A 69,261-nucleotide genomic window follows, 5' to 3' on the forward strand; every position below is an offset into this window, starting at 1 on the left:
CCTCAGCCTCTCCTCCCAGGGCTGTGCTCCAGACCCCTCCCCAGCTTTGTTGCCCTTCTCTGGACACCTTCCAGCAGCTCAACATCTTTCCTAACCTGAGGAGCCCAGAACTGGACACAGGACTCAAGGTGTGGCCTAAGCAGTGCTGAGCACAGGGCAGGATGACTTCCCTGCTGCTGCTGGCTGAGAGCTGAGTTTTCCGAATGGAATGGAATGGAATGGAATGGAATGGAATGGAATGGAATAGAATAGAATAGAATAGAATAGAATAGAATAGAATAGAATAGAATAGAATAGAATAGAATAGACCAGGTTGGAAGAGACCTTCAAGATCATCATGTCCAACCTATCATCCAACAGCACCTAATCAACTAAACCATGGAACCAAGCATCCCTGTGGGAAGGACCTGACTAATGCCCACCCTCCCTGGCCCATTTTGAACCTCCCCATAGCTGCCATATCTCTCAGCTTGGTCTTTCTGGTGGAGTGACTCCATCATGGAATGGTAGGGGTTGGGAGGAACCTCTGAAGGTCATTGAAGAAGGTCGTGGACAGAAGAAAGAAAGTCTTTGGGGGGTATTCATTTGGCCACACTGTAGGACAGGTTAGTCATGCAGAGGTTTTGAGAGGCACCTCCACTGCTGAAGAACCATTTGGTGTTCACTCAGGTCCTGGGCAGGAGCATTTCCAAGTGAAACAGCCGCTGTCAAACCAGGAAGAAGAACATTTCTGGTCTCCCACAACCTGTTTATCACTCTCTCCATCTGCACAGAGTCATCTGATCACCACAGTCACAGCAGGCTTGTTCTGGGAAGGTGCTTTACAGGCTGCTGCAGCAAAAATAGTCAAAGCTTTCTCACTTGTGCTACTCATCCCTGTGCCACATCCTCCTCAGCAGATGACTTTGCTTCAGCTCCATGCAGAGGGAGGATTAACCAGGCCAAACCCACGTGGTGAGACCCCTGCCACCCACAGGTCTCACAAGAGCCTGAGGTCCCATCACTGGCTCAACAAATTCTTCTCAGGGTTAATCACTGAAATCCAAATGAAGCCTCCTAATTCTGTCTTCCTTCAATTCCTGTCTGGTTTGGCCCTTTCTCCCCTTGTCCCTCCAGAAAAAACACATGGAGGGAGAAGGACTCTGAAGCAGATAATCCCAGAATGGGTTGGGTTGGAAGGGACCTTCAAGATCACCCAGTTCCAACCCCCTGCCATGGGCAGGGACACCTCCCACCAGCCCAGGTTGCCCAAGGTCTCATCCAGCCTGGCTTTGAACACCTCCAGGGAGGGGACATCCACAACCCCCCCTGGGCACCCTGTGCCAGTGTGAGCCTCTTTAATTTAACCTCCTGAATCCGTTCCAGCTGTCCCCTGACAGGAAACCCATTTTTCCCACCTCAAAGCCAGAAATTTCATCTCCAAACTCTACCTGAGCACCCCAAATGTGACATTTTGCAGCTCAGTCATGAGCAGAAGGTAGGTTGCTGGTTGGACCTGATGATCTCAGAGGTCTTTTCCAACTGAAACACCTCTGGGACTCTCTGGCAACAACAACAATTCCACCTGCTGCACTGGAGAATGGTTGGCACAAGGGACAAAGGATTATTTGTCACTGTTAAGTCACCAAAGCCCAGCATCCCAGCATGCTGGGGCTTGGAAGAGACCTCTGGGGATCATCCAGTCCAAACCCCCCTGCTAAAGCAGGGCAGCCACAGCAGCTTGCCCAGCAGCACAATGCCCAGCTGGCTTTGGAAGCTCTCCACAAAAGGAGACTCCACAACCTCTCTGGGCAGCCTGCTCCAGGCCTCCAGCACCCTCACAACAAACAACTTTCTCCTCCTGGGTTCCAGTTTGTGCCTGTTGCTCCTTGTCCTGTCCTTGGGCACCACTGAGAGGAGTCTGGCCCCATCCTCTTGCCACCACAGGTCCTTCGTCACTGGCTGAGCACTGCTCAGCTCCCCTCTGGGGCTGCTCTTCTGCATGCTCCCCAGCCCCAGGGCTCTCAGCCTTTCCTCCTCACAGGGATGCAGCAGCTTCTTCTGCAGATGCTGACAAGTTAGAGAGGACCCCCTCCCATTCCCAGTGTGGTTTCAAGGGGCTGCTTGGCCGGAGGAGCTGCCCTGCAGGCAGAGCCCTGTCCCTTCAGGCGGCCGGCCGGCGGATCTCCTCGGACAGGGTGACCGACCGCTCCTTCCACTCGCTGTTGGAGCACTTGGAGACGGCGCTGGCTGCCTGGCAGAACTTCTGGAGGAGGATCTTCCTGAGCAGCAGGTAAACCCAGGGGTCCAGGATCTGGTTCAGCGAGGCCAAGCGCACTGCTGTCAAGAAGAAGTTGCACTCCCTGTGCAGTTCCGAGCTCGGGGCCCCGCTGGAGAACCTCTTGCAGGGCTCAAGGGAGGTGCGGCTGAAGATCATCTTCAGCATCATGATCTGAGGGAAGGGAGGGGGGAAAAAGGAGACAGATGTTAAAAGGATGTTGATGTCTGTGTATCACTCCTACAGAGCCAGAATCACAGCAGCACATCCCTGCTGCTGGGGCCTGGAAGGGACCTCTGGAGCTCACCCAGTCCAACCCCCTGCTACAGCAGGGCAGCCACAGCAGCTTGCCCAGCAGCACAATGCCCAGCTGGGGCTGGAAGCTCTCCACACAAGGAGACTCCACAACCTCTCTGGGCAGCCTGCTCCAGGCCTCCAGCACCCTCACATAGAATTTTTCTCCTCCTGTTCAGATGGAACCTCCTGGATTCCAGTTGTGTCCACTGCCCCTTGTGCTGTCCCTGGGCACCACTGAGCAGAGTCTGGCCCCAGCCTCTTGCCCTCCACAGGTCCTTTATCTCTTGCTGAGCATTGCTCAGCTCCCCTCTGGGGCTGCTCTTCTGCAGGCTCAACAGCCCCAGGGCTCTCAGCCTTTGCTCCTCACAGAGCTGCTCCCCAGGAGACCATTTGCCCTCGTGGCCATCAGGGCACATTGCTGGGGTACAGTGCTGAGCAAGTTCTCAAGAAACTTGTTGTCAAGAAGCCTTTTCCCCTCTCATCCCATGCCAAGTGTGATCAGAGGAGCTCAGTGTGGGGATGGAGAGACAACCACAGCACCTTCCAGGTGTCAGCAGGTTAATTGGCAGATCCCATGCTCAGAGAAGGTAGCAGAGGCTGTGTCCCTGCTTAGAGAACAAAGAATTAACCAGGCTGGAAAAGAACTTTGAGATCATCCAGTCCAACCTCTCACCCAGCACCATCTGATCAACTCAACCATGGCACCAAGGGCCTCAGCCAGGCTCTTCCTCAACACCTCCAGGGATGGGGACTCCACCACCTCCCTGGGCAGCACATCCCAATGGCCAATCTCTCTTGTTGGGAAGAATTTCTTCCTCACCTCCAGCCTAAACCTCCCCTGGCACAGCTTGAGACTGTGTCCTCTTGTTCTGGTGCTGGGTGCCTGGGAGAAGAGACCAACCCCCACGTGGCTACAACCTCCCTTCAGGGAGCTGGAGAGAGCAAGAAGGTCTCCCCTGAGCCTCCTCTTCTGCAGGCTAAGCAACCCCAGCTCCCTCAGCCTCTCCTCCCAGGGCTGTGCCCCAGACCCCTCCCCAGCTTTCTTGCCCTTCTCTGCTTGATCCACCACAGGAAGCTGTGTGCTGGATCCTAGATCTTCAAGACACACTGGGGAGACACTGGACCAGGTTACCCAGGGAGGTTGTGGATGCCCCCACCCTGGAGGTGTTCAAGACCAGGTTGGATGAGGTCTTGAGCAACCTGGGGTAGCTGGAAGTGTCCCAGCCCATGTCAGGGGGGTTGGAAGTGGATGACCCTAAAGGTCCATTCTAGGATTCTGTGAACCAGTGAAGGAGGCCCTTGGCTGCAAAGGGGAACGGCTGACCTTGCAGGACTGGCTTGAGGAGACTCATTTCCTCATGCTCACATTACCACAACCACAGGGGAGAGCTGAGCTCCTCAGAAGGATGTTTTGAGCAGCAAAAAAAGCATTTCCAGTCCTAAAAACGTCCTCACTTGTTCCAAAGCTGCTTTGTTCAATGAACTCTGAAGGTAGCAATTGGAGTTTAAGGTTGGGAGCTGAGCCAAATGGAAAGAGGGGGGAAAAAAAGCTTAGCAGAGGAGGTTTGGGCTGGGAGTCAAGAAAAATCTCTCCAAGCCACACTTTCTTCTGCTGAAAGCCACAGACAGCATTTGGTGGTCATCTGACCTACATTTCCTTCTCCCCAGCCCCCAGCTGAGCTCCCCCCCAGTGAAAGGTGATGGATTTAAGAGTCTGGTTCCCCAAACACCCAAAGTGCCACAGCTGGGGGGGGCTTTAGGCTCTGCCTTTCAAGTTTGGTTACAGATTTTGAGCAGAAAAGTAGAGAAGTGTCAATAAATGACTGCTGGGTGTGAAAAGGGAACCCAAAGATCATTCTAAGTGATTCCAGTGGAGAGGTGTCTGCTGCAGGAGTGGCTGGGCCACAACAGTCTTCCCTCTTCTGGTCTCTTCTCTGCCTGCTTTGTGCTCTGAGGGGAGACTAACCTGCTTCTGCTTGACCTTGGCTGCAGTGTTTGGGGATAAGTGATGGTCTGGAGGAGGGGATTGAGCCCATCAGCAGTGAATTTGCAGGTGACAGCAAGCTGGGGGCAGGAGTTGATCTGTTAGGGGGTAGAGAGGCTCTGCAGAGGGACCTTGCCAGGCTGGGCAGATGGGCAGAGGCCCAGGGCAGGAGATTGAACACATCCAAGTGCCAGGGGCTGCACATTGGCCACAGCAACCCCAGGCAGTGCTACAGACTGGGGTCAGAGTGGCTGAGAGCAGCCAGGCAGAGAGGGACCTGGGGGTAGTGTTTGACAGCAGCTGAACAGGAGCCAGCAGTGTGCCCAGGTGGCCAAGAAGGCCAATGGCATCCTGGCCTGCAGCAGGAATCAGCAACCCAGCTTGGGTGACCCCAGCCAGGGTTTTCCCATGGGAGGCTGCACTGTGGGCCAGAGAGGTCACATCCAGACTGCTGCTGTCCCCAGAAAGTGGGACAGCCAGGGCAGGAGTGAGCAGCAGCAGAGGCTCTGGGGGAGGATTTTCCCATTGAAAGGGATATTCTGGGTGCTAGATCAATAGCTATTTGTTGACCTTGGACAGGCTGAGATGGGTCTGGAAGGCTCCAACAGGACAGGAGAATTGTTTTTGTTTCTCTAAATAGCAGCAGCTGAAGCTTCCAGCCTCAGCCCTTCAGCAAATCAACAGGAAAGCAAGGAACCAGTGGCACAACCTCTTAGAACTGTGGAGAGAGTCAGAGCCAGACCACATCACACAGACACCAGAGCCACACAGCCACAACCCTCCCACTTCCTCTGCCACCTCCAGCTGCTTTGGACACTGGCACAGCTGGGGCAATGTCACCCACAGACTGCCTCCTGTGCCCAGCAGAGTCCAGCACCACACCTCCTCACCATTCACTTGGGGAATCACAGAACTGGCAGGGCTGGAAGGGACCTCAAGGCTCAGCCAGTCCCAGCCCCCTGCCATGGCCAGGGACACCTCACACCACAGCAGGTTGCTCACAGCCACCTCCAGCCTGGCTGCAAACACCTCCAGGCAGGAGGCTGCCACCACCTCCCTGGGCAACCTGTGCCAGGCTCTCACCACCCTCATGGGCAACAACTTCTTCCTCACATCCAATCTCAATCTCCCCATTTCTAGTTTTGCTCCATCCCCCCCAGTCCTATCCCTCCCTGACACCCTCAGAAGTCCCTCCCCAGCTTCCTTGGAACCCCCTTCAGATCCTGGAAGGCCACAATGAGGTCTCCTTGGAGCCTTCTCCTCTCCAGACTGAACAGCCCCAACTCCCTCAGCCTATCCTCATAGGAGAGGTGCTCCAGCTCTCCAGCCCTTAGAAGACCTCTAAGATCATCAGTTCCAAACTTCAAACATCCTGATGGGTCCTGCAGGGTTGCCATGACCCAAAGGGCAGCAACAAAGAGTCAGTAAATGGACTGTGCCCACTCAGGGCCCATGGAAACCACACCACGTTTGCCATTCCCAGCACCCCAGCACAGTGGGGTTGGAAGGGACCCCTGGAGACCATCCAGTCCAACCCTGCTGCTAAATCAGGGACAGCCACAGCAGCTTGCCCAGGATCACAGCAGCCACCAGTGTGCTCAGGTGGCCAAAAAGGCCACCAGCATCCTGGCCTGGATCAGCACCAGTGTGGCAGGGCAGGGATTGTGCCCCTGGGCTGGGCACTGGGGAGGCCACACCTCAAATCCTGGGTTCAGTTTTTGGGACCCTCACTCCCAGAAGGACATTGAGATGCTGGAGCAGGTCCAGAGAAAGGTCTGGAGAACAGGGAATGGTGAGGAGGAGCTGAGGGGCCTGGGGTTGTTCAGCCTGGAGAAAAGGAGGCTGAGAGCCTCCAGCTCCCCATGACTCCCCAGAAGGAGGCAGGGGTGAGGTGGCTCCCAGAACACAGAGACTGCAGGAAAAGCTGAGCAGACAGAGCAGCTTGGCAGAGCTCCACAGGGAAGTTCCAGGCTTTCCATTGCTGCTGCCTCACAGGGAGGTGACCTCTTCCCAAGTTCAGCCTGGCTCCTGTCCATGGCACCCCGAGGGGCAGGAGTCCTCCACACAGCCATGAAACACACAGGAAGCCACTGCCAACCGGTAGCCCTTCAGCTGGCCCTGGGAGCAGCAAGCTCCTTGCAGGCAGTCAGGTCACCTTCCACAGGCAAGGCTCTGAGGAGCTCTGCTTCCCTTAGCAACTGGCCAAGAGCCTTCTGGAGCTGCCAGGGGTGTTTAGCACAGGTTCTGCTCCATTAACTCTTCCCATTAACACTTCCTACAGACCCAGAGCTGTGACTTCTGACTGTTAAACCACCAAGGGGAACCACAGAGTGGGTGGGTTAGAAGAGCCCTTCAAGATGAAGTCCAACCATTACCCCAGCACTGCCAGGGCACCACTAAACCACAGCCCTCAGCACCACATCTCCATGGCTTCGAAACCCTTCCAGGGGTGGGGACTCCAGCACCTCCCTGGGCAGCCTGCCCCAGTGCCTGCCCACTCCTGCAGGGAAGGAATTGTCCCTCATGGCCAACATAAACCTCCCAGGGGGCAAATTGCTTTCTCTTGTCCTGTTGCTTGTTGCCTGGGAGAAGGGAACTAACCCCTCCTCACTCCAAGCTCCCTGCAGGGAGTTGCAGAGAGCCAGAAGGTCTCCAGAGAGCCAGAAGGTCTCCAGAGAGCCAGAAGGTCTCCCCTCAGCCTCTTCTCCAGGCTGAACAACCCCAGCTCCCTCAGCTGCTCCCTCACCAGCTGCTCCTTTTCCACCAGACAGCTTTGCAGCCACTCTGCTGCCAGCCTGCAGCTACAGGCTGGGGTCAGAGTGGCTGAGAGCAGCCAGGCAGAAAGGGACCTGGGGGTAGTGGTTGACAGCAGCGGAACAGGAGCCAGCAGTGTGCCCAGGTGGACAAGAAGGCCAAGGGCATCCTGGCCTGCAGCAGGAACAGTGTGGCCAGCAGCAGCAGGGAAGTCCTTCTGCCCTGTGCTCAGCACTGCTTAGGCCACACCTTGAGTCCTGTGTCCAGTTCTGGGCTCCTCAGTTCAGGAAAGATGTTGAGCTGCTGGAAGGTGTCCAGAGAAGGGCAAGAAAGCTGGGGAGGGGTCTGGAGCACAGCCCTGTGAGGAGAGGCTGAGGGAGCTGGGGTTGCTTAGCCTGCAGAAGAGGAGGCTCAGGGGAGACCTTCTTGCTCTCTCCAACTGCCTGAAGGGAGGTTGTAGCCAGGTGGGGCTTGGTCTCTTCTCCCAGGCAAGCAGCACCAGAACAAGAGGACACAGTCTCAAGCTGTGCCAGGGGAGGTTTAGGCTGGAGGTGAGGAAGAAATTCTTCCCAGCAAGAGAGATTGGCCATTGGGATGTGCTGCCCAGGGAGGTGGTGGAGTCCCCATCCCTGGAGGTGTTTAGGAAGAGCCTGGCTGAGGCACTTGGTGCCATGGTTGAGTTGATCAGATGGTGTTGGGTGAGAGGTTGGACTCAGTGATCTCTGAGGTCTTTTCCAACCTGGTTAATTCTATTCTATTCTATTCTATTCTATTCTATTCCATCCCATCCCATCCCACCCTATCCCATCCCATCCCACCCTATCCCATCCCATCCCATCCTCTCCTCTGCAATTTTCCTGATCACTCAGGTTCTGAAGGGAAGAGAAGAGGACACTTCCTCATCTCAGGGCTTTTCTGTGGCCATCAGAAAGCTGCTTAAACCCTGAGGTGTGAGGAGCAGAGCCTGCTGCTGTGCTCTCCACTCCTCCCTGGATTTGCAGTGGTGGTTTCATAGTTTGCCTTCGTCACCAGCTGTTAATGATCAGTAGAAAGTGAGCTGCCAGCCTCTGGCTTCCCTTGGGGCAGGGTGAGCTTGGAGGTGTGTGGAATTTATAACTCATTTCCAAGGCTAAGTTCATTCATTTAAGCTGCTTGCCATGTTTCACCTCCTCCCCACTGGCTGTTAGTGCTGTCAGCCCTTCTTCTTCTCTCAGCCCCAGGGTCTCTGTGCACAAGGAGGAAGAATCCTTCTCTGACCATAAAATGCCTTTCTCATAACTTCAGAATTACCACAGCTAGCTCCAGCCCTTTCCTGCTCATGGACCCACTGACAGCAGAAGTTGTCCCCTTATAGATGGGGTATTTGGCTTCCTGTCCCACATGTCCCACAGCAGAGCCAGCAGGGCCAGGGAGGGGATTCTGCCCCTCTGCTCCACTCTGCTGAGACCACAGCTGCAGCTCTGGGGCCAGGTCTGGAGCCTCTGTGCCAGGAAGGATCTGGAGGTGCTGGAAGGTGTCCAGAGAAGGGCCACGAGGAGGAGCAGAGGGCTGGAGCTGCTCTGCTGTGAGCACAGACTGAGGGAGTTGGGGTTGTGCAGTCTGGAGAGGAGAAGGCTCCAAGGAGACCTCATTGTGGCCTTCCAGGATCTGCAGGGGGCTCCAAGAAAGCTGGGGAGGGACTTCTGAGGGTGTCAGGGAGGGATAGGACTGGGGGGAATGAAGCAGAACTAGAAATGGGGAGATTGAGATTGGCTGTGAGGAAGAAGTTGTTCCCCATGAGGGTGGTGAGAGCCTGGCACAGGTTGCCCAGGGAGGTGGTGGAAGCCTCCTGCCTGGAGGTGTTTGCAGCCAGGCTGGAGGTGGCTGTGAGCAACCTGCTGTGGTGTGAGGTGTCCCTGGCCATGGCAGGGGGGTTGGAACTGGCTGAGCCTTGAGGTCCCTTCCAACCCTGACAATTCTATGATTCTGTGTCAGAAAGAGACAGGGATTCAGCCTCCTCTATTCCCAGTCCATAGATTTATGGAATGGTTTGGGTTGGGGGGGACCTTGAAGATCATTGAGTTCCAGCCCCCTGCCATGAGCAGGGACACCTCCCACCAGCCCAGATTGCTCAGGCCCTCATCCAACCTGGCCTCAGACACCTCCAGGCAGGGAGCATCCACCACCTCCCTGGGCAACCTGTTCCAGTTCCTCACCACCCTCACTGGAAAGAATTTCTTCCTAATCTCCAGTCTCCATCTCCCCTCTCCTGGCTCAAAGCCATTGCCCCTTGTCCTAGTACTACAAGCTCCTGTATAAAGCCCCTCCCCAGCTCTCCTGTAGCCCCTTCAGGTGCTGGAAGCTTCATGAGGCACTCAGTTTGAGAAGCAAGAAATGGTGTTAAGTGAGGAATAACACAGAGAAGTGGAAGGAAATGCTAAGGTCCTTTAGAAACCAGAACTGAAAAGCACAGAGTGCTGCTGTAAATCAGACAGGGTGAAAACCAGGAGGCCCTCACCAAATCCTGAGGCAACAAAGGAAGTTTTGTTATGAAGTGGGAGCAGAGAGAAGCTGGTCAATGGCTGTGTGCCATGGGCACAGGGCTCCAGCATTGTGAGGTCTCAATAAACCTCACGTGCTGCCCCTCAAAGAGGAACAAGAAGGATCTGGCCCCCCCTGTCCCACCACCTTCAGACCTCTGCGGTGCTGTGGAGTAGGTAGAACACGTTGAGCAGGAGCACAACCTGCCCTCCCTGCCTCTGCAGCCTGCAGCCAGCACCAGCTGTCCCCCTCTGCATCTGCTCAGTGCCTGTGGCTCTGTGCCATAAGCACTGCCCACATCAGTGTCCTGCCCCCAGACCCACGGTCTCCTTACACTCTGCCTTTCTCCTCTGTACAAGACCCTCGCTTTGCTCCAGGTCCCTCCCTTTGACTCCAGTTCCTTTGCCTTACCTTCCAAACGTGCTGCACTTTGGCTATCCTGATGGACCTCTCCCAGCTTCCCTCCTGCCAGCCTTCCATACCTGAAATCCCCCAAACTCTGTGCCCGTCCCTGCTTTCTCTTCTCAGGGGCCACGCTTGCCCGTACAGTTGGTGAGGAACCTGAACTGAGGTTCCCGGTGGAAACCTCCTGCCCTAAAGGAAGGAGGGAGGGAGGGAGGAGGTCTGGGGTGACCCCAGGATGGGTGGCAAGGCGACCTACCAGCAGCGGTGACCAGCAGGCTGAGAGGACACACATGATCCCCAGGAGCTGGATCAGCGTCTCCATGGCGATCCTCCCCCACTGCTTGCTGGAGCGCGGCGCGGTCGCCTTGGTCCGACACCGAGACACCAAAGCCTCGATGGTGGCCAGGTTGCAAGCCACCGTCACCACCAGGGACAGGAGCCCCAGGACGGCGAAGGTGCAGGCGAAGAAGAGGCTGCCGGCCAGCTGGCTGCCCCCGGTGCCGATGAAGCACCACGTCCCGGGCCACTGCAGGGTGTAGTGGCCCAGGCCGGCGATGGGCAGCAGGGCGAAGGCCAGCACGGTCAGCCAGATGCCCAGCAGCACCGCCCTGGTCACCCGTGTCTTCATGTGGCTGGCGTACCAGTGGGGCGCCCGGATGGCCAGCGTCCTCTCCACGGCCATGGCGCTGGCGATGAACAGCGGGCAGAGCCCGAACACCGTCATGCTGAAGCCAAAGAAGGAGCAGAGGTGACCCGAAGGGTCGACGGCGTCCCAGGAGCGGTTGGCCAAGTAGACGGAGATGACGATGGGGCTGGTGAGCAGCTGCCCCAGCAGGTCGGTGAGCGCTAGGGAGCCGATGCACAGCAGGAAGGACCTTTTCCTCCGGCTCTCCTTAGCCCGGTAGCTCCGGGAGACCAGCAGCATGGCCAGGGCATTGCCCACGATGCCAGTGATCATCATGGTCAGGGGGAACGCCACCGACACGGCGCTGCAGCTCTCGGCCGCCGCCGCCGCCCGCCCCGTCCCGTTGCCTCGCTGCCCCATGGCGCTGGGCTCGGTGCGGTTGGGGCCGCCCTGGCACTGCTGCCAGGGGCTCATGGCAAAGGGTTACCGAGGCGGCGGCAGCGGGGAGCCGAGGGGCCGCTCCATGACAGCGGGCAGCGCGCAGGGCACCGGCAGGCAGGGAGAGGAGCGGGCGGGAGCCGTTATAAGGCGGAGGGCGTGCGGGGGGACGGAGCCTCCCGTCCCGAGGGGAGGGGACGGGCGGGGCAGCTCCGGCCCCCACCGCACCGCCCTCAGCCGCCGGCCCGGGAGCGCTGCCCTGGCCCCAAGGAGACGTCTGGGGGGCCGGGAGCACCGGCAGCCCACTGAGGCGGCGAGAGCTCCCCATGGGACGGGGATAGCTCCCTCTGGGACGGGATGGTTGCCTCTGGGACGGGCATGGCTCCTTCAGGATGGGGATGGCTCCTTCATGGACGTAGCCGCCCGCCTCAGGGGCGGGGCCGATTCATTTAGCTCCATCAGAGTCGAGGATGGTTCACTTCGGGACGGGAAGGTCTCCTTCATGGACGTGGTCGCTTCTCTCAGGGACGGGAGTGGCCGCATCTGAAAGAGGAATGGCTCCATCTGAACTAGGAGTGGTTCCCGCAGGGACGGGAAGGGCTCTCTCAGTGTCGGGGGGATGCTCCCGGCCGCTTCCCAGCACGACGGCGCTGACTTGTGCCGCTTGAGCCCGGCCTTAGAGCTCTGCTGCCCCCGGGTGGCACCGCGGCTGTCCCCGTCCTCTCCCTCGGGAGCCCGGCCTCGTAGCCGTAGACCTTTCAAGATCATCCAGTCCAACCCATGGTGGTGCCCAGTGACAGAACAAGGGCCGAAGGGCACACATTGGAACCCAGAAGGTTCCACCTGAACAGGAGGAGAAGGCTCTTTGGTGTGAGGGTGCAGGAGCCCTGGAGCAGGCTGCCCAGAGAGGTTGTGTTCTCTGGAGAGCTTCCAAGCCCACCTGGCTGCTGTGATCCTGGGCAAGCTGCTGTGGGTGCCCTGCTTTAGCAGAAGGGTTGGACTGGATGATTCCCAGAGGTCCCTTCCTATGCCCATCACGCTGTGATGAACAAACTGCTTCCTCTAACCCATTTAGAGATGGAGCACAAGGAAAATACCTCTGGCACTCAGAGCAATAAAATCATAGAATGGTAGGGGCTGGAAGGGATCTCTGGAGATCATCCAGTCCAAACCCCCTGGCTAGAACAGGGGCACCCACAGCAGCTTGCCCAGGATCACAAGGGCCATCTGGGTTTAGAAGCTCTCCAGACTGCACAGCCTCTCTGGACAGCCTGCTCCAGGGTTCCAGCACCTCCTTTACAGGCTGAACCTCCTGGGCTCCCATTTGCACCCATTGCCCCTTGTTCTGTCACTAGGCACCACTGAGAAGAGTCTGCCCCCTTCTTCTTGACACCCACTCTCCAGACATCAGAACATGAGTAAGATTCCCTCTCAGGCTTCTTTTCTCTAGGCTCAACAGCCCCAGGTTGGACTCTCTCCAGTAGTTCCCTGTCCCTCATGAACTGGGGAGCCCAGAACAGGACACCATGCTCCAGAAGGCACTAGAGTAGATGAACCTCAACCTGCTGGCCACCATTGGCCTTCTTGGCCACGAGGGCACATTGCTGGCCCATGGCTAACATTGTCCACCAGCACACCCCGGCCTTTCCCCACACAGCTGCTTTCCAGCAGGTCAACCCCTAATGGTTGGCAGCTGCTGAAGGAGCCACACTCTCCCTCTCTTGCTGGGTATCTGAGTGCTAGAAGTTCCAGACCGACTGATTAATGGCATCCTGGATCAGGAGCAGTGTGGCCAGCAGCAGCAGGGAAGTCATTCTGCCCTGTGCTCAGCACTGCTTAGGCCACACCTGGAGTCCTGTGTCCAGTTCTGGGCTCCTCAGGTTAGGAAAGATGTTGAGCTGCTGGAAGGTGTCCAGAGAAGGGCAAGAAAGCTGGGGAGGGGTCTGGAGCACAGCCCTGGGAGGAGAGGCTGAGGGAGCTGGGGTTGCTTAGCCTGCAGAAGAGGAGGCTCAGGGGAGACCTTCTTGCTCTCTCCAACTCCCTGAAGGGAGGTTGTAAACCAGGTGGGGGTTGGTCTCTTCTCCCAGACAGGCACCCAGCACCAGAACAAGAGGACACAGTCTCAAGCTGTGCCAGGGGAAGTTCATGCTGGATGTTAGGATGAAAGAGAGATTGGCCATTGGGATGTGCTGCCCAGGGAGGTGGTGGATCCCCATCCCTGGAGGTGTTTAGGAAGAGCCTGGCTGAGGCTCTTGGTGCCATGGCTTAGTTGATCAGATGGTATTGGGTGAGAGCTTGGACTTGATGATCTCTGAGGTCTTTTCCAACCTGGTTAATTCTGTTCTATTAATTAGTACCAGTTGGATGAGGCCTTAAGCAAGCTGGGCTAGGGGGAGGTGTCCCTGCCCATGGCAGGGGAGCTGGAACCAGATGATCCTCGAGCTCTCTTCCAACCCAAATAACGCTCCCTGAAGGCTTGCTGATGTCTCCAAGAGAAAAGGACTCACTGCACAGTTAACTCACAGCTTTTATTTACACTTTGTTTCTCTTCTTGTCTACAGAATAATTTTTGCCTTACAGGTGTTTGTTTAATCTAAAGCCAAATGAAACCATCATTTCTTTCTCTTCCCTCCCCCCCTCCCCCCCTTGTGTCTTGTCTGCTAAAGTTAAAAACCTCTCATCCCTTGAAGCACAGCAACAATGTGAATTACAAAGCACAAGGAGAAAGAGAGAGAGAGAGGAAAAATAACAAACCCCCAAAACCTCCTCCTCAAAAAAAATAACAACAAAAAACAAAACCCAAATCAAAAAGGGGGGTGGGGGGGGGTTGGGGAAACCAACCCCAAAAGAGCTAACAAGAAAGCATCTATCTGAGCTGATGTGCACAGGATTGTTAGGCCTTGGGGAACTTGGCAAAGAGGCACAGTTACAAGACTAAAACCTGCTCTTGTGCAGCCCCTACACAAGGTTTAAGCTTTGGAATTGGAAAGCATGAAAGAGGAGAGTGCAGAGCAGTTAAGCTGCAAAACAAAACACAACAAAACAAAGGTAATTAAGAGGTTATTGAAAGATTTTTGTACACACACACACAAAAAAAAAACCCCACCACCAACCCACCACCCAAACCCCCTTCTTGCTTCTCTGAGTGCCTTCAGCAATGGAAAGGAAGCTTCCCAGGCGTGGCTGTGCTGTTGTTTGGGGTTTTGGGGGTGGGGTGGTGCAGTTGGGGTTGAACAGCAAAAAGAATCCCCAACCCCACCAAGGGAGACTCTGGAGGAAGTTTGTGGAACTGGGGGGGGGGGAATCAAAATGCTCTTTAAAAAGTGATGGAATAAAAAAGATGACTTTCCTCAGGTAGAGAATTCCTGTCCTTCCCATACTTACCTTGTGTGGTGGCACTGATGGGATTTAAAACCCTTTCCTAAAGCCAAAGGGAGCTCAAGAGAGGCCACTGCTAGCAAAATCGAGTCAATGAAAGCATTTTAAGCCATAAATGCTCTTGAAAGGGGGGGGGAGGGGAGAAGAAAACAAAACCACCCAAAGCAACAAACCACCCCCAAAAAAAAGAGATTGCTGAGGAACACGTGGAAGAGGCCAAAACTTTCTACTCCTTTATTCTTAAATAGAAATGAAATTGCAGTACCTTGGAAAGGCTCAGCCGGCCCCCCAGGGAACTTTGCGGGCGGCCTGCAGAGGCTTCACTTGATCCCAAGAAGCTAATTCCACACTCAAAAGAGCAGCTCCTAAAGAGGATCCTGTGTGTCATTCAGGATCCTGGAGTCCAGGGTCCACACAGTGGGAGAGCCACTGATGGCAGCAAGTGGCTCCTACAGAGGGGCACTCAAGCAGTGGAGAGGACAGTGCTTGATGTCTCAACCACCCTCACTTGGAAGGAATGAGGTCTAACTCTACAGAAGCCTAGGATGGATTGGGTGTTTCACAGCTACTTTGCACTGAGCACAGCTAAAGAGAGGGGCATCCAGCTCTACTTTTACTTCAGCACAGAAAAATAACAAAGACTTAGAGCTAATTACTCACTACTGTCATCCAAAAGGTGACACCAGCCCTGCAGCTACCTTAGTAATCTCTTGTGGTCCCATTCGAGCTACATCAGACAAGCTCAAGGGGTGGATGCAGAAAGCTCACAGGCTCTTCCTCTACTCCTCAGATACTGACCTGGAGAGCATCCTCAGACACCATGTGACACCTGGGGGGCATCCTCAGGCACCATGGGCAAGCTGGGGGGCATCCTCAGGCACCATGGGCGAGCTGGGGAGCATCCTCAGGCACCATGGGCGAGCTGGGGAGCATCCTCAGGCACCATGGGCGAGCTGGGGAGCATCCTCAGGCACCATGGGCGAGCTGGGGAGCATCCTCAGGCACCATGGGCGAGCTGGGGAGCATCCTCAGGCACCATGGGTGAGCTGGGGAGCATCCTCAGGTACCATGTGACACCTGGGGAGCATCCTCAGGCACCATGGGTGAGCTGGGGGGCATCCTCAGGCACCATGTGACACCTGGGGGGCATCCTCAGGTACCATGGGTGAGCTGAAGAGCAGAGCTGTGGGAGGCCATATCCAACCTGCACCGGCTCAGACACGTTACACCAGAGCCAGGAATCCCTTAAACCGAGCCTTTAAAAGCTAACAAACCTCTCCTTAGCCAACCAATTAAAAACTTTCACACCTCCTGTGGGCAGTTTATGGCTTAAAATGCTACCTCAAGGCTTTTTTGTTGTTGTTGTCTGATGAATGAACAAAGCTGCAGGTTTCCAGCAAGCAAGGACAGACATGCACCTCTACTAGCAGATTCAGCACTTCTGACCAAGTTTAAGACACCAACTCTGTAAAAATGTCTCATGCACTGACTGGATTTTGTTTTGTTGCTGTTTGTTTTTGTTTCCTGTTGATTTCTGTTGTTTAGTTTGGGTTTGGTTTGTTGTTTGTGTGAAATGTGTGAGCTTTTTGCACGGTTATTTCTTTTTAGAGCTCGTGCGGGACCCCGAGTGAGAAGATCCAGAGGATGATCTGCGGCGTCTGCAAGACAGAAAGGGGAGAAAGCAGGCAAAGAAGTAAGTTGGAAGCTCCTTCTAGCAGCCCCCCCTCCCCCCCTCTTCTTTTTCCCCTTGCGTAGTTTGCATCCTACTATCACAGTGAAAGGATATCTGAGAAAGGGGCTTCTAGGATCATAGGAAGAGCTCTAAACCACTTGAAACTCATCAAGTTCATACTAAACATATGCCCCTCTCCCTCCTGCCTCAATCCCCTCCCCCCCCAAATATGATCTAAATTTAACCCTGGAAATAAAGTTTGGATTGCTAATTGCAGGACTGGCTTGTGAAAAATCAACCACTGATGTGCACAGCAACTGCAGGAAGGGGGAACCCGACTGCAGGAAGGGCGACCGATGCAAGAGGGATCAACGGTGAGAAGGGTGACCCAGCTGCAGGCACTGGGGGGGCACCCAGCTGCAGGCACTGGGGGGGCACCCAGCTGCAGGCACTGGGGGGGCACCCAGCTGCAGGCACTGGGGGGGGCACCCAGCTGCAGGCACTGGGGGGGGCACCCAAGTGCAACAAGGGTGCCCAATGCAAGCAATGTGGATCAACTGCAAGAAGGGTGACCTGGCTGCAGGGATGGGGACACACCTCCAAAGAGGGTGACACAGCTCTCCACATGCTCCCAGCAAGAGGAAAGGCAATTTACAGAGGTTTTAATTATGCCCTGTGAGGAACCTCCTCTGAATCTCAGCTGAAGGGATTCAACTCTTGCCCTGTGAGGAACCTGCTCTGAATCTCAGCTGCTGGGATTCAACTCTTGCCCTGTGAGGAACCTCCTCTGAATCTCAACTGCTGGGATTCAACTCTTGCCCTGTGAGGAACCTCCTCTGAATCTCAACTGCTGGGATTCAACTCTTGCCCTGTGAGGAACCTCCTCTGAATCTCACCTGAAGGGATTCAACTCTTGCCCTGTGAGGAACCTCCTCTGAATCTCAACTGCTGGGATTCAACTCTTGCCCTGTGAGGAACCTGCTCTGAATCTCAGCTGCTGGGATTCAACTCTTGCCCTGTGAGGAACCTCCTCTGAATCTGAGCTGCTGGGATTCAACTCTTGCCCTGTGAGGAACTGTGGTCGTTTGAGGCTGTGCCTTTAAGGACAAACAGTGCTGGAACACACTGGCTAAATGTTTTCGGTACTAGAACCAAAACATACTGATACTCTAAACGAATTTCATTGGTGGATAAACAAAAATTCAGCTTTAGATTATGAAGCAGTTGGCAATTTGTTTTTTCCTCAGTTCAGTTTGGTTTGGGAGTTGGGGGAGTGTGGTATCAGCCTGTTCTCCCTGCCTGCTTCTTCTGCAAACTGCTGGAGTTGGCCTTCAGATAAGCAAACACTAATCCTGCATGGGCTTTTGAAGCTTGCTAACAACTCTTCTCCTTAGTAACTTGCCTCTCTCTCTCTAACCCCTTTTTGGGGAAAAGGGGAGGTAGGGGGGAGAGAGGGGGTTGCAAGGAGGGGATCCCTCCCTTGGGGAGGGATTTTTGTTGTGTTATTTGTCTTTGCTGTGTATTTCTGTGTATATATTGTAAATACCTGTATATATTGTGTTATATATAACCTGCTTTCCATATATGCTTGTAAATATATAGCTTTTGCTCTTCGACTGAGTTAGCTGTGGTTTCTTACTCTGTGGAGGAGGGAGAGCTAAGCCCTCTCTCAACCTACCACAGGAACCTCCTCTGAATCTCAGCTGCTGGGATTCAACTCTTGCCCTGAGAGGAACCTGCTCTGAATCTGAGCTGCTGGGATTCAACTCTTGCCCTGTGAGGAACCTGCTCTGAATCTGAGCTGCTGGGATTCAACTCTTGCCCTGTGAGGAACCTCCTCTGGAATCTCAGCTGCTGGGATTCAACTCTTGCCCTGTGAGGAACCTCCTCTGAATCTGAGCTGCTGGGATTCAACTCTTGCCCTGTGAGGAACCTCCTCTGAATCTGAGCTGCTGGGATTCAACCCTTGCCCTGTGAGGAACCTCCTCTGAATCTGAGCTGCTGGGATTCAACTCTTGCCCTGTGAGGAACCTCCTCTGAATCTGAGCTGCTGGGATTCAACTCTTGCCCTGTGAGGAACCTCCTCTGAATCTGAGCTGCTGGGATTCAACTCTTGCCCTGTGAGGAACCTCCTCTGAATCTGAGCTGCTGGGATTCAACTCTTGCCCTGAGAGGAACCTGCTCTGAATCTGAGCTGCTGGGATTCAACTCTTGCCCTGAGAGGAACCTCCTCTGAATCTGAGCTGCTGGGATTCAACTCTTGCCCTGTGAGGAACCTCCTCTGAATCTGAGCTGCTGGGATTCAACTCTTGCCCTGTGAGGAACCTCCTCTGAATCTGAGCTGCTGGGATTCAACCCTTGCCCTGTGAGGAACCTCCTCTGAATCTGAGCTGCTGGGATTCAACTCTTGCCCTGTGAGGAACCTGCTCTGAATCTGAGCTGCTGGGATTCAACTCTAGCCCTGAGAGGAACCTGCTCTGAATCTGAGCTGCTGGGATTCAACTCTAGCCCTGAGAGGAACCTGCTCTGAATCTGAGCTGCTGGGATTCAACTCTAGCCCTGAGAGGAACCTCCTCTGAATCTGAGCTGCTGGGATTCAACTCTTGCCCTGTGAGGAACCTCCTCTGAATCTGAGCTGCTGGGATTCAACTCTAGCCCTGAGAGGAACCTGCTCTGAATCTGAGCTGCTGGGATTCAACTCTTGCCCTGTGAGGAACCTCCTCTGAATCTGAGCTGCTGGGATTCAACTCTTGCCCTGTGAGGAACCTCCTCTGAATCTGAGCTGCTGGGATTCAACTCTTGCCCTGAGAGGAATCTGCTCCGAATCTCGGCACTCTTGCCCCGAGAATCCTTCAGACCCAAATGGACCAGAGCCCAGAGAGGCAGAACTAAAAGGCAGACATTTCAAGTACAGCCAATGCTTATGCTACATAAACCCAAACCTTTCTGGTGACCGTGATCTCGATCGTCTTTTTTTGCGATCGCCAGCGGAAGAGGATCGCGAGCGACTTCTCTTCTTGCTTCTCTCGGGGGAAGAGGAGGAACGAGAGCTTGAGTAAGATCTTTTTCTTGGGGTGGAAGAACCCCTGTAGGACCTGGAGCTGGATCTTTATTGATTAAGAAATAAATCAGATTTAATTCTGGCAGTAATTATACGGGGGAAAAAAAGAAAACCAAACCAACCAACCAACAGCACAACAAAGCAACAGAAGCAACCGAAAAGAACAAGAGAAAAGAACAGACAGAGACAGCCTGAATGAGGGCTCCCTACTCTAGTGCTGCCACAGCAACATCTGGCTGCTTTCATATCATACTTACTCCTCAGTTACCTGCCAACAAAGCCTCTACTGCCGTGGAGTCTCCTCTAATAAAGTTTGCTACATACTGTTTCTCGATGCAGGTTTGGAAACCCCCTTCCAGCACTCACCAGCCCTGCTCCTTCAGTCCTTCCCCCTCCAAGCCCTCCTCCTTTCGGCCTTTCCCCCTCCAAGCCTTCCTCCTTTTGGCCTTTCCCCCCCCAAGCCTTCCTCCTTTCAGCTTTTCCCCCTCCAAGCCTTCCTCCTTTCGGCCTTTCCTCCTCCAAGCCCTCCTCCTTCCAGCCTGTCCTCCACCAAGCTCTTCAGCCTTTCCTCCTTCCAGCCTTTCCCCCTCCAAGCCCTCCTCCTTCCAGCCTGTCCCTCTCCAAGCTCTTCAGCCTTTCCTCCTTCCAGCCTGTCCCCCTCCAAGCTCTTCAGCCTTTCCTCCTTCCAGCCTGTCCCCCTCCAAGCCCTCCTCCTTCCAGCCTGTCCCCCTCCAAGCCCTCCTCCTTCCAGCCTGTCCCCCTCCAAGCCCTCCTCCTTCCAGCCTGTCCCCCTCCAAGCCCTCCTGCCTTTCCTCCCACCTTTTCTCCAAACTTTTCCCCATTTTCTCCAAACCTTTCAACTTTCCAAAGCATGTTAAGCTTTGAGCTTGAAAACCAGACTCAACCCCAATCAATCCATTCACAATGGTTCTTGGCTTGCAAACCAAACCACCAGTTTAACCCTGAGACTTCCCTATCACTGGCTATTTCACACTGGAGTTTTTAATCAAGCCCTGAGTAGGACATTAAAACCCTTCAGAAGATCTATTTACAAACCTCAAAGTAAATTTGTGTGGAAAGTAACCAAACTGCTTCACACCCCACCTCCCCCCCACCCTTTAAATGCAGTCCTTTGGATGCTTAACAAAGGATAAAACCAAAGCAGCTTCACTCCAAAATCCTTTTGGCTATCTAAAAAGCCAAGGACAAAAAAAAACCCAACCTACTGGTGGGGAAAAAACCAAAAGAACAGACTGAAAGTCCTAACCTGCAACTGAAATGACAGAAGAACACCTAACAGGATTGAGGGTTTTTTTTCCCCCCACAACAAGTTGGATTAAATCTTTAAGAGAAACCCAAACATCACAGAATGTGTGCTGTGGGTGAAGGGTTTTCAGGGCTCTCACTGTGCATAACACCACAGTCCTGCTGCTAACATGCTGAGGACACTTGGTGGATGTCTTGCAACAAGCAAGAGAGCAGAGACATGATTTTCCTCTTCCTGCAAACCCCCCAGATTCCATCTCAGCTGACCCTCAGGGCATCATCCACAGCAGGTTTCACGTGGGATTTGCTCTCCCCAACTCAGTCTGCCTTCCTTACAGGTTCCAAACCCTCTGCCTGCCTGGAGGTGGGACAGCTCTTCATCACAAGAGGCATGTCCTGCTAACAGGACACCTGAAGGAGCTTGCATGCTTTGCTGACTCCACCACACAGGTCAGCCACTGCTCCCTCCACGGGCATCAGCCAGCTCTCACTGCTGGCAGCTTCCCACAAGGTTCACTACTGACATTTTCAGATGGTATGAAGGTAACAGCAGCACTGTCTAGTGGGGGTCAGATATGTTAGCACCTTCCCCCTGGGCCAGAGGAGGTTTAGGCTGGACATGAGGAACAATTCCTTTCCTGCAAGAGTGGTCTGGTGTTGGAACAGGCTGCCCAGGGAGGTGGTGGAGTCCCCATCCCTGGAGCTGTTCAAGAAATGTGTGGCCATGGCACTTGGAGACATAGCTCAGTGGCTGTGGTGGTGTTAGGCTGAACTCAATCTTAAGAGGACTTTTCCAACCCAAACAATTCTATGATTCCCCAAACACAAAGCCAGGAGTATTGTCTGCTTTCTAACACTCTCTGACATGAAGCAGAACCAGCAAAAAGTCCTGAGGCAAACACACAAACACTAAAATCCTTCTTCCTTCCTAGTGAAGCTCTGTGGTGTCCACTCCTCTACCTTAGCCCAAACTAAAGCTCTTCAACCCAAACCTCTCACTCTCAAGAAACACATCTGTGGTGGTAACAAGCAGGTGCAGAGACTCCAGCAATTCTGAGAACAAAAGGAGTCCAAGCTCTGCTCTGGTGAGAGCACTGCTCACCTGCAGGACTGTGTACAGCTCTGGGACCCCCAGCATAGGAGAGACATGGACCTGCTGGAGCGGGTCCAGAGGTGGCTACAAAGATGATCAGAGGGCTCCAGCACCTCTCCTATGAGGACAAGCTGAGGGAGGTGGGGTTGTTCAGCCTGGAGAAGAGAAGGCTCCAGGGAGACCTCGGAGTAGCCTTCCAGTACCTGAAGGGAGCTACAGGAAGGCTGGGGAGAGATTGTTTAGAAGGGCCTGTGGTGATAGGACTAGGGGAAATGGTTTGAAACTAGAGCAAGGTAGGTTTAGGTTGGACATCAGGAGGAAGTTCTTCACAATGCAAGTAGTGGAACACTGGAACAGGTTGCCCAGAGAGGTGGTTGAGGCCTCATCCCTAGAGACATTCAAGATCAGACTCGATGTGGCCCCTGGGCAGCCTGCTCTAGTTGAAGGTGTCCCTGCTGCCTGCAGGGGGGTCGGACAAGATGACCTTGGAGGGTCCCCTTCCAACCTGATGCAATCTGTGAACCTGTGTAATGGTTTTTTTTTTGACCAGGATGAAATCAACCAGAGGTTGGTTCCTCTGCCCTTGTGTTCTCTCTGCAAGGACAGAGTGCTACCTCATTCACCTGGATTTCGACCCACGAGATCTAGATTGTTCTCTGGAACTGGAACGAGATCTTGATCTGGAACTGGAAGAACTTCTTGAATGGGACCTGAAACAACAGGGAAGTGGGTTTTTTTTTTCCCCCCCCAGTGTCTGACTGGAATTCAGCAGAAGATCTGCAGTTGTCAGCAGCAAGAGACAAACCATGAAGCAACACAGCTTGGCCTAGAGCTACTGGAGGAGTGACCGCTCCCTCCTGCTCCCCCAGTCACCACCACGGCACGCTTGGGAAACAGGCAGCTGCCAGGGAGATGGTGCAGCAAAACCAACCAGGTCAGCTTTGAATGGCAGAGAAATTAAACAGCACTGCAGTTACCTGGCAAAATGAAGCCACTGCACATCTACTCACTGCTTCATGAGCTCCAGGCCTTAACTTTTGGGTTTGTGCTTTAACCTGAAAACCAGCAAGCTGCTTGAAAAGTAGAGCAAGGAAAGAATTTGGGCTAGCCAGCTCCTCAAGGCAGGGCTCACGAGTGTGTGGGCAGCAGTTTTGAGCTTCCAGACCTTCACAGATCCATAGTTTCACAGATCCACAGAATGGTTTGGGTTGGAAAGGGACCTTCCAACCCCCCTTCCACTAGACCAGGTTGCTCGAGGCCTCATAAAGACTTTCTCCTGCATCAAACACCAGAAGTGAGTTAATCCTTCTCTGCAAAAGCAGCCAACATTAGCACTGTTTCAGCTGGGCACAATCATGTTCCCTTTTTTTTTCCCTGTTGATGATCTTGAAGGTCTTCCCCCACCTTACTGATTCCATGAGTGTGGGATGCTATGGTTTTCTTTAAAGCACAAACCACAAAATGGATCTACCAATGGCAGCAGAGGTGCAGGAGCCACTGGAAGGAGGCAGCACTGCAGTCAAAACTCTAATCCTATCTGCAGGAAAAGTATCTTCCACGTGCTGCCAACCCCCCAGCTGGTATCACCACCAGCTCCCTTCCATTTTGTGTGCCAAACAAAGGCAGTGTGAACATAACCCAAGTATGACATTGACCAAAACCTTCTTAAACAGCACAAACAAGCATCCACAAGGGGCAGGGATCACTGCCCACGAATAAGCTGTAGCTGGAAGCAAAAAGGTCACCAGGAGATTGCAAGATCTCCAGCCAGTTTCCCTTAGGACAACCTCCTTGGACTTTGCTGTTGACATTTGTGAACCAAGGAACAAAGTTAATGGCCAGATGAGGTTCCTCTGTCTTCTTTGACCTGCCCACTCCCCAAAATAGTTCCTACACTCCCATGTAGCCTGTGCTGGCTGCACTGTCCTCACATGAGGGCAACACAGCCATGTCCTGGGTGAGAACAAGGCCTCATAAGCCCTTGTGGACAAGAAGGCCAATGGGCTCCTGAAGTGCATGAAAGAGAGTGTGGCCAGCAGATTGAGGGAGGCTCTCCTGCTCTGCCCTAGGGAGAATATAGCTGGAGGACTGGGTCCAGGTCTGGGCTCCCCAGTTCAAGAGGGACAGGAAACTACTGGAGAGAGTCCAAGGGAGGCTCCACACATGCTGAGGGGCCTCAAACATCTCTGTGAGGAGGAAAGGCTGAGAGCCCTGGGGCTGTTGAGCCTGGAGAAGATCAACCTGAGAGGGGATCTGCTCAATGCTCAGCAAAAGCTAAAGGGTGGGGGAAAGAGGATGGGGCCAGAGTCTTGTCAGAGTGCAGAGAAGGGCAATGAAGCTGGTGAAGGCTCTAAAGAACAGGTCTGGTGAAGAGCAGCTGAGGGAGATGGGTTTGTTCAGCCTGAAGAAAAGGAGGCTGTGGGGAGACCTTCTGGCTCTCTACAACTCCCTGAAAAGAGGCTGGAGCCTGCTAGGGGTTGGTCTCTTCTCCCTAATAAAATGCCACTGGGCAAGAGGAAATGGCCTGAAGTTGCAGCAAGGGAGGCACAGGTTAGACACTGGAAGAAACATCTTCCCTGCAAGGGTTCTCAAACACTAGAACAGGCTCCCCAGGGAAGTGGCTGAATCCCCCATCCCTGGAGGCGTTTCCAAGAGGCAGAGAGTTGGTGCTGGTTTAGCAGCAGCCTTGGCAGAGGCAGAGAATGGTTGGACTGGATGATCTTAAAGGGCTTTTGTAACTTAAAGTTCTATGATTCTATGGCTGCCCTCTTGTGCCACCTCCTCCCACTTCAGCAACATTCTGCTGCTCTCTCTCATAGAATGGTTTGGATTGGAAAAGACCTTTAAATATCATCTAGTTCCAACTCCCCAGCCACGGGCAGGGACCCCCTCCCACCAGAGCACGCTGCTCGAGGCCTCAGGGATTCACCACCTCAACGCTGCTACCAAACTTCACCCCCTTGAACCAAGCAGCCTGCAAACAACAAATTGTTAAAGAAGTTGGCAGTCCATTGGAAGGGCTCAGCAGAAACATCAAATCCATTTAAATCAACTATGAGACCCAAGAAGCCTCCCTGAGGATCAGGAGGAGGTCAGGACGGGACACGATCTACCTGGGTAGATAAAAACCGTTAACGACCTTTAAACCAAAAGGGTAAAAGCAATCCAAAAATAATAATAATAATAATAAAAACAAAAAGGTAAATAAAGAAGTTAGATACTGACATTTTGCCTGGTGTTACCCTTGACCTGTACCCGTTTACCTGGACCTAGACCTTGAGCTTGAGTGGGAGGATGAGCGCGACGAAGAGCGCGAGTGAGAGGACCGCGACTTGGAACGGCTGCGCCGGGGGGCTTTCTTTTTCTTGGTAGTGTCCTCTTCTTCACTGGCATCAAGATTGTATTTGGAGAGGTCAGCATCATCTTCATCCTCATCCTGAAAGTGCAGAGAGACAAAGGAAAAAAGAAACAGCTTCACTGTTTTGGAAGTTAACAATAGAAAAGACTAGAATTAAGCAGGTTGGGAAAGACCTCGGAGAGCATCGAGCCCAAGCTCGCACCCAACACCATCTGAGCAACGCAGCCATGGCACCAAGTGCCTCAGCCAGTCCCCTCTTAAACATCTCCAGGGATGGGGACTCCACCACCTCCCTGGGCAGCACATCCCAAGGGCCAATCTCTCTTGCTGGGAAGAATTTCTTCCTCACCTCCAGCCTAACCCTCCCCTGGCACAGCTTGAGACTGTGTCCTCTTGTTCTGGTGCTGCCTGCCTGGGAGAAGAGACCAACCCCCACCTGGCTACAACCTCCCTGCAGGGAGTTGGAGAGAGCAAGGAGGTCTCCCCTGAGCCTCCTCTTCTGCAGGCTAAGCAACCCCAGCTCCCTCAGCCTCTCCTCCCAGGGCTGTGCCCCAGACCCCTCCCCAGCTTTCTTGCCCTTTCTTCTGTTGGGTTTTCTACTTACTGTGGGTGAGGGGTTGGTGTCTTCTGCCTAGGCTCAGGTGACAGAATGAGAGGAAATGGCCTGAAATTGGGCCAGAGGAGGTTTGGGTTGGACATGAAGAGCAATTTAATTCCTGCAAGAGTGGGCAGGCATTGGAACAGGCTGCCCAGGGGGGTGGTGGAGTCACCATGCCTGGAGGTGCTCCAGAAATGTATGGCCCTGGCACCTGGAGATGTGGTTCAATGGCCATGGTGGTGTTGGGTGGATGGCTGGACTCAGCCTTAGAGGAGTATGATAAAATGTGACTGGAAACTTGTGCTTCAAAGCACAAAGCACAATTAAAAGGCCTGCAAAAAAACCCCCCCACCTGAATTCCCATTTTCTGTTGTTTCACAGAATCAGAATGCTTTGGGTTGGAAGGGACCTTAAAGACCATCTAGTTCCAGCTGCCTGCTAAAGCAGGGCAGCCACAGCAGCTTGCCCAGCAGCACAATGCCCAGCTGGCTTTGGAAGCTCTCCACACAAGGAGACTCCACAACCTCTCTGGGCAGCCTGCTCCAGGGCTCCAGCACCCTCACACCAAAAAACTTGCTCCTTCTGTTCAGATGGAACCTCCTGGGCTCCAGTTTGCACCTGCTGCCCCTCATCCTATCACAGGATACCTCTAAGAAGAGTCTGGCCCCATCCTCTTGCACCCCCCAGGTCCTTTATCTCTTGCTGAGCATTGATCAGATCCCCTCTCAGGCTGCACTCCTGCAGGATCAACAGCCCCAAGGCTCTCAGCCTTTCCTCCTCACAGAGATGCTGCAGGCCCCTCAGCATTATGGAGCCTCCACTGGTCTCTCTTGAAGTGGGGAGCCCAGAACTGGACACCAGACTTGAGATGTGGCCTCACCAGGGCATTGTTCAGGGGCAGGAGAATCTTCCTTGACCTGCTGGCCACACTCTCCTTCATGCCCCCCCCAAAACCATTGGCACATTGCTGGAGCACAGATAACTCACTGCCCACCAAGACTCCAAGGTGCTCCTCCATGGAGCCTTGCTGGCCAGAAGAGCTGGCTCTGGTGGTGAGGAGAAACCAGCTTGTGCCCAGGCTGTAGAGAAGCTGTAGGCATCTCCACTGAGAGCTGCTCCTCTGAATTGCTCTGAAGGCAACTGAAAAATCCAGACCCAGCTTTACCTGCCCAACACTGAACTGGAGCAATAAAACATTGATAGAAAATCAACCAACAGCACTCTACCTCATCCAACTTGTATTTGGAAAGATCTTCATCCTCATCCTCCTCATCTTCTCCTTCAGATTCCTTATCTTCTACTTCCTTCAGGATAGATGCAGGACCAACTGGCTTCCCTCTGTACTTTTTCTTCTTGCGCCCAAACTACAAAGATTCATTGGATTAGGAGAGGAGGGACTCAGAAACCATCTCCAGCTGCTTTTGGCTGAGCAGCTCACAAGAAAAGAAAGCAACATCAAGACACAAACTACAAAACTTGATTGCATTAGGAGAGGAGGGACTCCTCTGCAGCTGCTTTCGGTTGGCAACCTCAGAAGACAATAAAGCGACATCGAGTTGCAAGGGGGTGGTGCTCCAGGGGAAGGAGAAGGGTCACTGACACATCAGTCAGCAGCAAGCAGCTTTGTCAGGAGAGGCTTGGTTTAGGTCAAATGGATGGATTAATGGCAGAGAAGACTCATGTAAACCTGAGGTTCATAGAGAGATCAATTAACACTGGTGTCTAGGGGATGCCTTTGTGAAACACCTGGTCGGACACAACACGAGCGGTGCTGTGGCCAGCTCCCAGGGAAGTTCAACTCATCCACCTTGCACCACTTGAATGTCAACTCATTCCTAGGTTTTCACTCCAAAAACCAGACCAGGTTCAATCACTCCCAGTTCACAAACTCAGGGAATGGTGTTGGTTGGAAGGGACCTTGAAGATCATGGATGGATCAAAGATGTTGAGGGAGCTGGGGTTGTTTAGCCTGGAGAAGAGGAGGCTCAAGAGAGACCTTCTTGCTCTCTCCAACTCCCTGAAGGGAGGTTGGAGCCAGGTGGGGGTTGGGCTCTTCTCCCAGGCAAGCAGCACCAGAACAAGAGGACACAGTCTCAAGCTGTGCCAGGGGAGGTTTAGGCTGGGTGTGAGAAAGAAATTCTTCCCAGCAAGAGAGATTGGCCATTGGGATGTGCTGCCCAGGGAGGTGGTGGAGTCACCATCACTGGAAGTGTTTAATAGGGGACTGGCTGAGGCACCTGGTGCCATAGTTGAGTTGATTAGATGGTGTTGGTTGGACTTGATGATCTCCAAGGTCTTTTCCAACCAGGTTGAGTCAATTCAATTCAATTCTATTCTATTCTACTCTACTCTACTGCCAACCCCCTGCGATGGGCAGGGACACCTTCCGCTAGACCAGGCTGCTCAAGGCCTCGTACAACCTGGCCTTGAACACCTCCTAAGCATTTGACAAGGAGATGAAGCACAAGAGAATCCACCAAACCCAAAGGTCTCCAAGCCACCAAGCCCAGCAGGTGTCTCCCCAGCCCTCACCTCATCGTACTCCCCGTCCGACTCCTCGCGCTCGATGTACTCGACGTTCTCTCGCTCATTGAAGCCTCCTCCGTAGCCTTGAACAGGAGGGAAAAGAAGACAAGCTCAGCAGCTTCACCAAGCTCAGCCACAACAAGCACAGAGTTCAATCACACAATCAGCCAGGTTGGAAGAGACCTCCAAGATCAGCCAGTCCAACCTATTACCCAACACCATCTGATCAACCAGACCATGGCACCAAGGGCCTCAGCCAGGCTCTTCTTGAAGATCTCCAAGGAGAGTGACTCCACCACCTCCCTGGGCAGCACATCCCAGTGGCCAATCTCTTGCTGGGAAGAATTTCTTCCTCACATCCAGCCTGAACCTCCCCTGGCACAGCTTGAGACTGTGTCCTCTTGTTCTGGTGCTGCTTGCCTGGGACAAGAGACCAACCCCCACCTGGCTACAACCTCCCTTCAGGGAGTTGGAGAGAGCAAGAAGGTCTCCCCTGAGCCTCCTCTTCTGTAGGCTAAGCAACCCCAGCTCCCTCAGCCTCTCCTCCCAGGGCTGTGCTCCAGACCCCTCCCCAGCTTTCTTGCCCTTCTCTGGACACCTTCCAGCATCTCAACATCTCTCTGAATTGAGGAGCCCAGAACTGGACACAGGACTCCAGGTGTGGCCTAAGCAGTGCTGAGCACAGGGCAGGATGACTTCCCTGCTCCTGCTGGCCACACTCTTCCTGCTGCAGGCCAGGAGGCCATTGGCTTTCTTGGCCACCTGGGCACACTGCTGGCTCATGTTCAGCCTACTATCTACCAGTACCTCCAGGTCCCCTTCTGCCTGGCTGCTCTCAGCCACTCTGACCCCAGCCTGTAGAGCTGCTTGGGGTTGCTGTGGCCAAAGTGCAGAACCCTGCACATAGCCTTATTAGATCTCATCCCACTGGCCCCTGCACATCTGTCCAGCTTGTCAAGATCAGTCTGCATGTTGAGGAGGAACTTTTTTCAATGATGTTCTGGAAGCTTCCAGTGGCTTTAGGACATTCCCACAGCAGGCACTGAGGTGATCTCTAGAGGAACCTAAATTGTTCCTACAGGTGTTTGCTGCCTGAGGAGACTTCAGGGAGATCTTCTGGTGGCCTTTCAGTGTTTACAGGGGCTGAGAATAAAGCTGGCAACAAACTTGTGAGCAGGGCCTGTTGTGACAGGAGAAGGGGGGATGGTTTGAAATCAAAGAGGGAGATTCAGGCTGGATGTGGCTGTGAGCAACCTTGCTGTAGTGTGAGGTGTCCCTGCCCATGGCAGAGGGGTTGGAGCTGGCTGAGCCTTGAGGTCCCTTCCAACCCTGACAATTCTATGATTCAGACTGGAGAGAAGAAGGAAGCATTTGACACTGAGGGGTGGTGAGAGCCTTGCCCAGGCTGCCCAGAGAGGAGGGAGCTGCCCCATTGCAGGTCAGGTTGTCTGGGGCTCTCTGAGCAACCTGCTCTAGCGGACTAGATGTACCCTGAAAGGTTCCTTCCCACCCCAATCAGCCTGTGATTCCATCTTTAGAAGACTGGGAAATACAAAACCAATCAAAACAGCAACAAAACCCCCAAACCAAACCAAGCAAACCCAAACAGACCCATCACCACCACACAAACACCACCCACCCACCCACCCAAAGAAAACCAGGTGCAGGTTCATAGCTTTGCTGAGCCTCCAGCTTCCCCGAGGAGCCTTGGTGGGGCTGCAGTGCCTGAAAACCACCTCAGTCTGGATAAGCACAAGGAGCCAGCCCAAGGGATGCTGTCCTCAAAGAACAACATCCCACCTCTGAAAGCCTCCAGAAGCCAACTGGAGAAGCCAGCACCAAAAGCTGAGATGAAGGCAACGCTGGCTTGGGACCCTCCCAGCTGCTGGCCTTGCTACAGCCAGGTCCTACTTGCACAAAGCCTGCCTGGTGGCTTCTGGGCCATGTCTGCTCCAGCAGCTGAATTATGCCATGACATAAAGTCCCCTAGAGATCCTCAGGGAGCAACAGGAATAAATGCTTTAGAGCTGGGCTGAATTGGGCAAGATTTGCCTGAAAATCCTTCCTGCTGCTTTTTATGAGGTGAGTGGAAAATTCCCAGCATCCCAGCAGCTATTCCCAGAATCCCAGCATGGGAGGGGGGTTGGAAAGGACCTCTGGAGATCACCCAGTCCAACCCCCCTGTTAAAGCAGGGCACCCACAGCAGCTTGCCCAGGATCACAATGGTCAGGTGGGGTTGGAAGCTCTGCAGTGAAGGAGACTCCACAACCTCTCTGGGCAGCCTGCTCCAGGGCTCCAGCACCCTCACACCATTTCCTCCTGCTCAGATGGAACCTCCTGGGGTCCAGTTTGCACCCATTGCCCTTTGTCCTAGCAGCCTGCTCCAGGACTCTGGCACCCTGACAGCAAAAAAAGTTCCTGAAGGTGTCCCACAGCACAACCAGAAACTTAGTCTGAAGGACACCAGAGCCTGAAAATGGAATCAAGTATCATGAAGCATTAAGATATCTAATCAAAGAGGAAAGATTTGAGGACATCAAAGGTTCCAGGAAATGCTGTTACAGATTGTTATTTAATATTCTCACAGTCTTAACAATGCCAAAAAGATTCTTTTACTGACACACTCTGTGCTCCTCTCCAGGCTGCTCTTTGTCACACAGAATCACACAATGCTTCTGGGTGGGAGAGACCTTCAAGAGCATGGAGTCCAACCATGAACCCAGCACTGCCAGGGCACCACTAAACCATGGCCCTCAGCACCACATCTACCTCTCAGGGAATGAGGACTCCACCATTGCCCTGGGCAGCCTGGGCCAGGCCTTGATGATCCTCAAGGGGAAGAAACTGCTCCTCATGCCCAACCTAAACCTCCCCTGAAGGAACCTGAGGACATATCTCCTGAGAAGAGACCACCCCCAACTCATTTCAACCTACTTTCAGGGAGGAGAGCAATGAGGTCTCCCCTCAGCCTCCTGTTCTCCAGGCTAAACAATCCCAGGTCTGTCACCTGCTCCTCCCCAGCCCTCTTCTCCAGACCCTTCACTGTCTTTGCTGCCCTTCTCTGGACCTGCTCCAGCCCCTCAATGTTGTTCTTGGAGTGAGGAGGCCAAAACTGGACCTAGTTTTTGAGCTGTGGCCTCCCCAGTGCCCAGCAGAGGGGAATTTAGTCCATGCACATCAATTCTCCACCTTGGAGTGAGTGGGCCAAAACTGGACCTAGTTTTTGAGCTGTGGTCTCCCCAATGCCCAGCAGAGGGGAATTTAGTCCATGCACATCAATTCTCCTGCTGACCCCACTGCAGAGGTGCAGTATAAATAGCCACAGCCCTGCTGTAAGGACATCTCCTGCTCTACTTACAGGCTTCATGCTTAATTCAGGAGGCACCTGAAATGTGTCACAGTGTGACCAACCCTCAGCACACGTTGGGAGAGAAATGGTCTCATCTCCACAGCCACAAACCCTGCTGGGTGACTGCAGAGCCCTCTCTGGATGGACATTATGCAGCCAACAGGCTCCTGGGAGTTTGATTAACTGATGTTTTGCTCCTTCCAAAGCTCTCAGTGTCCAAAGCAAATGTTTAGGGTGAGTACCTGTTGAGTTTCCAGGTGAAACCATCACACAATTCATACACTTCTGAAAACAACCAGGTCCAGGAAGCTACAGATTTGCTCACATCATGAAATGGCTTAGCTTGGAAGGGACCTTAAAGTTCCAACCCCCTCTCCCACTGGACCAGGTTGCCCATCTAGCCTGGCCTTGAACACCTCCAGGCAGGGAGCATCCACAACCTCCCTGGGCAACCTGTTCCAGGGTCTCACCACCCTCACTGGAAACAATTTCTTCCTCATCTCCTCTCTCAGTCTCTCCTCTGCCAGCTCAAAGCTATTGCCCCTTGCCCTGTCACCACAAGGCCTTGTATAAAGCCCCTCCCCAGCTCTTCTATAGCCCCTTCAGGCAGCAGAAGGCTGCTCCAAGGTCTCCTTGCAGCCTTATCCTCTCCATACCTGGTGCCATGGTTTAGTAGTCATGAGGTCTTGGGTGACAGGTTGGACTTGATGATCTTTGAGGTCTTTTCCAACCTTATTGAAGTGGAGGTGGAGAGGTGGTGGAGTCACCATCATTGGAGGTGTTCAGGAGGAGACTTGATGGGGGGCTTGGTGCCATGGGTTAGTTGATTAGGTGGGTTGGGTTGGTTGGTAAGTTGGATGTGATGATCTTGAAGGTCTCTTCCAACCTGTTCTATTCTATTCTATTCTATTCTATTCTATTCTATTCTATTCTATTCTATTCTATGATCTATGATTTATACTGAACAGCCCCAACTCTCTCAACCTGTCTTCCCAGCAGAGGCACTCCCAGTCCTCTGATCATCTTCATGGCCTCCTCTGTTCCTGCTCTAAGCCCCAAGTCCACACCAGGGTGTTTTTCACCAGATTCAGACACAAAAAGGCAGACAGAGCCCAACTGTGAGAGCAGTGAGCCCCTGCACCTGGAACATCATTCAACTGTGCTTACAATCATAGCACCAATAAGGCTGGAAAAGACCTCAGAGATCACCAAGTCCAACCTGCCACCCAACACCTCCTGACTCACTAAACCATGGCTCCAAGTGCTTGTTCTGCTGTGACCAAAACCAAAACCCACCCCAAAAGCCTTTAATTATGAAATGACAGCAGGGTTTGTAAACAGTATTTGAACCCAGGAGCTCACCTGTCCTCTCCTCCAACTTGGCATACTTTGGAGTGTTACACATGTTACATTCTGATCTTCTGGCCCAGTTCACGTTGCCACATCTGGGGAGGTCAGAAAGCCAAAGAAGAGGAATCATTTAAAGCAATAATAATACTGCAAAGGCATTTCAAAGAATGACAATCAGGTCTCTGCCAAGTTTCAGTAATTATCTGCAGTCAGCAGCACAACAGGACTCCCAGGGTCACCAAGAGATAAAGAAGTGCAAGGGCTGCTGGGTGTTCCACCAGCCCCAAGCCAAGAGGAACAGCATCACACCAAGCACATCAGGGAGGAAGAGGTAAATCCCAGCATGGAGAGGTTGGAAGGGACCTCTGCAGATCATCCACTCCAACCTCCCTGCTAAAGCAGGGCACCCACAGCAGCTTGCCCAGGAGCACAATGCCCAGCTGGCTTTGGAAGCTCTGCACACAAGGAGACTCCACAACTTTTCTGAGCAGCCTGCTGCAGGGCTCCAGCACCCTCACAACAAACAGCCTTCTCCTCCTGGTCAGATGGAACCTCCTGGGTTCCAGTTTGTGCTCCCTGGCACCACTGAAAAGAGTCTGGCCCCAGCCTCTTGCCCCCCACAGGTCCTTTATCTGTTGCTAAGCATTGATCAGATCCCCCCACAGGTCCTTTATCTCTTGCTAAGCATTGATCAGATCCCCCCACAGGTCCTTTATCTGTTGCTGAGCATTGCTCAGCTCCCCTCTGGTGCTGCTCTTCTGCAGGCTCAACAGCCCCAGGGCTCTCAGCCTTTGCTCCTCACAGAGCTGCTCCAGGCCCCTCAGCATCTTTGGAGCCTCCCCTGGACTCTCTCCAGTAGTTTCCTGTCCCTCTTGAAGTGGGGAGCCCAGAAGTGGACCCAGGACTCCCACTGTGGCCTCACTAAGGCAATGTAGAGCAGGAGGAAAACCTCCTTTGACCTGCAGGCCACACTCTTCTTCATGTCCCACAGGAGACCATGGCCACAAGGGCACCCTGCTGTTACATGGCTAATTTGTCCTCCCTCAGCACTCCCAGGGCCTTCTCCACAGAGCTGCTTTCCAGCAGGTCAGCCCCTAACCTGTGCTGCTGCATGGTGCTGCTCCTCCCCAGGTGCAGGACTCTACACTTGAGCTCTTAAGCTTCCCCTCTGCCCAGATCTCACTGGATGGTGGTGCAGCCTGATGCTCTACCAGCCAATCCTCCCAGCATTGGGAGCAACAACGGTGCCCTGGAACTCTGCCATCTCCCACTGCAGAGCAGCACAAATGGAGACCCACCAGGCTGTAACCAGCCAAGTTCTGGCAGTCAAAGGCACCAAAAAGTCAAACTCCCCTGAGGTGACACCTGGCCTCAGCAGCCAAACCTGAGACTCTGCCAAGTGCTCCATGCTCAGAGCACCTTTCCACAAAGCACTTGAGCAAGAGTCCTTTTCTAGTTCAGGTCTTCACATCCCCCACTGATGGCTTGGAGAAACATCCACACATGTAACTATGAGCTCAACTTTACTCATTCAACATTTAGGGAATGTTAGCAAGAATCTGGAAGGGAGGTGTTGCTTCCACCCACACACTTCTTCTGAGCTGGGGAAGTCTCTGGGCTTAGCAAACAAAACCAACAACTTTTACTTGCCTTGACTTCTTCTAACCTTTTTGCAGCCACCTGAAGAAGCTGAAGCCAAACAAACAAGAATGAACATGACCATCACAGCCATACACTACCAGGGGAATCTTTTGAGTGCAGATCAACAGCTAGAGGCTCAAGAGGCTGGGGCCAGACTCTGCTCAGTGGTACCCAGGGACAGGACAAGGGGCAAAGGGCACAAACTGGAACCCAGGAGGTTACACTTCAACAGGAAGAGAAACTTGTCTGGTGTGAGGGTGCTGCAGCCCTGCAGCAGGCTGCTCAGAGAGAGTGTGGGCTTGGAGAGCTCCCAAGCCCCCCTGGATATTGTGGGTGCCCCTGTGGGTGTCCCTGCTTTAAGAGTGGGGTTGGAGTGGACGATCTCCAACCCCCACCATGCTGTGGGATGCTGTGAATATCTATCTGTTTAGATCCCTCATCTCTCATCAATCCAAGCCAATGGATAACTGATCAAATGAGGTGCCTGGGGCTCTAGGAAAACACCCTGCAGTCTTTCACCTACGTTTTACACTGCCAGTCATTAGCACTGAAGAGGCCACGACTCTTTTCAGCCAGTGTCTTTCCTATTTCAGTCCCTCCAGCTTTCATCATCTTGGCTTCTGTCGTTTTTTCTGCAACAGAAAACAAAACAAACCAACCCAAACACTTCTCAAATGCTCTGCTTTAAGATGAAGCATAAAGATGTTTGCATTCTGTGAAGGTAGAAAGGGAGGAGGAGAAAAAGACAGATCGTCTGAGACTGACCTCTGCCACATCTGTTACAGCTGGTTCTTCTGGCAAAGTTAACATTCCCACACCTGAAAACGAAAGCAGAAAAGAGAATGAAGGCGCTGGTTAACCGAACCACGATGGGAATCATGGAATGGTTTGGGCTGGAAGAGACCTTAAAGATCATCCAGTTCCAACCCCCTGCCATGGGCAGGGGCACCTCCTACTCGATCAGGTTGCTAGAGGCCTAATTCAGCCCTGCTTTGAAGGCTGCCGGGGAGAAGCACCAACGGGACACTTCAAGAATAAACCCAAGCTTTTCTATTCCAAACCCTATTTGCTCCAAATTCAAACACCACGTCTCTCAGGCCGTGTTCGGCCCCCGGGGCGCGGGCTGCTGGGTGCCTGAACCGTTCCACCGAGGGGCCAAGGAGCTGTAAAAGCCCGCCGGGAATCTCAGCCCAGCCCAGCCCGGCGTGAGGGCGGCCGCCCCCCGAGACCCCGCAGCCGCGGCTGCTCCGCGGGAGCGCCGGGTCCGGCGCCGTGGCGGAGCCTGGGTGGCGCACGCCGATCCCCGCATCCCGGAGCCCGGCTCACTTCTTGTCGGGGCAGATCCAGTCCCCGTCGCTCACGCGGAAATTCTTGGTCGACATCTTGGACGCCACCAAGCCGAGAGCCGAGCGCCCAGCGCCGCCGCCGGGGGAGAGGACCTGGGTCCTGCGGCCGGCCGGGCTGCCCGCCCGCGCCTGCCTTCCGCCGGCCCCGCAGCGCCGCGCCGCCGCCCGCAGACATTTTTGGTCAGGCAGCGATGCAGACACCTCAAGGCGGGGAGAAAGCGCCCCCAAGTGGGCCGGAGGGCCGTGTCGCCGACGCGCATGCGCAGTGACCCTCGGCGGCGGCCGCCGTGGGCGGGCTGAGGGTCTGAGGGGGGAAAGCTGGAGGGGGCAAGTAGGGAGGGGGCAGCAGCTTCCTCAGCCCTCAGCGGTGAAAAATCGCTCGTGTCCGACCTCATTTGTTCAAGGAAGGGGCTATTTCCCCACCAGGTGTCGATATAGCTCTGTCAGCCCCAGCTCCAGGGACACAGCTGCCTTGGCTCCCAGAGCAGCTGCTCAGAAGAGTTCAAGGCCAGGTTGGATGAGGCCCTGAGCAACCCTGATCTAGTAGGAGGCGACCCTGCCCATGGCAGGGAGTTGGAGCTGGATGATTTTTAGGGTCCCTTAGTAACCCAAACCGTTCAGTGGCTCTGTTGCCCTCAGGAGGAAAGCCTGACAAAGAACTCCTCACAGGCAACTTCTCTCGAGTAAAATAAAGAAACAATGCAAAATGGCTGAAAAGAGGCCTTGTTTCTGCAGATGAGAGACTGGGCAAGGCTCAGGCTGCTTTCCCAGCAAATGTAACCCCAGCCCTGCAGCTGGCTCAGGGCAATCCCAGGCACTGCTACAGGCTGGGCAGGGACTGGCTGGAGAGCAGCCCTCAAGAAAAGGACCTGGGGCTGCTGGGGGAGGAGAAGCTCAACAGGAGCCAGCAGGGAGCACTTGCAGCCCAGAGAGCCAAGCAGAGCCTGGGCTGCAGCAAGAGAAGTGTGGGCAGCAGGGCCAGGGAGGGGATTCTGCCCCTCTGCTCCACTCTGCTGAGACCACAGCTGCAGCTCTGGGGCCAGGTCTGGAGCCTCTGTGCCAGGAAGGATCTGGAGGTGCTGGAAGCAGGAGCAGGGAAGTCATTGTGCCCTGTGCTCAGCACTGCTCAGGACACACCTGGAGTCCTGTGTCCAGTTCTGGGCCCCTCAGGTTAGGAAAGATGTTGAGCTGCTGGAAGGTGTCCAGAAAAGGGCAAGAAAGCTGGGGAGGGGTCTGGAGCACAGCCCTGGGAGGAGAGGCTGAGGGAGCTGGGGTTGCTTAGCCTGCAGAAGAGGAGGCTCAGGGGAGACCTTCTTGCTCTCTCCAACTGCCTGAAGGGAGGTTGGAGCCAGGTGGGGGTTGGTCTCTTCTCCCAGGCAAGCAGCACCAGAACAAGAGGACACAGTCTCAAGCTGTGCCAGGGGAGGTTCAGGCTGGAGGAGAGAAGAAAGTTCTTCCCAGCAAGAGAGATTGGCCATTGGGATGTGCTGCCCAGGGAGGTGGTGGAGTCCCCATCCCTGGAGGTGTTCAAGAAAGGCTTGGATGAGGCACTTGGTGCCATGGTTTAGTTGCCAGGAGGTGTTGGGTTGGACTTGATGATCTCTGAGGCCTTTTCCAACCTTACTGATTCTCTGATGATTCTCTGAATCTCTGGTGTGACTTCAGTGCCTACAGCAGGTGGCACTTGAGTTACACACAACTTCTCCAGATCCTGTTGTTATTGCAGATTAAAACCTGGGTGGTGTTTTTGGTTTGTGGGTTTTGCTAGGGTTTTTTGGGGTGTGTGTGTAATTCAGGAGAGATGTTTTAAATATCAAGGTACTGATAACTCTCCAAATAAAAAAAGCATCACTGTCACCCTGTGTGATTGGCACTGGAAATGGAAGGCAGGATGAGCTCTGAGCTGCACCTGATGCAGAGCTGTACATCGGCAAGGAGCGCAGGATAGAATCACAGAGTGGTCTGGGTTGGGAGGGACCTTCAAGACCATCCAGTTCCAACCCCTCTGCCATGGGCAAGGACACCTCTCACCAGCCCAGGTTGCTCAAGGCCTCACCCAACCTGGCCTTGAACACTTCCACTGTGCTACGGTGTCTGTCTCCTTCCAGACCTCCTGCAAGCAGGCTTTTCCCACTCTCACCTGCCTTATGGAATGGAATGGAATGGAATGGAATGGAATGAGAAGAGAAGAGAAGAGAAGAGAAGAGAAGAGAAGAGAAGAGAAGAGAAGAGAAGAGAAGAGAAGAGAAGAGAAGAATAGACCAGGTTGGAAAAGACCTCAGAGATCATCCAGTCCAACCTGTCACCCAACACCATCTGATCAACTCAACCATGGCACCAAGTGCCTCAGCCAGTCCCCTATTAAACACTTCCAGTGATGGGGACTCCACCACCTCCCTGGGCAGCACATCCCAATGGCCAATCTCTCTTGCTGGGAAGAATTTCTTCCTCACCTCCAGCCTAAACTTCCCCTGGCACAGCTTGAGACTGTGTCCTCTTGTTCTGGTGCTGCTTGCCTGGGAGAAGAGACCAACCCCCACCTGGCTCCAACCTCCCTGCAGGGAGTTGGAGAGAGCAAGAAGGTCTCCCCTGAGCCTCCTCTTCTCCAGGCTAAACACCCCCAGTTCCCAGCTCCCCAGGTTGAGGGGAGACCTTCTGGCTCTGTACAATTCCCTGAAAGAAGGTTGGAGGAAGGAGGGAGGTTGGAGCCAGGTGGGGGGTGGTCTCTCCTCCCTAGTAACAAGTGACAGAATAAGAGGAAATGGCCTCAGATTGGCCCAGGGGAGGTTTAGGTTGGACATGAGGAACAATTTGCAGCCCAGAAAGCCAATCCCATCCTGGGCTGCAGCAAGAGAAGCAGAGCCAGCAGGGCCAGGAAGGGGATTCTCCCCCTCTGCTCCGCTCTGCTGAGACCACAGCTGGAGCTCTGGGTCCAGTTCTGGAGCCTCTGTGCCAGGAAGGATCTGGAGGTGCTGGAAGGTGTCCAGAGAAGGGCCAGGAGGAGGAGCAGAGGGCTGGAGCTGCTCTGCTGTGAGCACAGACTGAGGGAGTTGGGGTTGTGCAGGCTGGAGAGGAGAAGGCTCCCAGGAGACCTCATTGTGGCCTTCCAGGATCTGCAGGGGGCTCCAAGAAAGCTGGGGAGGGACTTTAGAGGGTGTCAGGGAGGGATAGGACTGGGGGGGATGGAGCAAAACTAGAAATGGGGAGATTGAGATTGGATGTGAGGAAGAAGTTGTTCCCCAGGAGGGTGGTGAGAGCCTGGCACAGGTTGCCCAGGGAGGTGGTGGCAGCCTCCTGCCTGGAGGTGTTTGCAGCCAGGCTGGAGGTGGCTGTGAGCAACCTGCTGTGGTGTGAGGTGTCCCTGCCCATGGCAGGGGGTTGGAGCTGGCTGAGCCTTGAGGTCCCTTCTATGATCCTGTGATTGTAATTCCTTCCCCAGGCTGCCCAGGGCAGTGCTGGAGTCCCCATCCTTGGAGGGCATGTCTCAGTTGTGTCCTTGCTCACAGCACTATTGCTGACCCAGGCCAGGGTGCTGGTGGCCTTGTTGGCCACAGTGGCAAGTGCTGGCTGATGTTCAGCTGCTGTCCAGCAGCACCCCCAGGTCATTTTCCACTGGGCCCTCTCCAGCCACTCTGCCCCACGCCTGGAGCCCTCGTGGGGTGGTGGTGACCCAAGCGCAGGACCCAGCACTTGGCTTTGTTAAACCAAGCAGAAGTGGTTTAACAAGAGGCAGTAAATATTAATATTTGATAAGCCCTTTAGGCTTCACTTCAGGATGGTTGAGGTGCTGATCTCCTGCTGCTTTTTTTCTCCTTGCAGAAGGCTTCATTTCAATATCTACTCCCTGCTTTCACCCCAGCTGGTGAACAATTTGTCTTGGATTCCTCTTTCTCTCCCGAAGCATTTCGGCTTGAAATGTGGGTAAGGATTTGATAATAACCAAGTAAATGAGAAATACATCACCCATCACTTGAACCTAATGGAACCCAACAGCTGAAAATGAAAAAAATGGACAGAAAGCTCTTTAATTGGCCTCTCTCTAGACAGCCAATTCCTACCAACAAGCCCTGAAAAATCACTTTCCCTGAAGAAAAACTCAGTGGTACAAAGGGAAAGGGAGATGTGAGGCAGGGAATTAAATGAAGGTCGCCTTCAGAGCTCACTTATCCAGGTTCTCACCTCCCTTCCTGATGTGACAGCTGCCTGCCACCCATTTACTGAGCAAAAGGGGGCACCTGGGCTTTAAGCAGCACTTTAAAGCACTTAATACATTGCAGATGACTTCCAAGGTGTGATAATTAATACTAATTTCAGATCTATGAGTTAAAAGAGTGCAGTTTGCTTCCATCAAGGAAGCTGGGTTGAAGGTTGGGCTGGATGATCCTGAAGGTCCCTTCCAGTGGGTCAAAGGTTGGGCTGGATGATCCTGAAGGTCCCTTCCAATGGGTCACAGGTTGGGCTGGATGATCCTGAAGGTCCCTTCCAATGAGTGAAAGGTTGGGTTGGATGATCCTGAAGGTCCCTTCCAGTGAGTCAAAGTTTGGACTGGATGATCCTGAAGGTCTTTTCCAACCCACTATGTTCTGTGATCAGGAGAAAACTAACTCTTGTGAGAACCTCTTTCTCTCAATGCCACTGAGCAGACACACAAATACTGGGTGGCTGTTGGTTTGCAAGTGTGCCTAAACAAGCTGGTTAACATCTTTGGCAGCAGTATGGGCAGTGGGATTGAGGCACCCTCAGCAAGTCTGCTGGTGACACCAACTGTGTGCTGCTCTTGACACACTGGAGGGAAGGGATCCATCCAGAGGGACCTGGACAGGCTTGAGAGGACAGGCACCCTCAGCAAGTTTGCTGGTGACACCAACTGTGTGCTGCTCTTGACACACTGGAGGGAAGGGATCCATCCAGAGGGACCTGGACAGGCTTGGGAAGTGGGCCCAAGCCAACATCATAGCGTTCAACAAGACCAGGTGCAAGGCCTTGGCCTGGGTTGGGGCAATCCCAAGCATAAATCCATGCTGGGTGAGGACTGGCTCTAGAGCAGTCACAAGGAGAAGGACTTGGGGGTGTCACTTGATGAAACACTCAACATGAGCCAGCAGCCATTGCTCAGCAGCCCCAAGCCAGCTGTGTGCTGGGCTGCATCAAAACAAGTGTGACCAGCAGGGTAAAAGAGGAGATTGTGTCCCTCTACTCTACCCTGGTGAGACCTGCTCTGGAGCAGTGCATCCAGTTCTGGTTCCCCCAACACAAGAAGGACGTGGGACTGCTGGAGCAGATACAAAGGAGGTCATGAAGAGGATCAGAGTGCTGGAGCACCTCTCCTATGGGGAAAGGCTGAAAGAGGTGGGGCTGTTCAGCCTGGGGAAAAGAAGGCTTCAGGGAGACCTTAGAGCAGCCTTCCAGTACCTGAAGGGAGCTACAGGAGAGCTGGGGAGGGACTTTGTACAAAGGCTTGAAGTGACAGGATGAGGGGCAGTGGCTGACAGGATGAGGGGCAATGGCTTTGAGCTGGAAGAGGGGAGATGGAGGCTGGAGGTTAGGAAGCAATTCTTTCCAGTGAGGGTGGTGAGACCCTGGAACAGGTTGCCCAGGGAGGCTGTGGAGGAGTTCAAGGTTGGATGAGGTCTTGAGCAGCCTGGGCTAGTGAAAGGTGTCCCTGCCCATGGCACAGGGGATGGAATTAGATGATCTTTAAAGTCCCTTCCAACCCAACCCATTCTAATATTCTCTGAGGAGGAGGAGAGTTGGCAAGTCCTCACTAAATCATTGAAATATGGGGCTGAGAGGGCTTTGCCCAGGTTCAGGGGTACAGGTAGTTAAAGAGCTCAGTTCCAGACCAGACAGCTGCTGGTTTAATCCCAGAGCAGCCCCCCAAGCTGTGCTCTAAACCCTCTCCTAATCCATTTCTGTCATTTGTAGCTGAGCAATGAGTCACCACCAGAAATGCTCCTGACCCCAATCCTGCTCTCTGCAGATTAACAGCAGCAGTTTGCCTGCCCACCAGCTGACACACAGAAAGGCTGCCTCTGTTCTCTTGGAGAACATCCTCTGGCACGTGTCAAGAGCCTGTTCCTCTACACTTCAACCAGGAATTTAACTTTCCTCTTTGCCTTTGTTTTCTGGAACTTTGTTGATACCCAGCTCTAGGCTATCCCCAGCCCACAGAGCCTCCCCTCACATCACTTGCTGGAGTAGGTCCAGAGAGGGGAGCTGGTGAAGGGTCAGGAGAAGAGGTCTGGTGAGGAGCAGCTGAGGGAACTGGGGTTCCTTAGTCTGGAGAAAAGGAGGCTGAGGGGAGACCTGCTTCTCTAGAACTCCCTGAAAGGAGGTTTGAAGCCAGCTGGAGGTTGGTTTCATCTCTCAAGGAGTACAGGACAGGACAAGAGGCCTCAAGTTGCCCCAGGGAAGGTTTAAGTTGGACATGAAGAAAAAATTGAGGAGCCCAGAACTGGACACAGGACTCAAGATGTGGCCTAAGCAGTGCTGAGCACAGGGCAGAATGAAGGAAACACTTTGCCTGAGCTGGGTGTGAAACCACACCAGCATTCAAAGGAAGAGCTTCTGGGGGCAGGGGGGGAAGGGGGTGGAGGGAGTGTTCAGAAGGGCCTGTGGTGGCAGGATGAAGGGCAATGGTTTGAAACTGGAGCAAGGGAGATTTAGGCTGGGCACTGGGAGGAAGCTCTGCAGAGTGAGGGTGGTAGAACAGGTTGCCCTCATGAGGTTGAGGCCTCACTCCTGGAGACATTGAAGATGAGACTTGGGGTGACCCTGAGCAGCCTGACCTAGTTGCTGACTGCAGGGGGGGGTTGGTCAGGATGACCTCTGGGGGTCCCTTCCAACCTGATGCCATCTGTGAATGTGGGAGTCAGCTCCGGAGGGACCTCTGTGTTGCTACCTGCTTTGCACATGAGCCTTCTCCTGCACCTCCAGCATCTAGTGCAGAAATAGCATGGGCTTTTGATGTTGAGATGGGCAGGAAGGATGAGAATGGACAATATTTCATCATGCCCTTTTTACTCCCAAACAGTAACAGTCTGTTCTCCACCCGAGCTCTCCTCGCTGCTGACAGGAGCCTGTCCTGCAATCAGAGAGAGGCTTTATTGACTCCAGCCAATTCCACCTGTCAGACAGTTGGTTTAGTTCCTCTGACTCCTTCCTGGAAATAAATAAGGACTCATGATCCACTTCACCCTCCTGACAGGGAAAGTCCAAATATGTATTTGCCCAGAGTTGAGCTGACATTTGCAGTCCAGGCTGGGGCTTTCTCTGCGAGCCACGGGAGTTCTGCTTGAGGTGAGGCTGTTAAACTGGCATCTCCAAAGCAGATGGCAAATGAAGTGATGTTGCCCTCCTCACTCAGGAGAAGGAACCTAAAAAGCTGTGTATCTGGGCAGGGGAGAGCCACAGATTCACGGGAGGGTAGGGATTGGAAAGGACCCCTGAAGATCCTTGAGACCAGCCGCCCTGCCCCGGCAGGGTCGCCTCCCGAAGGTCACACAGGAGCATGCCCAGGTGGGTTTGGAATGTCTCTCTCCAGAGATGGAGACTCCACCACCTCTCTGGGCAGCCTGCTCCAGTGCTCCACCACCCTTCAATTAAAGAAGTTCCTCCTCATGTTTAGATGAAACTTCTTATGTTCAAGCTTCGGCCTGTTACCTCTTCTCCTGTCAAAGGGTGCCACTGAAAAATGCCTCTGGACAACCACCCTTGAAGTATTGACCATAGAATCAGAGAATCAACCAGGTTGGAAGAGACCTCAGAGATCATCAAGTCCAACCTATGACCTAATAGCTAACACCACCTGAAAACTAAACCATGGCTCCAAGCGCCACAGCCAAGCCTGTCTTGAACACCTCCAGGGATGGGGACTCCACCACCTCCCTGGGCAGCACAGCCCAATGGCCAATCTCTCTTGCTGGGAAGAACTTTCTCCTCACCTCCAGCCTAAACCTCCCCTGGTGCAGCTTGAGACTGTGTCCTCTTGTTCTGGTGCTGCTTGCCTGGGAGAAGAGACCAACCCCCAGCTGGCTACAACCTCCCTTCAGGGAGTTGTACACAGCAAGAAGGTCTCCCCTGAGCCTCCTCTTCTGCAGGCTAAGCAACCCCAGCTCCCTCAGCCTCTCCTCCCAGGGCTGTGCTCCAGACCTCTCCCCAGCCCCACTGCCCTTCTCTGGACACATTCAGGTATCTCAATGTCCTTCTGAACTTGAGGATCAGAGGGAGCCCTTCACAACCAGGCTTGCGGCCCCGAGCAGCCTGCTCTCGCCGGAGGTTGCTTACCGCAGGGGGTGGGGGTGGGTGGGTTGGACAAGATGACCTCTGGGGGGGTCTCTTTTCACCTGATGCAATCTGTCAGCTGTGTTGCCATGACACCTTGCCCACCTGCCTTGCACATGAGCCTTCTCCTCCTCCTTCAGCTTCTCCTGGTGACGTGTTGAGGGAAAATATCCCTGAGATCAGCCAATATTTACCACTTTCCCCAGGTTGGTTTGAGCAGGGTGTAGGTGAGCTGAAGAAAAAAAATCAAGCCCCAGCTGACAGCTCTAATTACTGGGGTTCACAGGGAAAACACAAATAAAAGGGGCCAATTTCCCAGGGAAAAAAAAACCAACCTGTTTAAGCAAGAGCACTTAACAGGCAGGTGCAGCAGGAGGAAAGCTGAGGCATAGGGAGGGGGAAAAAAAGAGCTAATATAAATACATACATCTATATATATATAGATCAAAAAGCTAGGTTGGAGAGGGTTCATCATTTAAGGAGCCTTTGTCAAACAAACCAAGATGTGATTAACCTTCCCCCATGCTTGTCCTCCCCTGCTCTTCTCACACTGCATGGTACCACCACTAATTAGTGTGGTGGCTGAAGGAGCTGTTAGATGTCCTCTGCTCACCCCGGTGAGGAGCCTTTGTCACCATGGCATCTGAGCCCCAGAGGTGCCTGGCTGCAGCAGCACCGCTGGAGTGGTGCCCTCACACCCACCTGGAGGGGGTCAGATGAGATTCCCTTCCTTGGTGATGGATGTTGAGGCTTTTAAGAAGCTAATTTTGCACTAATTTGCTTCTCCTCTCTCTCCTCGTGCCCATAACTCACAACTTTCCTCAGCTTTGGGCAGCTGTGCTTCTGGCACGGCTGGAAAGGCTTGCAGAGAGGAGTTGAGGTGCTGGGCTGGCCAGGAGATTGGGTTTTCACACCAGTTGGGCATCTCTGCCTTTAAGCTTGATTTCTGTGGTGGGCAGGGTGAGGAGATCCCTACAGCGGCTTGTGTGGAGGAATGGTCCCTGTGAGGAAGGCAGGGCTGTGGTCCTGGCCAATGCAAGGCTGAGAACAAGGGGACACCTGCTCACAGGCTCACAGGATGTCAGGGGTTGGAAGGGACCCAGAGATCATCCAGTCCAAGCCCCCTGCCAGAGCAGGAGCATACAATCCAGCTCAGCTCACACAGGAACACATCCAGATGGGGCTGGAAAGGCTCCAGACAAGGAGACTCCACAACCTCTCTGGGCAGCCTGCTCCAGGTCTCTGGGACCCTCCCAGGGAAGAAGTTCCTCCTTGTGTTGAGGTGGAACCTCCTGTGCTGCGGTTTCCATCCATTAGAGATGGGGGTTCAGCAGACAAAGTCCCAGAATCCCAGCATGGTGGGGGCTGGAAAGGACCTCTGGAGATCATCCAGTCCAATCCCCCCTGCTAAAGCAGGGGCACCCACAGCAGCTTGCCCAGGATCATAGAATCATAGTACAGCAGGGGCTGGAAGGGACCTCTGGAGATCCTCCAGCCCAAAGGCCTTGCCAAAGCAGCATCACCCAGGAAGGCATCTAGGTGAGCCTTGAAAGTCTCCAGAGCAGGAGGCTGCACAACCACTCTCTGGGCAGCCTGCTCCAGGCCTCCAGCACCCTCACAGCAAAGAAGTTTCTCCTCCTGTTTAAGTGGAACCTGCTGTGTAAAGTGTGACTTGGTCACAAAAATAATTAGTTCCTTCACACCAGAGAATTTAAATCAGTGTTTTTCACTCTCTATGTGTAAATAAAGTGGGTTTGGCAAAACATCCCTTCCTCTGGCCATCTGTCTCTAAAAACAGATAACAAAAGTCCACTCACACCCAGCTGGTGGAAATGAACAGGCCCAAAAGAGTGAAGAGCCTGGAGGGGCCTCCATGGACTGCTGAGTCGTCTCCCAGAGGCTCTTGTGGAGGGTCAGGGCTGTGCTGGCCACCAGACAAGGGGCAGAGGCTCCTCATGAAGTCCTCTGCTTCCCAAAGGGAGGAGAAAGGGAGGAAGGGGGAGAGGCTGCTGGTGTGGGAAAGGACCTAACCCAGCTGGGATGGAAGGAAGAACAATGCCATGGGATGGAGACACAGAGACACAAACCAAGGTGGAACCCAAGCCCTGGTGGCAATGCTGGCACCATGGGCACCACTGGTGCTGGGGGCAGGCACTGGGCAAGTCCCAGCCTGGACTCAGCAGCAGATGGGAACTGGGTTCAGGAGCTGGATTCAGGAGCACAGGGATGGGGATGGAAGGCAGAAGGGACAGAGTCCTCCTGGGACACTGCCCAGGGAAGAAGAGGCTTGACCCTGGTGCTCCCCCAGCTGCCTCCTGCAGCTGCCACCCATGGGCTGCAGTCCCTTGTTGGGCAGTTGAGGCTCCCCTGCCCTGCCCTCTCCTCCCCACAGCTGCCAGCTCTGCCTTGCTGCCCCCCAGCATGGGGCACAAGCTGTGGCAGTGCCCTTGGTGTGGGCAGGAGCGAGTGCAAGGCAGAGGCTTTCTGCAGCCCAGCCCAGGCAGTGCCTGTCCCCATCAGGCTCTCACTGCTGGCAGCAGCCCCTGGCTGCAGAAATCCACCCTGAGCCCCAGAGAGAGCCAGCCCTGAGCAGGGGCTGAGCTCAGCAGCCACAGCTCTGGGCACAGCCTGCTCTGCTCCAGCCCCAACCAGGACAAGGTGCATCTCTACAACCTGTCCAAGGAGAGCCCTGAGTGCTCCTTCCCTGCCAGGGACTGTGTGAGTCCTCCTGCACTGCTGCCCACCAGCCAGAATGCAAAAGCACTTTGGTGTCCTCGTTTTTGCAGCCAGTTCTGCTGCCAGTGTGCACATTTCAGTGAGGACACTTGCTCTGTTCCCAGAACTCCCAGTTGCAGTCTCATCAGCCACACAAAGTCATTTGGCCAAGTGTCCTATTTACAGCCAAATGAATGGGCCGCCAAGGAGAGGCATCCCTGCCTTGCCCTCTTCTTTCTTTTATTGTGGAAGAAAACCCTGGAGGAAAATTTGTTTCTCCTTAAATTGCCATGATCAACAGAATGAAGACTTCAAAGCACATCTTCAGTTCACATCCTGCTTCAAACCAGCATGCCACACCAAACCCAGGGAGTCCACTCCAGGCTCGCACTGGGTCTCCTGCTCAGGAGCTGTGGAGAGATTTCAGCACCCAACAGACTCACAGGGCCATAGAAGGGGTTGGAAAGGGCCTTGAAGGATTTGAATTAGAATCATAGAATTGGAAGGGGCCTCAAGGCTCAGCCAGTCCCAACCCCCTGCCATGGCCAGGGACACCTCACACCACAGCAGGTTGCTCACAGCCACTTCCAGCCTGGCTGCAAACACCTCCAGGCAGGAGGCTTCCACCACCTCCCTGGGCAGCCTGTGCCAGGCTCTCACCACCCTCATGGGCAACAACTTCTTCCTCACATCCAATCTCAATCTCCCCATTTCTGGTTCTGCTCCATCCCCCCCAGTCCTATCCCTCCCTGACACCCTCAGAAGTCCCTCCCCAGCTTTCTTGGAGCCCACTTCAGATCCTGGAAGGCCACAATGAGGTCTCCTGGGAGCCTTCTCTTCTCCAGACTGCACAACCCCAACTCCCTCACTCTGTCCTCATAACATAGAAAATCATAGAATCAACAAGGTTGGAAAAGACCTCAGAGATCATCAAGTCCAACCTGTCACCCAAGACCTCATGCGCTCCACCCTCTGCTCCTCCTCATGGCCCTTCCCTGCTCCTGCTTCCAGCACCTCCAGATCCTTCCTGGCACAGAGGCTCCAGACCTGGACTCAGAGCTGCATCTGTGGTCTCAGCAGAGTGGAGCAGAGGGGCAGAATCCCCTCCCTGGCCCTGCTGGCCACACTTCTCTTGCTGCAGCCCAGGCTCTGCTTGGCTCTCTGGGTTGCAAGTGCTCCCTGCTGGCTCCTGTTGAGATTCTCATCCCTCAGCACCCCCAGGTCCTTTTCTTGAGGGCTGCTCTCCAGCCAGTCCCTGCCCAGCCTGTATCAGTGCCTGGGATTGCCCTGAGCCAGCTGCAGGACCTTGCCCTTGGTCTTGTTGAGGTTGTCATGGGCTCAGCTCTGCAGCCTGTCCAGGTCCCTCTGGATGGATCCTTCCCCCCAGCTGTCAGCAGCACCACACAGCTTGGTGTCATCAGCAACCCTGCTGAGGGTGCACTCAGTGCCACTGTCCATGGCACCAACACAGATGTTGAACAAGACTGGTCCAGTACTGATCCCTGAGGGACTCCACTTGTCCCTGGCCTCCACTTGGACATGGACCATTGACAGCCACTCTTTGAGTGTGGCCCTCAAGCCAGTTCTGTATCACTGAATGCTCCCTTCATGGAACCCATCCTGCACCAGCCTGGAGACCAGGATGTGGCGCAGGACAGTGCCCAAGGCTTTGCTCAGGTCCAGGTCAATGATGCCAGGTGAAGGACTCGATGATCTTGGGGGTCTTTTCCAACCCAAACAATTCTATGTCTGTAATTCTATGATCACCCAATTCCAACTCCCTTGCCAGGGGCAGAGGGACACCTCCTACAAGGTCAGGCTGCTCAGAGCCTCATCCAGCCTGGTCTTAAACCCTGCTGCTCCTTTCCCCACCCCCAGCTCCATGCGAGTGGGAATGAATTTTGTCCTTCCTGTCTCAGCAGCTCTTGCTGCTGGTTGGTGACAGAAGTTTGGAGCGCTCTGCAGGATCTTGAAGTTGCTATGGTTATAAGCCAGCCATTCCTGGAGTCTCCTCAGTGCAGCTAGGAAGGAGTGAAACCCAAGTAATTCCCCAAAGCAGGAGCTTTTCAGATGTTTCTTCTGCTGTCCGTGGGGAATGAAGGTGGCAAAGTAGGTTAGTGCCATCCTCTTTCTTCCAGCTAATATAAACTTCATTTGCAGCTGGAAACTTTGCTAGTTAGAAGTCACCCCAGGAGGTTTCCAGCTTAGAACTTTGGGGCTAATTTCTGCAAGCATGTGCACTTTGCTCCCCCCCCCAAGTTAAAGCTATCCAAGCACTCTCTTCTTTCTTTCCTTCACTGGCTGTCTTCCTTCATGTTCACAGTCCTCTCTGGCTCCTTCCCTGCTGTAAACACAGCAGAAAGAGCAATCCCACAGCATCCCAGCATGCTGGGGGTTGGAAGGGACCTCTGGAGGTCATCCAGTCCACCCCCCCTGCCATGGGCAGGGACACCTCACACTACAGGGCACCCACAGCAGCTTGCCCAGCAGCACAATGCCCAGCTGGCTTTGGGAGCTCTCCACACAAGGAGACTCCACAACCTCTCTGGGTAGCCTGCTTCAGGCCTCCAGCACCCTCACACCAAACAAGTTTCTCCTCCTGTCCACATGGAACCTCCTGGGCTCCAGTTTGTGCCCACTGCCCCTTGCCCTGTCCCTGGGCACCACTGACAAGAGTCTGCCCCCCTCCATCCTCTTGCCCCCCACAGGTCCTTTAGCTCTTGCTGGGCATTGAGCAGCTCTCTTTCAGACCCATTCCAGCCACCAAAGCCTCCCTGGTGCTGCAGCATCTCCAAGAGGCATCTTTGGAGCCTCTGCTGGACTCTCTCCAGTAGCTCCTTGTCCCTCTTGATCTGGGGAGCCCAGAAGTGGGCCCAGGATTGCAGATGTGGCCTCATAGGGCGGATGAGGGAGAGCAGAACCTTCCCTGGCCTGCTGGCCACACTCTTCCTCATGAACCCCAGGACACCATTGGCCCTCTTGTCCACAATGGCACACTGCTGGCTCATGGGCAACTTCTTGTCCCCCAGCACTCACACATCCTTCTCCACAGAGCTGCTTCCCAGCAGCTCACCCCCTCATCTCTGCTGGTGCAGGGAGTTATTCCTGCCATGGTGAAGGACTCTACACTTGCCCTTGTTGAGCTTCATGAGGTTCCTCTCACCCCACTCTCCAGCCTGTCCAGGTCTGGCTGAATGGCAGCACAGCCTGATGGGCTGTCAACCACTTCTCCCAGTTTGGTGTCACCAGCAAAGTGGTTGAAGGTCTGCTCTGTCCCCTCATCCAGGTCGTGGATGGAGATGTTAAACAAGAGATGTTAAACAAGATTAAACACATGGAGATGTTTAACATGGAGATGATAAACAACATTTAGCACATCTAAGTGCCACGTTGTACACATTGGCCACAACAGCCCCATGCAGTGCTACAGGCTGGGGTCAGAGTGGCTGAGAGCAGCCAGGCAGAGAGGGACTTGGGGGTGCTGGTGGACAGCAGCTGAACATGAGCCAGCAGTGTGCCAAGGGGGCCAAGAAGGCCAAGGGCATCCTGGCTTGCAGCAGGAACAGTGTGGCCAGCAGGAGCAGGGAAGTCATTCTGCCCTGTGCTCAGCACTGCTTAGGCCACACCTGGAGTCCTGTGTCCAGTTCTGGGCTCCTCAGGTTAGGAAAGATGTTGAGGTGCTGGAAGGTGTCCAGAGAAGGGCAAGAAAGCTGGGGAGGGGTCTGGAGCACAGCCCTGGGAGGGGAGGCTGAGGGAGCTGGGGTTGCTTAGCCTGCAGAAGAGGAGGCTCAGGGGAGACCTTCTTGCTCTCTCCAACTCCCTGAAGGGAGGTTGTAGCCAGGTGGGGGTTGGTCTCTTCTCCCAGGCAAGCAGCACCAGAACAGGAGGACACAGTCTCAAGCTGTGCCAGGGGAGGTTCAGGCTGGAGGTGAGGAGAAATTCTTCCCAGCAAGAGAGATTGGCCATTGGGATGTGCTGCCCAGGGAGGTGGTGGAGTCCCCATCCCTGGAGGTGTTTAGGAAGAGCCTGGCTGAGGCCCTTGGTGCCATGGTTGAGTTGCTCAGATGGTGCTGGATGAGAGGTTGGGCTGGATGATCTCTGAGGTCTTTTCCAACCTGGTTACCTCTGCAAGAGTGGACCCAGCACTGCCCCCTGGGAAACACCACAAGCTACAGGCCTCCACCTAAATTCTGCACCACTGCTCACAACCCTGTCACTGTCCACAGCCATCATTACTAACAAGCCTATGAAGGGTCCCTCTGCACCAGGCTGTGAAGCTCCTCCCTTGGCCCAGGGGATGCTGCACCCAGGTGTTGCCATCTGGCAAACCTGTGGGCCTCCATCCCTGCACCCCAGCCCAAGGCAGCAGGTAATTGGTGGCACCAGGTAATGAAGAGTGACAATTTCATCTTTAAGCTATTTATCAGTGGGTGCTCTGCACATCAGGTGTCTCAGGAACATGACAACCCTTGTCAGCAAGAGATGAGAGCTCTGTGACAGGCTCTCAATTGGATTGCCTCTCCCAGCTCTTCCAGTGTTCACACCACCTTCAACCAGCTCCATTCCTCAGTCAAAAAAAAAGGGGCCAAACCCCAGAGAGGGCACAACCAGACAGCTCATTTCTCTTTCTCAGTCCTACCAACACACTTTTTGTTGCTCCTTTGGTGACTTCAGAATGTCTGGGTTCATCAAAAACATTAAATGGTCTGGGTTGGGAAGGGTCCTTAAAGATCATCCAGCTCCAAACCCTCTGCCATGGTAAAGATCAGCCAGTTCCAAACCCTCTGCCATGGGAAGGGACCTTAAAGATCATCCAGTTCCAAACCCTGTGCCCTGGGAAGGGACCTTAAAGATCATCCAGTTCCAAACCCTCTGCCATGGTAAAGATCATCCAGTTCCAAACCCTCTGCCCTGGGAAGGGACCTTAAAGATCAGCCAGTTCCAAACCCTCTGCCATGGTAAAGATCATCCAGTTCCAAACCCTCTGCCCTGGGAAGGGACCTTAAAGATCATCCAGTTCCAAACCCTCTGCCATGGTAAAGATCATCCAGTTCCAAACCCTCTGCCCTGGGAAGGGACCTTAAAGATCAGCCAGTTCCAAACCCTCTGCCCTGGGATGGGACCTTAAAGATCAGCCAGTTCCAAACCCTCTGCCATGGGCAGGGACCTTAAAGATCATCCAGCTCCAAACCCTCTGCCATGGGAAGGGACCTTAAAGATCATCCAGTTCCAAACCCTCTGCCCTGGGAAGGGACCTTAAAGATCATCCAGTTCCAAACCCTCTGCCCTGGGAAGGGACCTTAAAGATCAGCCAGTTCCAAACCCTCTACCCCGGGCAGGGATTTTAAAGATCATCCAGTTCCAAACCCTCTGCCATGGTAAAGATCATCCAGTTCCAAAGCCTCTGCCATGGTAAAGATCATCCAGTTCCAAACCCTCTGCCATGGTAAAGATCATCCAGTTCCAAAGCCTCTGCCATGGTAAAGATCATCCAGTTCCAAACCCTCTGCCATGGTTAAGATCATTCAGTTCCAAACCCTCTGCCATGGGCAGGGACCTTAAAGATCATCCAGTTCCAAACCCTCTGCCCTGGGAAGGGACCTTAAAGATCATGTGGTTCCAAACCCTCTGCCATGGGAAGGGACCTTAAAGATCAGCCAGTTCTAAACCCTGTGCCCTGGGAAGGGACCTTAAAGATCATGTGGTTCCAAACCCTCTGCCATGGGCAGGGACACCTTCCCCTAGAGCAGGTTGCTCCAGGTCCCATCCAACCTCCAGGGAGGGGCAATCCACAGCCTCCCTGGGCAACCTGTTCCAGTGTCTCCCCAGCCTCAGTGGAAAGCTGCAGAGGGCTGGGAGAGGACCCAAGCCCAGGAATCCTCTAACCCCTCAAGGTTTGGGAACTTTCCCCAGTGTCAGTGGATTTACTCAGTTTGCTCAGGAGACTTAAACCTTCAACAAAGCAAAAAAAAACCCCAACCAAACAACAACAACAACAAAACCCCAACCCCCAACCAACTCTCTTTTACCTCAGGAATAAATCAGCTTTTCCAAGCCATATGGATGCTTTATTTTTGTCCCCAGCATGTTGCCATGCGACTTGGAGAGGCATCATCTCCTTCACAGTGATTGCCATGAAATCTCCATCCAGCTCTCTTCATTGTGTCATTGTTAGGAGCTTTGAGTGACCTTCCAGCCCTCTGCCCATATCCTGGGTAGCTCTCCACTTCAAACCCAGCAAACCACAGCCTCTTGACCTTTCTTCCATGGTCCCTCCTCATCAGCAGTGCTCCTGAAGGACATGGAGGCAGACTGGTCCTTCTGGTGGCTATTAAACCTCGAGAGTACTCTTCATTCTTCTTTTATTGGCATGCCAGCTTCCTCCCACACAAACCAAAGAGACACTCGGGGGGGGGTGGGGTGTAGAAAAATTCAGTTTCTGAATGGTTTGGATCCAAGAAACAAAGAACAAAGCCCAAATAATTCAAACATTGTGTATATGACAGCTTTGGAAAATGAAGATAAGGGAGGGGAGACACTGGGACAGGTTGCCCAGGGTGGTCGTGGATGTCCCCTCCCTGGAGGTGGGCAAGGCCAGGTGGGATGAGGCCTTGAGTGACCTGGGCTGGTGGGAGGTGTCCCTGCCCATGGCAGGGGGGTTGGAACTGGATGATCCTTCAGGTCCCTGCCCATGGCAGGAGGGTTAGAACTGGATGATCTTTAAGATCCCTGCCCATGGCAGGGGGGTTGGAACTGGATGATCTTTAAGGTCCCTGCCCATGGCAGGGGGGTTGGAACTGGATGATCTTTAAGGTCCCTGCCCATGGCAGGGGGTTGGAACTGGATGATCTTTAAGATCCCTGCCCATGGCAGAGGGTTTGGAACGGGATGATCTTTAAGGTCCCTTCCAACCCAAACCATTCAATGAATATGGATCTTCCTCTGCTCTGCACTTAACCACTTCACAGCTTTATCATAGAATCAGAGAACTGCCTTGGTTCCTTTCCCAAGGATGGAGACCACCAGTGGGACAGGGCTGTGAATCACTGCTGCTGTGTGTCCCTCAGGCTGCTCCCTGTGCTTGCAGGACTGGCTGCCAGTTTCTTCAGTGTGTGCTAGCCCTGAGCTTGGCAGAGACACTGGGGTGGGTGTGTGTCAGAGCCACTCTGGGGAGGGTCCATCTCCTTGACCTACACAGCAGAGACACCAAAATGTGTAGACCTACAACATCTTGGCCCTGCAGGACTTCTGGGAAGTAAATCCAGTCACAGAATCCCAGCATGGTGAGGTTGGAAGGGACCTCAAGGCTCAGCCAGTTCCAACCCCCCTGCTATGGGCAGGGACACCTCACACCACAGCAGGTTGCTCACAGCCACATCCAGCCTGGCCTTAAAGACCAGTTTAGGAAAGATGTTGAGCTGCTGGAAGGTGTCCAGAGAAGGGCAAGAAAGCTGGGGAGGGGTCTGGAGCACAGCCCTGTGAGGAGAGGCTGAGGGAGCTGGGGTTGCTTAGCCTGCAGAAGAGGAGGCTCAGGGGAGACCTTCTTGCTCTCTCCAACTGCCTGAAGGGAGGTTGTAGCCAGGTGGGGGTTGGTCTCTTCTGCCAGGCAAGCAGCACCAGAACAAGAGGACACAGTCTCAAGCTGTGCCAAGGGAGGTTCAGGCCAGAGGTGAGGAAGAAATTCTTCCCAGCAAGAGAGATTGGCCACTGGGATGTGCTGCCCAGGGAGGTGGTGGAGTCCCCATCCCTGGAGGTGTTTAGGAGGGGACTGGCTGAGGCCCTTGGTGCCATGGTTGAGTTGCTTAGATGGTGTTGGGTGAGAGGTTGGACTTGGTGATCTCTGAGGTCTTTTCCAACCTGGTTAATTCTGTGCTCTGTATCACTGTGCTGTGCTGCTCCCCTCCAGCTCTGCCTGAACCTCCCTGCGCCGGACCATAAATATTCAGTACCGGAGATGTAAACAGCAGCTGCAGCAGCTCCGTGGTGAGGATTCATTTAGTGGGTGAAGGACCCAATCATCCATCTCCTCAGCAAACCTCCATCTGTAGCTTTTGAGGAGATGTTGAGGTGGGGTTTTATTAACTGCAAAGCCACAACTCATTGCCAGAAGTGGTGTGGAAGATGTCTTTGTGCAAGCCCACGGCGGAGCCCAAATGGATTCAGGCCATTGAGGAATGGAAATATTTGAGTGATTTGAGGTTTCATCTGAGCACATCCAGGAGAAAAACAACCTGTCCTCAGCATTTCTACAGCTTCCAAGCCTGGTGGTTAAATTCTGGAGAGCAATTAGGCTTTTTCTTTGTGCTTATTCTTCCTCCGGTTCCATTTCTCGCGTCCTCAGCCCGGGCTCCATAGTTCCTTATGCTTCAAGAGCAGCTCTTCACTTCAAGGGGAAATGCTGCTACGTCTCCATGTGAGACAAGTACCTCATCAGCTTTCTTCAGCACAGTTTACAGGAGAACAACCCTAAGTTTCTCCCATTTATTTCCACCTGATGCCTTTGCAACGCCCCCAGAGCTCATCTTGTCTCCCGTAGGCTGCTGGTGGCAGGAATCTTCACATGTATCCAGGAAGACTCTCATATTCAGCTCAAGCTGTGCTCCACAGCTCTGAGTCACACAGTCATGGCACCACACATCTCTGGAGGTCATCCACTCCAAGCCCCCTGCTAAAGCAGGGCAGCCACAGCAGCTTGCCCAGCAGCACAATGCCCAGCTGGCTCTGGGAGCTCTCCACACAAGGAGACTCCACAACCTCTCTGGGCAGCCTGCTCCAGGCCTCCAGCACCCTCACAACAAACAACTTTCTCCTCCTGTTCAGGTGGAACCTTCTGGGTTCCAGTTTGTGCCCAGTGCTCCTTGTCCTGTCCCTGGCACCACTAAGCAGAGTCTGGCCCCAGCCTCTTGCTCCCCACAGCTCCTTTATCTCTTGCTGAGCATTGCTCTGCTGCCCTCTGGGGCTGCTCTTCTGCAGGCTCAACAGCCCCAGGGCTCTCAGCCTTTCCTCCTCACAGGGATGCCCCCAGGCCCCTCAGCATCTTTAGAGCCTCCTTCTGTAGCTGCCTGCCTCTCTTGAACTGTGGAGCCCAGAACTGGCCCCAGTACTGCAGGTGCCCAGCAGCACACCCCACAGCACCCAATCTTTTCCAGGCAGTTCATAACCTTGCCCCTTTATGTCTCCATTTCCCCCACTCAGCTCTGTGCAGGATCTTCTGGAGCCAACATTTATTTGGAGGTTCATTTTTAATCTCCAGGCAATTCAGTGCTTCCCCCACCTTTATCACCAGCAGCAGCATCTCCAAACCCTGCTGCACAGTCAAAGTTCAGCCCTTCTGATAATATTTTCCCCCTCTCAGGCATGACTCAGCCCATCACCACCTTGACCATAATCAGGGTGCTAATGGATTAGCAACGTGGTGAGAGCCAATTACTGGAAGATCAGGATTTTGATGCTTTGAAATACCAGAGGTCACAGAGAAAAACAGGGAATTAGCTCTGCTTTTACATCAAGGCTTTGATTGTGATCACATTTGGAGGAGTAATTAATTATCTGCAGGCACTAGAATCATAGAATTGTTTGGGTTGGAAAAGACCTCCAAGACCATCCAGCCCAACCATCAGCCCCAGCACCACCATGGCCATCAAACCATGGCCCCAAGTGCCATGGCCACACATTTCTTGAACACCTCCAGGGATGAGGACTCCAGCACCTCCCTGGGCAGCCTGCTCCAATGCCTGACCACCTTCACAGTGAAGAAATTGTTCCTCATGTCCAACCTAAACCTCCCCTGGCACAATTTCAGGTCATTTCCTCTCCCTGTAGCACCAGATACTAGGCAGAAGAGACCAAGCCCCTCCTGGCTCCAACCTCCTGTCAGGGAGTTGCAGAGAGCCAGGAGGTCTCTCCTCAACCTCCTATTCTCCAGGCTAAACCACCCCAGCGGCTTCTCACAAGAGGAGTTGTGGAGTCTCCTTGTCTGGAGAGATTAGACACTGGCACAGGCTGCCCAGGGAGGTGGTGGCAGCCTCATCCCTGGAGGTGTTTGCAGCCAGGCTGGAGGTGGCTGTGAGCAACCTGCTGCAGTGTGAGGTGTCCCTGGCCATGGCAGGGGGGTTGGAGCTGGCTGAGCCTTGAGATCCCTTCCAACCCTGACAGTTCTATGATTCTATGACTCCAAACCCAGCTGGCCATTGTGATGCTGGGCAAGCTGCTGTGGGTGTCCTTGCCTTAGCAGCAGGGTTGGATTGGATGATCTCCAGAGGTCCCTTCCAGACCTGGCAGGCTGTGTTTCAAGCCCTGCTCCAGCTGTCCATGAGTCATGTTGGGCTTGAGCGTCTCCCAACATCAGAGGCTCCACAGCTGGTTTGGGCAACCTGTTGCAGTCTCCTGTTGCCCTCACCATAAAAACAGGCTTGCTGTGGCTGAGCTCTTACCCTTGAGATACTCATCCAGAGCCACACAACAGAACAATGAGGGGAGAATCATAGAATCACAGAGTGGTCTGGGTTGGGAAAGGACCTTAAAGATCATCCAGTTCCAACCCCCCTGCCATGGGCAGGGACACCTCCCACTAGCCCAGGTTGCTGAAGGCCTCCTCCAGCCTTGCCTTGAACACCTCCAAGGAGCTCATGCCCCAGCCCAGCAGGGATTTTCCTCATGTGTTTCTCAGCCCTGTGTTTGAATGTCCTCAGTTGATGATTAATTTCCTGGCATTAGTTAAAAATAGATTCATTATTTGTTGTAACTCCTTTCAGCCCATCCTGGGACTGGTTTTAATTAACTACTAAACCACTTCCCCTCTACTGCTGAAGTTTGCTGACGTCTGCAGCTCACCCTGAAGACAACCAGCACGCAGCAGGTTGTTACAGGCAGGTGATACGAAGGCAGGAGGGTTTGGGCTGCTGGGCAGGGCTCAGGAAACTTCAGAGGCATCCATGGCAGGGAGGTTGGAGGAGATGATCTGTGAGGTTCCAGGCAATCTAAGCCATTCTATGCTCAGAACACAGAATACAGAAGTAACCAGGTTGGAAAAGACCTCAGAGATCACTGAGTCCAACCTCTCACCCAACACCATCTAAGCAACTCAACCATGGCACCAAGGGCCTCAGCCAGGCTCTTCCTAAACACCTCCAGGGATGGGGACTCCACCACCTCCCTGGGCAGCACATCCCCAGGGCCAATCTCTCTTGCTGGGAAGAATTTCTTCCTCACCTCCAGCCTGAACCTCCCCTGGCACAGCTTGAGACTGTGTCCTCTTGTTCTGGTGCTGCTTGCCTGGGAGAAGAGACCAACCCCCACCTGGCTACAGCCTCCCTTCAGGGAGTTGGAGAGAGCAAGAAGGTCTCCCCTGAGCCTCCTCTTCTGCAGGCTAAGCAACCCCAGCTCCCTCAGCCTCTCCTCCCAGGGCTGTGCTCCAGACCCCTCCCCAGCTTTCTTGCCCTTCTCTGGACACCTTCCAGCAGCTCAACATCTTTCCTAAGCTGAGGAGCCCAGAACTGGACACAGGACTCAAGGTGTGGCCTAAGCAGTGCTGAGCACAGGGCACAATGACTTCCCTGCTCCTGCTGGCCACACTGTTCCTGCTGCAGGTCAGGATGCCCTTGGCCTTCTTGGCCCCCTGGGCACACTGCTGGCTCCTGTTCAGCTGCTGTCCACCAGCACCCCCAGGTCCCTCTCTGCCTGGCTGCTCTCAGCCACTCTGCCCCCAGCCTGTAGCACTGCCTGGGGTTGCTGTGGCCAATGTGCAGAACCTGGCACTTGGATGTGTTCAATCTCCTGCCCTTGGCCTCTGCCCATCTGCCCAGCCTGGCAAGGTCCCTCTGCAGAGCTCTCCTAGCCTCTAACAGCTCTAACTCCTGCCCCCAGCTTGCTGTCATCTGCAAACTTACTGAGGATGGACTCAATGCCCTCATCCAGATGATCAATAAGGATATTGAACAGGATTGGGCCAAACACTGATCCCTGGGGCACACCACTGGTGACTTCTATGATATGACTGAAACTTCATAAACTTGTGAAGTTTTCAAGCACTCAGAGTCCTGGGCTGTGTGGGGCAGCAGTGCAGGTCACCCCCTGGAATCCCTGCACCCCAGAACCATGGAGGGGTGGCTGTGTCACCCCCTGGAATCCCTGCACCCCAGAACCATGGAGGGGTGGCTGTGTCACCCCCTGCAATCCCTGCACCCCAGAATCATGGAGGGGTGGCTGTGTCAGCCCCTGGAATCCCTGCACCCCAGAATCATGGAGGGGTGGCTGTGTCACCCCCTGGAATCCCTGCACCCCAGAATCATGCTGGGGTGGCTGTGTCAGCCCCTGGAATCCCTGCACCCCAGAATTATGCTGGGGTGGCTGTGTCACCCCCTGGAATCCCTGCACCCCAGAATCATGGAGGTGTGTCTGTGTCAGCCCCTGGAATCCCTGCACCCCAGAATCATGGAGGGGTGGCTGTGTCACCCCCTGGAATCCCTGCACCCCAGAATCATGGAGGGGTGGCTGTGTCACCCCCTGCAATCCCTGCACCCCAGAATCATGCTGGGGTGGCTGTGTCACCCCCTGCAATCCCTGCACCCCAGAATCATGCTGGGGTGGCTGTGTCAGCCCCTGGAATCCCTGCACCCCAGAACCATGCTGGGGTGGCTGTGTCCCCTCCAAACCCAAAGACTTCTGCTGGGTGTGGTAGATATCCATCAAAATAGCCCTCTGGAAAATGTTTGCATGTCCAAGGGGGTGGTGGAGTCACCATCCCTGCAGGTCATCAGGACATGTGTGGCCATGGCACCTGGGGACAGGGTTTAATGGCCATGGTGGTGCTGGCTTGCTGGTTGGACTGGATGATCTTATAGGTGATTCCAGCTCCCCCCCCAAACATCCTCTGATGCTTCAGCTGCAGGCTGGCAAATTGTTGAAGTTAAAGACCATTTATCCCCCAGGAAGTGCAGAGATTATTCTCTGGGTCTTAGCTAAAAGGATAACAATCCTCCCTTTAGGGAATCCATAGTTCAAGCTCCATCCTCAGCCAAGGCACAAGATACAAATCTGGAAATTGGAGAGCTCTGAGAAACAAAGGAGAGCTCCTCAAAGGCCTGACACAGGGTGCCTTCCAGAGCTCCCAGCTTGGGGGGAGGGAAGGAATGGATGAGAAGGGAAATAAAGGATCATTTGCAGAGTGTTTTGATTTCAGCCGCTTCTGGCTCAGTGCTCTGCCTGTTAGTGGCAGATAGCTTCGGGTGATAGACTCTGTGTGGATGCTTCTGGAGATTAATATCCACATCAGACTAATCTAGGGACAGTGAAGCTATTTCTTTGTACCTGGCAGAGAGAGAGAGGGTGTGGATCGATCCAGGGCAAAAGCAGCTCATAATCCTCCTCACAAACACATGCCAAGGAGGGAAGAGACCCACGGTGAACTGAGTCACAAATGGGGTCCTGGGGTCTGGAGAGGAGAAGGCTCTGGGGACACCTTATGGCTACATTTCAATAACCTGAGGGGAGCAATTTCTGCCCTGGAAGGGTTGTCAAAGCTGGCCCAGGCTGCCCAGGGCAGTGGTAGAGTCCCCATCCCTGGAGGGGTTTCAAAGCCATGGAGCTGTGGTGCTGAGGGCCATGGTTTGGTGGTGAGCTGGCAGTGCTGGGTTCAGGGTTGGACTGGATGAGCTTATAAAGATCTCTTCCAACCAAAACAATCCCATGACTGTGTTCTGCAGAGCTCTACAGTCCTTTCAGAAGCTGCTCCCTGCTGTGTGTCAGCTGTAGCTGGACCACAGTGACATCACTGCCAGTTCCTGACTGCCTGCCTCCGAGCAATGCACTTGGGGACAGCCACCACCTGCAAGACATGGCATAGATCCACATTGCTTGAGACACCCCATGGCCACCAGTTTGCTGCCTCTCTGGAGGTGTTCAAGGCCAGGCTGGATGAGGCCTTGAGCAGCCTGGGCTAGTGGGAGGTGTCCCTGCCCATGGCAGGGGGTTGGAACTGGATGGTCTTGAAGGTCTCTTCCAATCCAAACCATTCTATGATTCTCTGATCACACCATAGAATCATAGCATTCTTTAGGGTTGGAAGGGACCTCAAGGCTCAGCCAGCTCCAACCCCCTGCCATGGCCAGGGACACCTCACACCACAGCAGGTTGCTCACAGCCACCTCCAGCCTGGCTGCAAACACCTCCAGGCAGGAGGCTTCCACCACCTCCCTGGGCAGCCTGTGCCAGGCTCTCACCATCCTCATGGGGAACAACTTCTTCCTAACAGAGGCTCCAGACCTGGCCCCAGAGCTCCAGCTGTGGTCTCAGCAGAGTGGAGCAGAGGGGCAGAATCCCCTCCCTGGCCCTGCTGCCCACACTTCTCTTGCTGCAGCCCAGGCTGTGGTTGGCTCTCTGGGCTGCAAGTGCTGACTGCTGGCTCCTGTTGAGCTTCTCCTCCCCCTGCACCCCCAGGTCCTTTTCTTGAGGGCTGCTCCCCAGCCAGTCCCTGCCCAGCCTGTATCAGTGCCTGGGATTGCCCTGAGCCAGCTGCAGGACCTTGCCCTTGCTCTTGCTGCACCTCATGAGGTTGTCATGAGCTCAGTTCTGCAACCTTTCCAGGTCCCTCTGGATGGATCCCTTCCCTGCAACTTTCTGCTGCACCATGCTTCACCAGAGGTTTATCTTCAGAAGAGAATGGAATACAGAAGGTAGAAAGAGGTTTTGCTCCTGGTCAGCCAGGAATTCTTATCCTGGTGCCCTCCTAATGCATTGTCAGACAAATGCTGAGGCTGCTGGCAAGGCTTCCACTGTCCCACTCTGCTGAGCCCCCACCTGCAGTGCTGGGGACAGCTTTAGAGTCCTCAGCACAGCACAGACATGGACCTGTTGGAGTGGGGCCAGAGGAGGCCACAGCAATGCTGGCAGGGCTGGAAGCCCTCTGCTGGGAGGCCAGGCTGGGGGAGTTGGGGTTGTTCAGCCTGGAGAAGAGAAGGCTCCAGGCAGAGCTTCTGGTGGCCTTGCAGTGCTTCAGGAGGCTGAGCAGAAAGCTGGGGACAGAGCTGTGAGCAGGGCCTGATGTGACAGGACAAGGGGGGATGGTGTGAACCCAAAGAGAGAGATTCAGACTGGAGAGAAGGGAGAAATGTTTGACACTGAGGGTGGTGAGAGCCTGGCCCAGGCTGCCCAGAGAGCTGTGAGCTGCCCCATGCCTGGCACCACTGCAGGCCAGGTTGGTTGGGGCTCTGAGCAGCCTGCTCTAGCTGCAGCTGTCCCTGCTGGCTGCAAGGGGTGGACTGACTATGATGACCTTTAAAGGTCTCTTCAGCCCAAACCTTTCTGTGACTCCCAAAGGTTTCATTAATGAATTTCTCCTGAGCAGTTGGTATTTTCCAGTGTCCAAACCCTGCCTTTCAGTGGATTTCGGTAAATCATCCCTGAAAGCTTTATGGGGTTGGGGTTGGGGTTTTTTTTTTCCAACCCCCCCCTTAGTTCTTGTTTTTGCAGAGCATCAATCATTCCCCTCCTTGACAGGCAAAAAATGGTTGTGAAATCTGCCTTGCTTTATTGTTCTCCATTACATAAATGAAATGATTTATGGAGCGAGGAAAGGACAGAGCAGAGGAGGAGGAATTGTCTGAGCTGCTTAGAAGCTGTCTGCTTCATCCTCAGCTTTTTATTCTTCTGGTGGGTTTGGGGTTTGCTTTCTTTTCTTTTGTTGTTTGTTTGTTTGGGTTTTTTTTCCTCCTTGACTTGTGTTTGCACTCAAGAAGCATCTGCTGGGCTCTGCCTCAGAGCTTTCCTACCATAGAACCAACCAGGTTGGAAAAGACCTCAGAGATCATCAAGTCCAACCTATGACCTAACACCTAACACCTCCTGACAACTAAACCATGGCTCCAAGTGCCACATCCAAGCCTTTATCAAACACCTCCAGGGATGGGGACTCCACCACCTCCCTGGGCAGCACATCCCAAGGGCAAATCTCTCTTGCTGGGAAGAACTTTCTCCTCACCTCCAGCCTGAACCTCCCCTGGCACAGCTTGAGACTGTGTCCTCTTGTTCTGGTGCTGGGTGCCTGGCAGAAGAGTCCAACCCTCACCTGGCTCCAACCTCCCTTCAGGGAGTTGCAGAGAGCAAGAAGGTCTCCCCTGAGCCTCCTCTTCTGCAGGCTAAGCAACCCCAGCTCCCTCAGCCTCTCCTCCCAGGGCTGTGCTCCAGACCCCTCCCCAGCTTTCTTGCCCTTCTCTGGACACCTTCAAGACATGTTCAATATCACAAGATAACTGAGATGTTAGATTGCTCCTCAAGCTTGAGCAAGACCAAGTTCCTCCAAGCTTCAGCCTGCTGAAGAGCAGCCCCAGAGGGGAGCTGAGCAATGCTCAGCAAGAGCTAAAGGACCTGTGGGGGACAACAGGATGGGGCCAGACTCTGCTCAGTGGTGCCCAGGGACAGGACAAGGAGCAATGGGCACAACGTGGAACCCAGGAGGTTCCACTTGAAGGGAAGGAGAAACTTGTTTGTTGTGAGGGTGCTGGAGGCCTGGAGCAGGCTGCCCAGAGAGGTTGTGGAGTCTCCTTGTGTGGAGAGCTTCTGAACCCAGCTGGGCATTGTGCTGCTGGGCAAGCTGCTGTGGGTGCCCTGACTGTTTGCTCCCTGTGAGCTGGGAGAGCTTCTCTTCAGGCTGGGCTTGGGGTACAAGAATAATCTCAGTGGGAGCCACTCTTGCACTGTGGGCTTGTGCTTATGACCTTTTCTGAAATCAGAGGCATCAGTTCCTCCCCTTGCCATGGACTTTGTTCCAGTCAAGCACAGAATCACAGAAGAGAATCATAGAAACATTAAGGTTGGAGAGGCTCTCTAAGATCATCGAGTCCCAACCCCACCACAGCCCCAAGGGCCATGGCCACAGGTTTCTGGAACACCTCCAGGGATGGGGACTCCACCACCTCCCTGGGCAGCCTGTGCCAGTCCCTGACCACTCTTGCAGCAGAGCAATTTGTCCTCCCCTCCAGCCTAGCCCTCCCCTGGTGCAGACAGAGGCTGCTTGAGTCTTGTATGGGGGTTGGATTGGATGACCTCCAGAGGTCCCTTCCACCTCTCACCAGGAGTGGATCCTGGCACTCTGTGAGGCAATGGAGCTGATGTGAAGAGCTTTTAGGAGCCTTCAGCCCCTTGTTTCTCAGAAGCCTGCAGCCTGGCTGCTCTGGCTCAGCAGGGAGGGTGACCAGGATCAGAGCAGGTGATGGGATCAGCGCCGGCGCTCTTCCCTTTGCTGCAGAAGGTGGTGGCCTTGCCATGGAAACAGGGGCACCAGACACACACATACACAAGTGCAAATGAATCAAAATTGTGGTTGCCATGGAGATGGGAGACAAATGATGCTTTGCACAGGTTCATTGATGGCGTTGTGTCAGGCATTCAGGTGCCACCGGGGCTGCGGGGGTTCTTCACCAGGGTCTGCTTCCAGCTCTCGTCGCTAACAACCCAGACAAAGACTCTCAGAGGAATCCTCCTGTGAGTACCTCTCATGTCTTTGGTTGTACTCATGTGCCCCAACCAATGTTGTCCCTGGTGCCAGCAGGGAGGCTGGGATAGGATAGGATAGGATAGGATAGGATAGGATAGGATAGGATAGGATAGGATAGGATAGGATAGGATAGGATAGGATAGGATAGGGTAGGGTAGGGTAGGGTAGGGTAAGGTAGGGTAGGGTAGGACAGGACAGGACAGAATATAGTAGAGTAGAGTAGAGTAGAGTAGAGTAGAGTAGAGTAGAATAGAATTAACCAGGTTGGAAAAGACCTCAGAGATCATCCAGTCCAAGCTCTCACCCAACACCATCTAAGCAACTCAACCATGGTACCAAGTGCCTCAGCCAGGCTCTTCCTAAACATCTCCAGGGATGGGGACTCCACCACCTCCCTGGGCAGCACATTCCCATGGCCAATCTCTCTTGCTGGGAAGAATTTCTTCCTCACCTCCAGCCTGAACCTCCCCTGGCACAGCTTGAGACTGTGTCCTCTTGTTGTGGTGCTGGGTGCCTGGGAGAAGAGACCAACCCCCACCTGATGCTGTTCCTTATGCCATCTAAGTGTAACACCAACTGTGGACACTCCATTCCCTTGATGGTGTTTTACTGAAGGACCTTCAAGTAGCAGGAACCCCCAAAGTGTCCATGTCTTGAAGAAACATCTTTGTGGTCCAGGGCACAGGTCTGGTGAGGAGCAGCTGAGAGAACTGGGATTGTTCAGCCTGGAGAAAAGGAGGTTGAGGGGAGACCTTCTGGCTCTCTACAGCTCCCTGAAAGCAGGTGGGAGCCAGGTGGGGGTCAGGCTCTTCTCCCAAGGAACAAGTGAGAGGGCAAGAGGAAATGGCCTTAAGTTGCTCCAGGGGAGGTTTAGGTTAGCCATAAGGAGCAATTTCTTCCCTTTGAGGGTTGTCAAGGCCTGGCCCTGGTTGCCCAGGGCAGGGGTGGAATCTCCATCCTGGGAAGGGTTTCAAAGCCACGGGGATGTGGTGCTGAGGGCCAGGGTTTAGTGGCGACCTGGCAGTGCTGGGTTAATGCTGGGACTCCACGATCTTAACCAAACCAACACCAGGATCCTGTGCCTGCCTGTACCCTTGTGGAGCTCTGGTGCAGAGTAATTCTGGGTGAGAAGAATCTTAGATGAAACTTAGCCACTTTGGGTGCCTGTTTAGCTATTCTGGGGCAGACAATGGCAGGGAAGGATCATTTATCTTCAGCTCCTCCTTGGAATAATCAGAGAAACAATTTTGCAGCTCTGTGTTCTCTGTTGCTTCTCCATTTATGTTCTTATTGCTGGCTAGGAGTTTCTATTCAGGGTGTGTGCAAGTGATTGCAGTCCTGCACGCAGTGTTTATGTGATACAGTCAATATTTTATGATTCCTCTCTTCTGAAGTCTATCTAACTGGCAGCACCTTGCAGAGAAATTGGATTTGCTGTTGTTGAACAGAAATCTCTGCACCTTTGAAAAGGGAGATGGAAGAAACAGAGGGGTGGGGGGAAAGCAGGAAAGTTGGGCTTAGTACATCTGGAAGGAGAACAGAACTCTGCTGGAACCCCAAGAGCTGGGGCTTTCAACCTTTGGGTGAGCACAGCTCTGAAACAGAAGCCAGGAGTGGAAGTCAGAGGTGCATTTGCCAAGTGTGAGGCCACACCTCGAATCCTGGGCTCAGTTTTGGGCCCCTCACTCCAGGAAGCATCTTTCTAAGATCAAGCCTAAACCTCCCCCTGTGCAGCTGCAACTGTGTCCTCTTGTTCTGGTGCTGGGGGCCTGGGACAAGAGCCCAACCCCCAGCTGGCTACAACCTCCCTTCAGGGAGTTGGAGAGAGCAAGAAGGTCTCCCCTGAGCCTCCTCTTCTGCAGGCTAAGCAACCCCAGCTCCCTCAGCCTCTCCTCCCAGGGCTGTGCTCCAGACCCCTCCCCAGCTTTCTTGCCCTTCTCTGGACACCTTCCAGCAGCTCAACAGCTTTGCTAACCTGAGGAGCCCAGAACTGGACACAGGACTCCAGGTGTGGCCTAAGCAGTGCTGAGCACAGGGCAGAATGACTTCCCTGCTCCTGCTGGCCACACTGTTCCTGCTGCAGGCCAGGATGCCCTTGGCCTTCTTGGCCCCCTGGGCACACTGCTGGCTCGTGTTCAGCTGCTGCCAGCCAGCAGTGTGCAACCCTCATGCATGAGCCTGAAATACAAATTCCATTTTCAGACTTGTCAAGATAGGGAGAGGAACAGAGAGAGAAAATCCTGTTCTGGAAGAAATGAACAAAGGAAAACAAAGCTGAAGGTCACAGCTAAATATACCAGAGAGAAAAGCAGAGAGCAGGTCCAAGAGGTATCGAGTAGCTGGTGAGATGAGAGGAAGGCAATTGGCCCTGACCTCTTCTACTAATGCTGTGAGGATGCAAACACATTTGCACTTGCTAAGTGCTAGGTCCTGCATCTGGGTTGTGGCACTCCCAAGCACAAACCCAGTGCTTGGGTGGGTGAGGAGTGGCTCCAGAGTGGTCTGAAGGAGAAGGACTTGGGGTGGCAGCTGATGAGAAACTCAGCATCAGCTGGCTGCTGGCAGCCCAGGAGGCTGAATCGAAAGCAGTGTGAGCAGCAGGATGAGGGAGGTGATTCTGCCCCTCTGCTGTGCTCTGGTGAGAGCCAACCTGGAGCAGGGCATCCAGGTCTGGTGTCCCCAGCACAAGAAGGACATGGAACTGCTGGAGCAGATCCAGAGGAGGCCACAAAGATGAGCAGAGGGCTTGAGCATCTCCCCTATGGGGACAAGCTGAGAGAGCTGGGGCTGTGCTGCCCGGAGAAAAGAAGGCTGCAGAAAGATCTTAGAATAGCCTTCCAATAGCTGGAGGAGGCTACAGGAGAGCTGGGGAGGGACTTTTTACAAGGGCTTGTAGTGACAGGACAAGGGGCAGTGGCTTTCAGATGGAAGAGGAGAGATCGAGCCTGGAGATTAGGCAGAAATTGTTTCCAGTGCAGGTGGGGAGACACTGGAACAGGTTGCCTGGGGAGGTGGTGGATGCCCCCTGCCTGGAGGTGTTCAAGGCCAGGCTGGATGAGGGCTTGAGCATCCTGGGCTGGGGGAAGGTGTCCCTGCCCAGGGCAGGGGGTTGGAACTGGGTGACCTTTCAGGTCCCTTCCAAACCAACCCGTCCTAGGATTGCATGGAAGTGAACAGGGGAGGAAGAAAGTGCCAGTTGGCAACTGGGCACTTGAGATAAATGTCACATGGGCGAGTGCCTGGCATTCATGTGCTGCCATGGATTGTTCTGACACGTCCCAGGGGGGGACAAAGAGCAGGAGCTTTGCCTTTGGTGGCGCTCCGGCCGCCGGGGCTGAGCCCAGCAATCCTCCTTGCGCCTCTCTGGCTCTCTGTGGAGCTTTCCAACTGGAAGCTGCACTTGTTTATCTCTGAGCCCTTTGCTCTGCAGGGTCCCAGCATTTGCATTGCAGGCTTGGCTGAGGGAGAGGACTGGGAAAAAAGCAGCATCAGGCAAATGTTGCCATTATCTCTGGCTTTGGGGGGGGGTTTATCAGCATCGGTCGGAGCCAGGCTGCCGCTCGAAGATAAACGTGGGGGAACTGCAGACTGCTCCAGCACAGTGTGCCCAGAGGGGAAAAAAGCCAAGGAGGACAAAATAGTTGGAGAGGAAAAAAAAAAAACCAACAAGAAAACAAACAAAAAAACCCCCACAAAAAACTAGAGAAACTGCCCTGAAACAGTGCTTCAAAGTTCTGGATCAGGTGGGAAATGTCCCTTTGTAATCGAGGGAAGGACTCTCCTGGTGTCTCCCAGTCTGTATCAGTCTCACCCTGCTTCTTGTCACAGAGCTGTTTGGGTTGGGAAAGGCTTCCAAGAGCAGAGAGTCCAACCATCATGGAATCATAGGGCTGGTAGGGTTGGAAGGGACCTCAAGGCTCAGCCAGTTCCAACCCCCCTGCCATGGGCAGGGACACCTCACACCACAGCAGGTTGCTCACAGCCACATCCAGCCTGGATGTTCATCATCAACCTAAGGCCACCACAGCCATCAAACCATGTCCTCAAATGGCATGAATCATAGAATGGATTGGGCTGGAAGGGACCTTAAATATAACCCAGTTCCAACCCCTTCTGCTTCTAGTTTCAACCACACTTTCCACCAGCCCAGGTTGCTCAAGGCCTCATCCAACCTGGCCTTGAACACCTTCAGAGAGGGGCAGCCACAGCCTCTCTGGGCAACCTGTCCCAGTGTCACATCACCATCACTGGAAAGCATTTCTTCCTCATCTCCAATCTAAATCTCTCTTCTTCCAGCTCAAAGCCTTTGCTCCTCAACCTTCAGAATACAGAATACAGAATGAACCAGGTTGGAAAAGACCTTTGAGATCACTGAATCCAACCTCTCACCCAACACCATCTAATCAACTCAACCATGGCACCAAGTGCCTCAGCCAGGCTCTTCCTAAACACCTCCAGGGATGGGGACTCCACCACCTCCCTGGGCAGCACATCCCCATGGCCAATCTCTCTTGCTGGGAAGAATTTCTTCCTAACAACCAGCCTAAACCTCCCCCTGTCACTACAAGCCCTTGTCACAAGTCCTTCCCCCAGCTGTCTTGTAGCTCCCTTCAGGCACTGGAAGGCTGGACTAAAGTTTCACTGGAGCATTCTCTTCTCCAGGCTGAACAGCCCCAAATGTCTCATCCTGTCCCCACAGGAGAGGTTCTGCAGCCCCCTGATAATTTTTGAGGGCTCCTCTGGACCTACTCCAGCAGTTCCATCTCCTCCTTGTGTTGGGGGAACCAGGAGTGGACACAGTGCTCCAGATGGGGGGAGGAAACAGAGACCATCATCCAACACAGAGCTCTTTG

The 69,261-nt window shown here is 53.9% G+C and overlaps 2 protein-coding genes across 3 annotated transcripts; both read right to left on the bottom strand.

The window, feature by feature from the left end:
* Window positions 1-2,104: 2,104 nt before the first annotated feature.
* Window positions 2,105-11,380, bottom strand: PTGER3 (prostaglandin E receptor 3). Its single transcript, XM_009910802.2, has 2 exons — window positions 10,474-11,380; window positions 2,105-2,431 (listed from the first exon to the last, which is right to left on the bottom strand). Exons 1-2 carry the CDS (start codon window positions 11,314-11,316, stop codon window positions 2,144-2,146), a joined length of 1,131 nt encoding a protein of 376 aa, XP_009909104.2. The 5' UTR covers window positions 11,317-11,380; the 3' UTR covers window positions 2,105-2,143.
* A 4,813-nt stretch (window positions 11,381-16,193) lies between these two features.
* Window positions 16,194-36,011, bottom strand: ZRANB2 (zinc finger RANBP2-type containing 2). 2 transcript variants are annotated; one of them, XM_054165409.1, is made up of 10 exons: window positions 35,900-36,011; window positions 35,339-35,391; window positions 35,097-35,205; window positions 32,945-33,027; window positions 28,239-28,315; window positions 26,933-27,070; window positions 25,014-25,186; window positions 22,374-22,460; window positions 19,273-19,437; window positions 16,194-16,316 (listed from the first exon to the last, which is right to left on the bottom strand). In XM_054165409.1, exons 1-10 carry the CDS (start codon window positions 35,953-35,955, stop codon window positions 16,253-16,255), a joined length of 1,005 nt encoding a protein of 334 aa, XP_054021384.1. In that variant the 5' UTR covers window positions 35,956-36,011; the 3' UTR covers window positions 16,194-16,252. The 2 variants fall into 2 exon arrangements, with proteins under 2 accessions (XP_054021384.1, XP_054021385.1); XM_054165410.1 differs by lacking the exon at window positions 22,374-22,460.
* Between the last annotated feature and the right edge of the window lie 33,250 nt (window positions 36,012-69,261).

Source organism: Dryobates pubescens, chromosome 11, assembly GCF_014839835.1.
Source record: "Dryobates pubescens isolate bDryPub1 chromosome 11, bDryPub1.pri, whole genome shotgun sequence".
NCBI lineage: Eukaryota > Metazoa > Chordata > Aves > Piciformes > Picidae > Dryobates > Dryobates pubescens.

What these genes read in the sequence shown, in the direction of transcription:
- PTGER3 (XM_009910802.2), bottom strand. Translation starts at nt 11,316, where the DNA reads ATGAGCCCCTGGCAGCAGTGCCAGGGCGGCCCCAACCGCACCGAGCCC. An exon ending in CCTGCTGGTCACCGCTGCTG is followed by an intron (nt 2,432 to 10,473) that starts GTAGGTCGCCTT and finishes CCCTTCCCTCAG; the next exon opens with ATCATGATGCTGAAGATGAT.
- ZRANB2 (XM_054165409.1), bottom strand. Translation starts at nt 35,955, where the DNA reads ATGTCGACCAAGAATTTCCGCGTGAGCGACGGGGACTGGATCTGCCCC. An exon ending in AATGACTGGCAGTGTAAAAC is followed by an intron (nt 33,028 to 35,096) that starts GTAGGTGAAAGA and finishes TGACCTCCCCAG; the next exon opens with ATGTGGCAACGTGAACTGGG. An exon ending in CCAAATACAAGTTGGATGAG is followed by an intron (nt 25,187 to 26,932) that starts GTAGAGTGCTGT and finishes CTGCACTTTCAG; the next exon opens with GATGAGGATGAAGATGATGC.